General features: G+C 36.6%; 1 pseudogene; it reads right to left on the reverse strand.

Moving 5' to 3' along the window:
- Window positions 1-52,522: 52,522 nt before the first annotated feature.
- Window positions 52,523-53,145, reverse strand: LOC112869964 (nascent polypeptide-associated complex subunit alpha pseudogene; annotated as a pseudogene).
- Window positions 53,146-72,089: the final 18,944 nt, after the last annotated feature.

Genomic DNA, 72,089 nt, shown 5'->3' on the forward strand with positions numbered 1-72,089 from the left:
ACCTGACATAGAGTAAATAACAAATAATGAGAGTTGTTGCTGTTATTATTTTTAATACTGCCAGCAATGCTTGTCAAATATAAGAAAATAGAAAACAATGCCAAGTAAAGTCTATTATTCATCATGGTGAAAGTATTTTTATCATTTTATTGAAAAAAAAATCCATAACCATTTCTTTCTTAGATTTGTTTCCTATTGGCTTTTGGAGCCTGTGATTAAAGCATTACCACAAACTCACGATGACAAGTCTGGTCATAGTATAACAAATGTCAGAAAATTCATGTAACTCCATATCCTGTTCTTCCTGTTTTATCTTAGACACATTTATAACTTTTTAGGTGAGTACTAGCAAGGTTAAAACTCAGTCCAAGGATTACTCATATACTATGGCCAAAAGTGTAAATTAAGTAACTCTTCTATAAGACAGTTTGGCAAAACTAAACTTTGGTAAACTGTTTGAACTAATAACATTCTTTCCTGGAACCAACCCTGTCTTTTCAAACATTTATCAGTAAAGATATTTACTTTGACAACAACAACAAAAAATTGAAACTGAAATATCCACTGAAAAACAAATAGTTAAATTATGGCAATAACATATATGCATCAATTAAAAATAATGTTACATAATAATGTATAGTGATATAAAAAGAGATTCTTAACCTATTTAAAAGTTTAGCTGTTGTTACCAAGAACTAATGTAAAATATAAAAATAAGAGACAGTCACTGATAGAAAAAAAAACTGGAAGCATATATACTAAAATGCTAATAGTTATGTCTAAGTGGTGGTGTTAGAGGTAATTTTCACTGTTTTCCTTTTTTCTCTGTGTTTTCTGTTTTTTACAAATGTATTCCTGATTTTATTTAGAAAAAAATAAGTTTTTTCCAGCTAAAATATAAGATAAAATGATATATAAGCAGATCTACTTCTGACAATGTAATACATTAAAAGTAGTTTATTAATGTCATGCATACTAATAAACATTCAAAACCAACCAGAAACAGAGGATAAAATATATTGAAATTAATAAAAAATATATAATTTATATTTATTCAGAATCAGTCCAATATTTAAGATGCATTTCAGTGAGGTCAGGAATGAAAAGCTCATTTATACTACTTACAAAGACAACAGATGGGTTTATAGTTCCAATAACAACAACAACAACAACATCATCATCATCATCAACATTCACTGAGCCACTTCTCTAGGGATCTAAACCTATCTCTCAGAAACAGGGCACATATGGAAGTAAAATTCACTTCTTCAGGGTTCCAGGGAACTACCTAGGAAACTCCAGTTTCAAAACATTACACAGTATCTAGTCACCTAAAAGAGTTAATGTAGTTTCCAGAACAGTCTGACATATTAAATAGTGTCAACAGAAAACAACTGGAGTATAAGGCATAATCCCCGAACAACTGTACTGGGGACAGCATTGCTCAGATGATCTATTATCAGAAAACTGCTGCAGGCATGCCCTACAGCTGATGAGACTTCCATCCCAAGTCACCATTACCCTCAAAGTAGAACACTTGACTAGGTACGAAACAAAATTTAAAACTTGTCAGCTAAGATACAAAGTAAATAATGTGTCAGGAGACAAAAAGAAAAAAAAAAAAAAGAAAAAGAAAAACAGTTAAACCAAATTTAAGAGAAACTAGAGGACCCTGGGTGGCTCAGTTGGTTAAACATCTGACTTCAGCTCAGGTCATGGTCTCCTGGTTGAGGAGTTTGAGCCCCGCATCGGGCTCTGTGCTGACAGCTCGGAGCCTGGAGCCTGCTTCAGATTCTGTGTCTCCCTCTCTCTCTGTCCCTCCTGTGCTCGTGCTCTCTCTCCTTCTCAAAAATAAATAAACATTGAAAACAATGTTTTTAAAAAAGAGAACTTTAAATTAAGAAAGGCTTTGAAATTATCCATTCAAAAATTAGTTCCATTTTGAAATTGTCCATCTGCATATAAATAGGTTTTTTGGCCTTTAAAGGTATGTCTTCTAATTACTCATTTATTTTACAATAGTTTTTTAGTTTAACTTACACTAAGATTTAATTAAATCACTCTGGTTGAATACATGACGTGATTCATTCTCAAAGAATAGTATCTAGGCTGTACTTTTCAAAAGAAAATAAAAGCTTCCAAATGTTCTATGGTAACTATGCAATGGAACATAGTAGTAGAGAATACAAGACCTGGAATCAAATGTCTTGGGGTCAAAACCTATTTCTGTTTAAAATTATTTAACATTTTTGGGGCGCCTGGGTGGTGCAGTCGGTTAAGCGTCCGACTTCAGCCAGGTCACGATCTTGCGGTCCGTGAGTTCGAGCCCCACGTCGGGCTCTGGGCTGACAGCTCAGAGCCTGGAGCCTGTTTCGGATTCTGTGTCTCCCTCTCTCTCTGCCCCTCCCCCGTTCATGCTCTGTCTCTCTCTGTCCCAAAAATAAATAAATGTTGAAAAAAAATTTTTTTTAAATTATTTAACATTTCTATGCTTTAGATTCTTTATCTATAAAATGGGTACATTATTCATTGTATTACCCACACTTAGGTGTACTGTCAGGATTACGTGAGTTATATATGTAAAAGCATTTAGAAAAGTGCTAGGTACATAGTACGTATGCAGCAAGTGTTTATTATTATTGGTTTGCTATAGTATGTATTCATGGCTGCCAAATAAGTCTTGTTTTCAGTTACCATCTGAATGACCTGCCCTGGAGCAGGTTCAATGCCTCGTATCAACTCACGTGGAGACTTTGGTGAAGCACCTCAGTTCTCTATTCTAGTCTTCTCCCGTTAGCACTTTTCCCTTAAGTCCAACAAAGCAAAACTTATGCTTTTCAAATTTACACATCAGTAAGCAGAAAGAGATTGCAAATTGTTGAATGACAGACTCAAGATTCAAAATAATCTCCACACACTGGGATGCCAAACTGGAAGTACCATGACCAAATATCATGTGAATAAACATGACGTCACACATTTGAGATCATAAGAATCATATGCATAAATACAAGATAATGGAAACCTGATTCTAAAAGCTTAGATACAACCGGATATTCCAATCATGCTCTTCTAAAAGCAACCCCATTTTTATCAATATGGAAATTACGAGTCCAACAGAAAAATAAAATAAAACTGATGTAAGTATGGTGGGTAGGGAGAGTTTAAATCCCCTTCCGAATTCGTGTTAAGAGGACATTCTTTGTTCCCCTTCAACATGTCTTTACATGTGCAGAGAATTAGTAATATCTTACAAAGTGAGTATGAAGTGTAAAGAAATCCCAAGGCTAAGGCCTAAAGATCTCCAATATTTAGGAAAGAAGAAGGAGTAAGTGACAAAGGACCTTAAATAAAACTGTCAAATTAGCAGGAAAACAAAGGAACAATGGCATGTCATAGACGATGAGGGAAAACAATGTTTCAAGGAGAAAGTGGTTAACTGTATTGAAGGCTACTGAGACATCTCCTAAAATGAAGACAGAAAAGGGCCTTTGGACTTAACACAGTGACAGACATTAATGGTAGCAAGTCAGTGGAGTGCAGGGCTGTGGTAGAATAGGATAAGGAGGAAATGGGAGGCAAGGAATGGTATCATACACAGATGATGCAACAATTTAAGAAGTCTGGCTTTAAGGGGAGAGGAACCATTTTTAGAGCAGATTGTAAGGTAAAGGATTCCCCCTACCCACCATAGAGTCTAGAATACTTTTGAATGCTGATAAAGAGATCTGTTAAAGAAGAGTAAGAGAATAACCAGGTTCCCATGGGTCCTAACTATAGAGGAAATAGGATTGATCATAGTAGACAGAAGGGCAAAGGAGGGTCCACGTGGCTTTTACAAGCAAGGATTTGCCGGAAGAGAAAGGCATTTTTGGCTTTCCATGATCTGTACGCTCAGTTCCTGTTGTTTAGGTTATATTATGAGAGCTCCTTAAGAACAAAAGTAAAGCAATATAGCTGAGGGCAGGGAAGTGTGTACATTCAACCTGCTATAGGAAATAAAATGCACTACTTCTGTGATCCATAGTACTTTGCATGATAATATTCTTAGTGTCTTATTGTTTTTTTAACCTCTTTATAATAATAGACACCATTTATTTAAACCCTATCATGTCCCAGGTACTATAACGGGTACTTTACATATATTAATTTGAATCCTCATAGTAATTGTATGTTATAAAAAGGAGTGTGGGATCCAAGCCAAGAGTAATTTTCCTTCTATGTTCCTAGCCTCTTAGTGCAAAGTATTAAAAAAGAAAGAAGATCTCAGTATTTTAGTTTACCTAAATCAAGTCATCAAGTACAAAGATAATCATTTCAGACAAATGCTTGCAACTGGTTTATTCATCATGATATTTATTGAATGCCTGCTATTCCAGAGTGTGTTTGAGGTACTGGGATTGATTCAATAGTTTGAAAAAAATAAAGTCCTTGCTCTTTGATGGTCACTTTAGGAATACTGCATCTACTTGGGGAAATGATACAAAAACCTTCATTATTGATTGAATAGAACTCTATTAGATACTGATATCAATAAAGCTCCCCCCCAAAACTGATTTGAAGTAACATATTTTAAAGGATTTGCCAACTATATGCTGATAACATTTCACCAACTTAATTCAACACAATGCGCTCCTAACTTAGATGTTAAGCTCATAGGCAATGAAGTTAAAATCCAGACTCTAGAATATGGACCAGCCATGTTAAGCATTTATCTTTATTCCAAAAAAAGAATGTATTATTTGCCATTTTGCTATTTCCCCCCATTTTTTTTTCTATTTTGAATAGATTTACAAAAAGAAAAAGTCAGTAAGATGAAAACATAGAGGTGAGGGAATAGGAGTTAATAAGAAGACACAATTTAACTTTTTTTAAGTTTTTGTTTACTTATTTTGAGAAAGAGAGACAACAGGAGGGGCAGCGAGAGGTGAAGATCCTAAACAGGCTCGGCGTCCAACACGGGGCTCAACTCCAGCACTGTGAGATCATGACCTTAGCCAACATCAAGAGTCAGATGTTTAACCAACCGAGCCACCCAGATGCCCCAGGAAAATATGCTTTAAAATGCACCTTTACTACCTTCCTAAACATATATGCACACACACCCACACATACCACACGCGAAATTTAAAAGATTTAAATCTTGAGGGCTCCTAGGTTTCTATTAACAATATAAACTGCTACACAGGGAGACTAAGGAGTGTGAGGCTATGTGGCCACATTAGCCTGGAGAGAGTTCAGAGTTTCAGTTTTGAAATCAGATTGCCTTGGTTGAAATTCAGGTCCTGTGACATCCCTGACATGTAACCTTGAGCAAATTTCCAAGCTTTTTAAATATGGGAATAGCAATGATGCCTATCCTTATAGTGCTATAAGGATGATGTGGGTTCATTTAAACACAGAGTTTAGAAAACTATCTGACACACAGTAAGCACCCAGTTAGATTACTGATGCTATATTACCACTGTTTTTAATCATTTAATTTCATGTTAAATCAGTGTTTTTTAATACGATTCAAGAAGTATAATTTTGAAAGATAGGCATCTTTCAGATTGCCTAAGTTGTGTTCACACACGCACACACACACACACACACACACACACACTTTGGGTCATCACATTCACCCCATTTTATAACAAAGAAGCATATGAATTCCAGTGAGTCATCATAAACCTTGCTCCCTCTGAGCAGTTTTCTAGAGGATTTATTACCATTTATGAGGAAAGAGTCCCCACATGGCATATTATTCCAGATTCTGATTGAAAAACAATTGTTAAATTTGAGCATGCATATGTAGCTTGTGGTAGTGATTATGAGTGGAGAGGCGATTTCTAGTTTCATGAAAAAGCATCCCATTATTTTGTTTCCATTTTTAAAATGTACCAGGAAAGTCAGGGGCTATTAAGAAAAATGTTTATGACATAAAATGTACCCTGTAAAAAATATATTATTCACTGTTTAATATTTATTGAAACCATTTTATCAGTTCAAGGACTACACTGTGTATTTTCTGTTTCACTTTCTATGTTCTTCTTTTTCAGGGAAATCAGACACAAGTTACCAGGAAATGCTATTTTTATAGCTTATTAAAGAGATTAGATGGAAAGGATCTTTTTTTCTATTTCCCTATTCACATATTTGTCCTTTAGAATAATTCCTGATTAGAAACAAATATTCCACTCAAAACCTTCCTTGTGGGAAGCAAATCAGAATGGGAAGAATGAGAAACCAGGAGCCTGAAAAAGAATTTTGTTTTCCATTTTTAGTCAATACTCAATCGAGTGAATATACATAACTCAGCTTATTTCCTTTTCCTCATTCCCTTCTCTGTTAAATTAGGGGCCTGATCCGTTGACTTCTGAGTTATCTTGAGCACAATCTATAATATTGAGAAACAAAAACTGTGTATGTTATAAAATTGTAAAATGAAAAAGCTTATAATACCACAATCACTTAATAACTTAGCTAATGCATTCTCCATCAATCTGTCATAAGTTAAAGCAAATGTTAGTTAAATGTTAGTTAAAGCAAATGTAACCCAGGTTTCGGAATAATTCACTATTTTCAACTAATATTGACTAACTATAATTTTCATGGCCTTCCAGAACAGCACCAGGATGTAATTAGTAATATTTGTCTCTGTGCTAAAGACACAAAGAACAACAATCTTATGTGTAACTCCTCATCCTCTATCCTTGCCTCTAACTTTTCCCATATGATTGTAAACACATGTAAGCTTAAGACATTATTTGGATCCCTTAAAAAATGTACGATCCTTTGGGAAACAAATATTTAATCTTTAAGTAGTCATTTAGAAGTGAGTATAAATGATTTTTGAAATTTTTGAATCTTCCAGAATGGGAAGAAAACAGAACTCATATGAGGACTTTAAGAGACAAAACAGATGAACATAAGGGAAGGGAAACAAAAATAATATAAAAACAGAGTGGGGGACAAAACAGAAGAGACTCATAAATATGGAGAAGAGAGGGTTATTGGAGGGGTTGTGGGAGGGGGGATGGGCTAAATGGGTAAGGGGCACTAAGGAATCTACTCCTGAAATCATTGTTGCACTATAAGCTAACTAATTTGGATGTAAATTAAAAAAAAAATAAAATTAGAAAAAAAAGAAAACAGAACTAAACTTTGTCTAGTTCTCCATTTTCCTGTAAGCCAGTTCTGATAAGAACAATGTATAACCCAAAGGAATACTATGTATTTATTGTTAAAATATTCATGAAAGAAACAACTGAATCAGTAGGTCAGATTGATCAAGTAAATGTAAATATACACAATTTATGCTTTATACTGTATATACTTTAAATATGTAGAATGTTTACTTGTCAATCATACATCAACAAAGCTGAAAAAGAAAAAAGAAATTAGATTGAGCAAATCACTACCTTCTCATAAAATGACAAAAATAAAAGAAATATTTCAAAAGGAAAAAAATCAGGAGACAAGAAAGAGGACAAGGTCTGCAGAATTCCTAAAGAAAGGAAGTATATTAAGCCAACTTGGTGGTGGTGGTGGTGGCAGCGGTGGGGTGGGTGGGTGGGTGGTGGAGGGGGGTAGTTATAGGTGTAAAGAATTCACAAACAAAGATAATAAGGAAGAAAATGCCACTGTGAAGTTTGCAAGGGCTCAGAGTTAAGACCACACAGATGAAAACTGCCCTGACGGAGTTATTAGGAGTAATCAATACGGTCACCAACAGAAGTGCCTGGACCCTATTGTCCACTACACCTTCTTCCCATTTACTGAGCAATGGTCATAAAGAGCGTGTGCGTCAGAGAAAGCAGGAAGTGAGTCTCCCTGAGCAAGAAAATGAGAGTGGCCAAGTAGCTACATCAGGAAACTACAGCACCTCCATTAGCATTCATGCAACACTTTGACACTTCACCTTGAGTCACTTATGTCCTATTCCTATCAATTGAATGGCCTAAGGGACAGGACTTTCAAAAAACAAAACAAAACAAAACAACGATGAGCTAAGCATCAAAACCCCACAAGCATTTGAGCAAGCACGGTGCCAGCAACAAAACACGCCAAATTCAAAACATGCCAGACTCAGTGATCTAACACTGATGCAGATATAATTAGTAAGTATAACTAATAGCAACAAGGATGTCAGAGACTGTATATACATGAAAAAGAAATACCTGCAGATCTCAGAAATTTTAAAAATAAATTGTCAAAACAATAGACAACCTAAAAAGTAAAATGTACTCAACTGAAACACTTATTAGTTGAAATATTAAGAAAAATATTCTTCCATTAAACTACTGAAAAGGCCTGAGTAAAGAATGTATCAGAGATTTACAAATATGAAGAAGATTTAAAAAAATAAAAAGAAATATCTGGGGGGTAGGTGGGCAGTGTAAGTAGAAATTGTAAAGAAGTAATGATAGAAAACAACTTCTAAGAATTAAGGCAACTTGAGTCTCCAGACTAATAGGTACCAATAAATACCCAGAATCTATGATAGAATGTAGCACAGATCTATACATTGTGTGTATGTACAGGAGAATGTTTTAAAGAATAGGCAAAAACCTATCCATGATTGTACTTCTGGGAAATTAGTAGAATTAAAAAGAGATGGAAAGAAGGAAGAGGTTCTCGAAATTGTTTTGTATATATTGCTTGAATCTTTTTAATTAAAATATCTACATATAGTGCTTGGTTTAATTAGAAGCATAATTTAAGGAAATGAATTAATACTACTTGTAATTGATCAACAAGATTTTAAATGTTAAAACAGAAAGTTAAAAGACAGTGGCGGGAACGTGGAGAAAGGGGAACCCTCTCACACTATTGGTGGGCATGCAAACTGATGTATCCACTGTGGAAAACAGTATGCAGTTTGCTCAAAAAAGTCAAAAATAGAACTACCCAAAGACCCAGCAATTACACTACTAGATATTTACCCAAAGGATATAAAAATACTGATTCAAAGGGACACATGCACCCTGATGTTTGTTTCAGCATCAACAGCCAAAGTATGGAAGGAGCCCAAATTTATATCTACGGATGAATGGATAAAGAAGGTATGGTATATACATACAGTTGATTATTATTCAGCCATCAAAAGGAATGAAATCTTGCCATTTGCAATGACATGCATGGAGCTAGAGTATACTATGCTAAAGGAAATAAGTCAGAGAAAGATAAATACCATATGATTTCACTCATATGTGGAATTTAAGAAATAACACAAATTAACATAGGGGAAGGGGAAATAAAAAGAGTGGAACACAAATCACAAAAAACTTTTAACTATAGGGAACAAAACGAGGGTTGATGGACGGGAGGTGTGTGGGAAATGGGATAAATGAGTGATGGGTATTAAGGAGGGCACTTGTTGGGTTGAGCTCTGGGTGTTATATGTAAGTGATGAACCACTAAATTCTACTCCTAAAACCAATATTACACTGTATGTTAACTAACTAGAATTTAAATAAAATTTTTTTAAAAAATAGAAAGTTTAAATTAATTACACTTTAAGTTAATGGTTTATGTTAAAATAAAATATTTTAATAATTGAAGAGATAGAAATAATATGAAATAGCCAACAATTTAATATTTAAATTCATGTCAACTATATGAAGTCCCACAACTAGAAGAATTTTCAAAATTAGAGGAAGTGTCTCAATACTTCTTGCTAAATAGTAAATACTTGTAATTCTAATCCACAATTGGACATCCAGAAACTCACAAATAGGAAATGTGACAAGCAGTGTCTTTCAAAGATCTGTGGGAGATGGCACCAATATATTAAAGGGAACATCATACAATGAAAAAAGTAACCCAAAAGATAACAATAAATAAGTAACTGGTATCAATGTCTCCAATAGAAATAGCCTAAAACCAAGTAGATCTGTTTTTCTAAGGGGGAAGTAACGAGGGTTTTGGGAAAAAAAAGACATAAAAGATCATCCAGGCTTTTCATATATTATTTGAAAGTAAAAATATTCATTATCTAGCACTAGAGTAACTTCCAATGAAAGGTAGGAGCATATTTCCTCCTTTTTCCTAAAAAAAAAAAAAAAATATTTATTTTGAGAGAGAGAGAGAGAGTGTGTGTGCATGTATGTATGAGTGACTAGGGGAGGCAGAGAGAGAGGAAGAGAGAGAATCCCAAGCAGTCTCTGCACTGTGGCATAGCCAAATTCAGGGCTCAAACTCACGAATAGTGAGTTCATGACCTGGGCCAAAATCAAGAGGCTGGTGCTTAACCAAGCCACTTGGGCACCACACATATTTCCCCCTTAAAATTCAGGAATTAAAAACATATCATTAGCATCTGTTGCTTTTACACCTAGATGTAAGCACCCAGTTATATTTTTTGGAATAAATGAATGACCTAGGTCTAGTAAACTCCTAGCATAGGACCTAGTCCTGGTACCAGGACTGGATCATTCTACACTGATCACTACATGTAAAATGTTTAATAGAAGTATACAGGTATTTTGCTTTCAAGGCCACTTCCACCCCAGATGAGCTATAAGATCCTGAGTAAATAATTCCCTTATTTTTTAACACTAATAATTGTCTTGCTTCTGTTACCAAGTCCAAAGTAGACATTCACATGAGATGCATATTAGCATTTTAGGTAAAAGGGATACTACCCAATGATATGAATCATTCCACAGTAATATCTTAATTGCCACACAATTCTCTTCTTTTAAGTATCTCAAATAATAGAAAATAGCAATATTTAGATGATTTTGCTTCACCAGCAGTTAGAGGCCAAGGTAGAGTACTGACCTCTCTGAATATCATACCTGTGTCATGAAAAGCCCGAATGATGAAACCTCCTTGCATTTAACCAAAGTGTTGGGGTCCACTACCTACTGCAGTAGCACATCCAGAACGTAGACTCAATCTTTCACCATTCAGTCTAGCCTGCAAGAGGTGGAGCGGGAGGGAGGAGGAGAAAGGAAGGACAGACAGGGAAGGAAGGAAGGAAGGAAGGAAGGAAGGAAGGAAGGAAGGAAGGAAGGCAGGCATGCAAGCAGGGGGTGGGAGTCTACTGAAAATGATGGATTCAGTGTACCTGGGCACAGAAAAACTGAGGGAGGCTTAGGGAAGAGTAACCTGTTACTATGTAAATGGAACAGAAGGTTTAAATCTGCACTTTTGACTACTAACCTGTGTTTACTCTCTGCACACACTGATTAAGAAGACTAATCTAAGAAGTTTTTTAGAAAACAAAATAGAAAATCTAACAGCTCTTGAAAAGAAAAAGGAACACTATCAATCACTAGGTAATCTGACAACTTCTTTAGTTCCCATGTAAACAAACTCTAAATTGATCCTTCACACTCAGAAAAGTCTTCAAATTTCTTATGGAAAACGTACCTTCATTGATGGAAAAAAAAACAACAAAGTTTGAAGAACAAGGTAGGTGAAATTTGAACTCAAATGGAATCAAAACAGTACATAAAAAGGCTTATTTTTGTATGAAATTCAACTTATTTTGCATGGAATTATGTTGAAGTCCTAATTAGTAGTTCTAAGGGAAGTGATAACATGGCATTCATTAAATTTTAGTGAGTTTGATATTACCCATAGACTGACACAGGTGACTAATAAAGTAGTATTTCCCTGAGCCATAAGCAGAATATGAGGTAATATCATTTCATGTATTAAGTAATGTTCAAAGCACTTTGCATGTATTTATTTATTTATTCCCCAAAACAACCATAAAATAAGTTGCTATGATTAACCTCATTTCAAAATGAAAATAGTTGCTATGATTAACCTCATTTCAAAATGAAAAAAAAAAAAAAAAAACTGAGGCACATAGAAATTAAAAAGTGTCCAAAAAACAGCACCATGGTTTTGGTACTAAACAGTACTACATGTTCAGGATCATGAAGCTGGAGAGGATGCGTTCCAATTACATACTGCTTCATGCATCATAGAAACATGTAACCCTACTGACATGTACTATTCACATTATAAGCCATCAAGGAGAACGCTTACTGGGGTAGAAAGGGCTAATAATCTGAGAAGGACAGATTAGCGAAGAGTGCCTCTCTCTGAACGCAGCAGACTGAGGATAGATGCCTCTGATATAAAAAAGGCTATTAGAAAGACAAATGTAGAAGGCCACAAGATTAGGCTGAAATTAGGATCCAAGCACTGATGTGTTGAACAGAAGACTTGAGTTGACATTTTAATAAATGCATCCTAAATTCAAAGAGACACAAAAGATATAATTTCCAGCATGTCTTAATACTGAAAATGTTAAGTAAATGGTTAACTTACTCACTTAAATATATCCAGTGAAATTTAAATACCATGCAAAATTTATAATTCTAAAAAGGTCTTTTGTAACAACCAGAAATTTTGCATTACTCTTTTCTCTTTAAATTCATTTTCATGGGCGCCTGGGTGGCTCAGTTACTTGAGCATCCAACCCTTGATTTCAGTTCAGGTCATTCATTGGTCCCAGGGTCATGGGATGGAGCCCTGCCTTGGACTCTATGCTGAGTATGAAGCCTGCTGAAGATATTCTTTCTCTTTCTCTTTTTCTTTCTCTTTCTTTCTCTCTCTCCCTCCCTCCCTCTGCCCATCTCCCCTGCTTGTACTCTTTCCCTAAAATAAATTTAAAAAAATTTTTATTCTCACAGAATATTATTTTTATGTAATGTACCTATGCTTGCAAACCTTTCATCAATCACTGAGATATATTTTTCAGATGATGCCTGAAATACGTATATACGTATGTATAAACATATATATCAAAATGTATTATTCTTATTTTATGTGACCTTAATTCTCCAAGTGTTTACCATTTCTTCAGAACCAAGTGTTCATGACAATTTTATTAGAATTCAAATGAAAAAAAGAACAAACATTTTTTAAATTTTAAGTAATTAATAAACCTAAAGTCAGTTTTCACTGGAAATACTTGTCTTAATAAGATGGATGGAGCCAGTTGACCTTTTTAGTTTTTGATTGGGACATATGACCATGGTTATTACTGATAGAATGAGATCAAATTCAACATCATATTCCTACATTTTTATAGATGCATCTCTGTAAAAACTTTACTCACATAAGCAAGTCTAGTAAATGGAGGGAGTTTGGTTATAGCAATGTCATTTTTTAAAAAATCCTTCTGAATTATATATTAAAAATTTCACAGTCATTTGTCATTAAAAACACTCATTGTTAATAATCCAACAGGTTCTCCTGCAGAGCAAAGAAGTGGAAGCTACTTGACTTGAACAAGTTCACTAAGTTGTCTGGACCATGGACTCTCTCAACCACGACAACATTTCAGACCCTCTCTTTATGGCTGCCCCAGGACTCTTCAAGACCTTAGCTCACATCACAGGAAGACTCACAGGCGGGGAAAGATGTACTTTCCCTTTTGTAAAAGGTGAGGTCGGAAAAACAAGGTGCGCTCTTTCTTTCATCTCAGACATATTCACGGAAAGATCAGTTTTAGGAACAACAAACAAAGTTAGAATCTGGAACTTTGGTTTCTTAATAGCACCCCATCTTCATTTACCTTCAGGATAGACATTCTCCAGTGTAGACACCCGTGTTCTGATAGGCAAAGTTTCATTTAGATAGAAATACATCGATGTTTGTATGTTTGTGTGTAATGTGTATGTGAGTGTGTGTGTGTGTGTGTGTGTGTGTGTGTGTGTGTGTGTATATATATATATATATATATATATATATATATATATATTCTCTGATGAGAATTAGCGATGTTGTATTCCAAGAGCCTGGTACCCTGTTAGGTAGAAACCAGACATCCAATAAAAACTAATTTTATCAATTTCCTATGGCATTTTGAATTTGTGGTTCATACTACCTGGAATCCTCTTCCCCTAGATCATCTCAGGCCTGGCTTCTTGTTGTCACTCAGTTCTAAATTTAAATATCTTCCTGAAGCCTCCTAAACCCTTAGTCTAAAGTGGTTCCCAATCACTTGCTACCACATTACCCTATTTCTTTCCATTACATGGTAATGTTACCCAATATGGTCTTAGGGTATTGTGTGTTTTGTTTTGTCTTTTTGTTTGCTTACTATTTGTTTTCAGCCACTGATTTAAGTTCTATGAAAACAGGATATTATCTGTATCCTCAGTGCCATGACCAGTGCCTGGCACAAACTATGTTTGCTGTGAATGATTGTTTAATTAATAAATGAATGAGTTTATTAGTTTGTTAGGAATACTATAACAAGGTACCACAGACTCAGTGGCTTATACAAGAGAAATTTATTTTCTCATGGTTCTGGAGGCTACAAGACCAAGATCAAGATGTTAGCATGGAAATGGAATGTACTTCGCTGCCTTGAAGAGAGAGCTGCCTTATCTCTATATTCTCAAGTTCTTGTCACTTACTTTTATACTGTTTTTGTCCTAATGTTCTCTCCTTATAAGGCCATCAGTCATATACCAATGAGGCCTCCCACATGACCTCACTTTACCTCATTTTATTTATTTATTTTTTACTTTTTAGAGAAGGTGTATGCATGAGCGGGGGAGAGAGAGAGAGAGAATTTTAAGCTCCATGTTCAGCACAAAGCCCAATGTGGGCTTGACCCCATGACCCCATGAACATGACCTGAGCTGAAATCAAGAGTTGAAGGCTCAACCAACTAAGCCACTCAGATGCCCCTAATTACCTCTTTGAAAGTCCTCTCTCCAAATACAGTCACAATATGAGTACGGGGCTTAGGACTTCATCATATGAATTTGGGGTGGGAGGTACACGTTAGTCCCTAACAGTTAGTGAATACTCTGAGTTTTAGATTCTGACCTAAAGTAGCCATACCATTACCCCTGACAACTAAATTCTGGGACTTCTATTCATCAAGTGCAAAGTGTTATTTGACAGAAACCTAATAAGCAAAGTACATCCTCCAAAGTGCAGGCTAATAGCAGAGTATATTATATCCACACAAAGTCGTATGTACAAATGATCATAACAACTTTATTCAGAAATGCCAAAAACTGGACCTAACCAAGGTGTCCATCTACTGGTGAATAGATTAATACATTATGATCTATCTTTTCAATGGAATACTATTCTGTAATAAAAAGGAACACAGATGAACCTAGAAAGCAAGATGCTAAATGGCAGAACCCAGAAGACTCTATATTCTATATGGATCCATAGATGTAACATTGTAGAAAAAGGAAAACTTTAGGGACAAAAAGCAGATCAGTAGTTGCCACGGTCTAGGGGTGGGGAAGAAGATTAATTTCAAAGGCATATGGGAGAACTCTCTGGGGTAATGAGAAAGTTCTGTGTCTTGGCCTTGCTTGTGGTTCCATGAAGATATATATTTATCAAAGCCATCAACTATATGCTTAAGATGGTTTAATTTTATTGTATGTAAATTGTACCTTAAGGCAGCTAATTTCTCAAAAGTCAGAGCATATCAAGAGTACTTAAAAACCTATGTTTTCATCCAATAGCCTGCGATAGGATTTTTGCAAGTATCTTTTCCACATATATTTCAGAAAGAAAACAAAAATGCACAAAGATACACACGTTTATGGTGAAACTAGGAAACAGAAATGTAGATTTCATTTTTAAAGTTCTAGAGAGTGCTACAGGAGCAGAAAGCAGTGTCAGTCTGAACATGGAATTCTCCCTGACAGCTGCTGAGATAATTCCTCATGCATTTCCTCTTGTTGGAATCCCCAAATCCCAAAGCCCTCCCTGAGCAGTCAGTGAGGATGTTGGAAGGATCCCCCCAAGCAATCATTGCTCATCTCCATTGACTAGAACAAACTTAAAAGATTTTATACACTTTTCTACTCCATATCATTTTAAAATTTCCTATGGAAGCACTTCTCCCAAACAATAAAAAAGGCTAATGTTATAGACAAAGTAGCACTCAATACAAACTAAAGCAATTTTAGGGTGTAGACTACTTATACCCCAACTGGAAAAAGGAAGAATCTGGGGGGAAATTTTTTGCCTAGAAAAATTTACTCTACAGAGAACAGATCAAGAGGATATTTGCATTTAATTTAAAGGTTCTATAAAAGTTAACACTTTCAGGGTGACTGGGTTGTTCATAAAAGTTAACACTTTCAGGGTGACTGGGTGGCTCAGTTGGTTGAGCATCTGACTTCAGCTCAGGTCATGATTCCATGGTATTGTGGGTTTGAGACCCGCACTGGGCTCTGAGCTGACAGCTTGGAGCCTGGAGCCTGCTTAGAATTCTATGTCTACCTCTCTCTCTCTATCTCTCCACTGCTTGTGCTCTCTTTCTCTCTCAAAAATAAACAAACACTAAAAAAAAGTAAAAATGTTAACACTCTCAGCATCAAACAAATGCCCCCAGTTTCTTGGCAAGTGACAGAAACACCTGATCCTGAATCCTCAGCAGGACGAGACTTTCAAATGTTGGACCCACCTTGAGCTAGAGTTCACTCTTTGAAATGAGGCACAATGGGAAAGGACTCTGAGATTTCTACATATCCACCCCAAACACACACGTAACCCTAATCCCCCCAAATGTCACGTACTGATTAATGAAAGATACCAGGTTTTCATAATCACTGCTGCTCTTTCTTTGGGGGCTGATTTGGTTTAATGATTCCTGACATTTCATCCAGCACACTCTGAGCTTTTTCCCAGCAATAAAAAATAACAGCCTCTCTGCCTGATAGCAAGGAAGGTTTATCCAGTGCTGTCAAATAGATGAACAGTTATGGCTCTCCACCTTACTAACTCACAGCACAATAGGTGCAACATCAAGAATAATTATATCAAATGGCCACGGAAACTGATTCATGGGATGTGCAGGTGAACGCCCGTTTCAAACATGACACTCTCTTGTGTATTCTGTTGCTTCCAGCAGCAAAGGGGTTCTCAAAATTTCCCTCTGCTCCTCATTTGAGTGTGGAAAGCTGCCAGGAAATTTCCTTTTCAAAAGCTGTGATGCGAGGGGCCATCCCCATCCTGGGCTTTGAGTACTTTCCCCAGGAAGTGGCCCCTTCAGTGCCTACACGGAGAAGGCTATTAGTATAAGAACACTGCAGTGCGTGGGAGGGGCACCTGGTGGTGTTTGGGGCCAGCCCCGAGTTGTTGAGATCAGCAGAAAGAAATGTGGATAATGGCACAAGCAGCTACCCAGGGGAGTCTGAAGGGAAAAAAAAAAAAAAAAAAAAAGGATTAATGATCTCTGAGACTTGTTCTTTTTCCACTCTTTTCCTGAAATGCCAAACCATGGAGCCAGTTATCCATCAAGAGAGTGAAATATATCAGTGGATGGATTCGGTTTGCTACAGTGACAGCCAGCTCCACTTTTGAATACTCTTTGAAAACAATTTTTACTGTGCAATGCTGGAGAAAGCCAACAAATAATAAACCTGTCGCAGCACTCACCAAGTGCTCGTAAATACAAGAGTCTGTCACGCAGCTGCGAAGGGAAACCATTCCCAAGCTTGAAAAATTGTCAGTGCTTCATCATTGCATCTGATGTCAGTTTTCATTTAGGGCTGTAATCTGGGGCGACTGTGATCTTCAGCATTCTCGGGGGTGGGAGCCCCCTGTTCCCACCGGTCAGGAATTTAGAACGGAGGAGCAGCCATCAGGAGGAAGGTAGTTCCTGGAGCTCTATTTATTTTCCCAACGGTGGTACAGTTACACACCAGTAAGTTCATCTTTTCATTTAATTCAAACAACTATACTGAATTGTGCTTATTGTGCATTTTTGCTGACAAAATTTCAAAGGCAATAAAAATCCAGTCAGTGAAAACCACAGGCCTCCAGGCTCTGCCCAGCACCCCCAGCCCTGTGGCACCCCAGGTGGCCTCCCCCAACACTGCCTGGTCTGTCCTCCCAAAGCAGTTCCCCTTATACATCATCCCCAGAGCACTTTGTCCCTGTCTGTCTGATCCTTGTCTGCCTTCTCTGCTCCTCTCTAAAGTGATCCAACAAGCCCTCGACAAATAACAACAAAAAGAAATCCTCGCACAAACCCTGCTATGAGAGAAATGAGGGCTCTGTGGGACGGCAGGGTGCTGAGCGGACATTTTTTTACCACATCCTGCCACTTTTGTGGGATTCAGCTCCAAAAAAATGTGAGCAGATTCTTCAAAACAGAACCAGGACGCTGCCTGCCATGTACTTTGGAGGGCTCACTGTGGACAGGAACAAGCTGCCGCGTCTAAGAAAGTCTCGTCTCTAACTGAGGTGAAGTTTCCAGGTGTTGGGAAGGCTCTCGTTTCCTGAGAGAAGACAGGTCATACATTTTGGTATTGAAACTAATGAGCTACTGGATTTGGAAGTCACAGCTATACTCATACATCCCTCAGAAAGACATTATTCAGCAGGAAAACGTGGTTTGCTCACTGAGTCTTCTTTTCTCATATTAAACTTTCCCATACCAGAACGATATGGGACAAAGGTACGAGACCTCCCCACTCTCCTGAGCCTCTCTGAACGTTGTAGACAATTTGGGTACAAAGGTCAAGATTCGTTAGTATGATTAAGCAGCCATGTCCAAAAGGGATATCAAGCTGCAGATTGATAAATCACTCCCAAGAAAAACCAGAAACTAAACTATTCATGACTTGTCATCTCATAACACAACAACAGGATCCCTAGACCCAGGTGCTAATGTAACAGGGAACTCCAATGTTGCTTGCCCTAACACGCATGGTTGGACCATTTTCACTGAAAGGTTCAACAAATGAAATACTCAGTTCCAGCAAATGAAAAACAATAGCAACAAAATGTGTTACTCAAAAAAACACACTCACAAAAGTATTGTTGCTTTACCCAGATCTTCCATGGAAATAGTGGTTTATACACTCAGTACAGGAATATTCACTTCATTAGAAAATATGTAAAATAGGGGCATCTGGTGGTTCAGTGGGTTAAGCGTCTGGTTCAGCTCAGGCCATGATCTCACAGTTCATGGGTTCGAGCCCCACACTGGGCTCTGTGCTGACACTGCAGGGCCTGCTTGAGGTTATCTCTCTTTTTCTGCCCCTGCCCGCCCTCATGATTTTCTCTCTCACTCTCTCTCTCAAATAAGTAAACTTTAAAGAAAAAAAGAAAATACATACTTCTTTTTTAAAAAAGAAAATATGTAAAATAGAGCTATATATTATACCAAACCCATTCATTTTTCCCAATCACTACATATAAAAATAACTTAACAAATATTTGTTGACTGATTATGTCAGTCGCTGAGGCCAAAAGATATTTAAAGTCATACTTGAACTTTCTCACATCTAATCAACCTAAAACCCTGCCAACTATGCCTTCAAAAATAAACTCCGTGTTTCAGTATGAGGATTCTATTTGCTTAACACCATTTTTTTCTTGTCGTAATTGTACATTGTATACATTTATTTGTTCATGTGCCTATGTTCTTTCCCCACCACTAGGTAGATGTGTGTTCACTGTTTGATCACTATCCTCTCACTATTTCCTGGAGTAATTCCTGACAGAGAGGGCATTCAATATTTTCTGAATGAATGAATGAATGAATGAATGAATAAGTTCCATTGCCATAATGTGCACTGTGCTGTCCAATGAAGATAAAAAGGTTAATCAGATAATCTTTCTGCTCTGAAAAATGTAGAGCCTAAAACTAAGTATGTTAATCTGGAATTGATGACGTAGCTCCCAAGTATCTTCAAAATACAAAGTATAATCTATTTTTTTTATCTACTTGCATATTTTAGTATTTGCTTTGATACTTGAGCCCTGAAAGATGTCAGGGAGAGAGCAAATATGCTAGTTATTATCATTCATATGTGAGATTATTCTCTTTACTAAATAGGGAAGTTCATAGAGCAGTATAAAACAATAGCAATAGTTATCAAAATTCACTAAAATCTAGATATCCTATCATTAGTCTCTGAATTCAGGAATTTCTTGATATTCAGAAGAGACACGTGTTCACTTTGTATATGGTTTTGGGAGCATTCGAATAAGATGATACATCGGTGTGTAATAAAAAAGTGACGTTTGCATCCGGGATTTAATTTTTTCCAGTGTCCAGCTTAGACCTTAAATCACTCTTGTTCAGAGAGAAATTATCCAAACAACTATTACAATGCTGGGAACACTGCTGATGAGAGGTATCTTGGGGGGGCTTAGCGTGTTTCTTTCAAGAAAAGGGAAAATTATAGGATTTAGCATGGTTGTGAGTGTTAGGGTAAAGGTTAACCCTATATTAAACAGAGTCCAAATTAAATGACTCCAACAACACAGAAGTTACTTTTTCCTTCTGCAACCAGCTTGAAACAGTTTCAAAAAACCGTTTCAAAACCAGTTGGAAAGTTGGCAGACAGTCTGAGCTCATTAGGCGTACTTTCTCCACGATGTCATCAGGTTATTTCCCTATTCCTACTTTACTCCCTAGTCTTGAGTGGACTGTCCTCACCTGCACACTCAAATTTCGGTCACCATCATGCTTCTGCGAGGGGAGAAAGGATGTGTGGCAGGTAAGCATTTTCACATACTTGGTCTGGAATTTTCACATGTCACTTCCATTTACACGCCTATCACCAATATTTACACATTCAGCTGAAAATGTAGTACCTATCTGAGGGCCTGCTCCGAGCCCCCTGCCCCCCCCCCCCCCGCCCCAGGATAGAGCTGATATGCAATGGGGGGATGAAGACAGAACAAGCATCAGTCCTTGGAATGCTTGTCAAGTTCTCTCTACCCCAAAGTTAACAGATTAGCATCACTTAATCTAGATGACAGGGGGTTCTTGGGACACGAATAATTTCATAATAGCCAAACTGGTGCTTTAGTACAGAAAAATCAATAGGAGAGAAATTACACTGGGGAAAAAAAAAACTTTTCAGGGCATCTGGGTGGCTCAGTCAGTTAAGCATCTGGCTCTTGATTTCGCCTCAGATCATATTCTTGCAGTTTGTGAGTTCAAGCCCCACATCCAGCTCAATGCTGGTGGCATGGAGCTTGCTTCGGATTCCCTCTCTCTGCCCCTCCCCTGCTCACATTCTGTCTCTCTCTACCTCCCTCTCTATCTCTATCTCTTTCTCTCTCCTTCTCTCAAAATAAATAAATAAACTTTACAAAAAAATAACAATGTTCCCTTTCAAAATTTGTAACAGACAAGTCACATATTCTCCCTCTCCCCTCTCTCTCTCTCTCTCTCTCTCTCTCTCTCTCTCACACACACACACACACACACACACACACACACACACACAATAAGTACAAGAGGTAATGTGATCCTTACGTGCTCTGGAGTCTTAGGATAACAAAAGAGCTAATCAGAACAAAAGCAATTATGCATTTTTAGATCTGCAATAGGAAAAAGCAAAATGAAAAACAAGGCCAAGCAGAGAATAGACATGACCAAATTCTCTCATCAGAAAATGATCTTGTTTTGAATTCCCCTTGAGGAAATACATAGTATGATTAAACTCAGTGATTATATATAATAGCCACATTTTGATGTTCTTGAATTGGGCACCAAAGATAAAAACTACAACATTTTCCATTTATGAAGACATGCACAGAAGATTGTGGATTAATACCACTATCACCTGCAAAGTTGCATCTTTATGAAGATTCTTTTGTGAAACAATCTCAGGATAGATTATACATATCCAACAGAATTTTCAAGAGGAAAATAAAAATGAAAGAAGCAAAGACAATGACAAACAGATGCAAATATAAAACAAATAATTAAAACTGTAAAATTAGTCTCCCAGGTATATCTTTGTATTTGTTTAACTAGTTTACATGTTCATTTTGTTTTTTTCAGTGATACATGTAACTCCACATAAAAGAAAAACCATTTGTTCACTTAAAGCCTAAAGTACTGTTCATTAACTGTCATTAGATTTGTTCTAAAAGAAATTACCTTAAAAAATAATCAAGACACCATGCAATATTCTATTTCCAATGGCCCTGGAAATTATCAAGAAAACAAAAGGAGGACAAATATTGCAAAAGAGAACAAGAACTAAATGAATTTATATTATGTTGTCACAACTTTTTATAAACTTCTTTTTTAAAGTGTATTTATTTATTTTTGACAGAGAGAGAGAAAGGGGGGGGTGCGGGACAGAAAGAGAGGGAGAAAGAGAATCCTAAGCAGGCTCCATGCTGTCAATACAGAGCCCAATGTGGGACTCAAACCCACAAATGGTGAGATCATGATTTGAGCCAAAATCAAGAGTCAGATCCTTAGTCAACTGAGCCATCCAGGTGCCCCACAAATAAATTTATATTAACATCATTCATTAATAATTGGGATTCAATTCTTCTGGGAATATATTTATTTTCTGTAGTTGTATATTGATAGTCTATGTAAGAAGGTATTACCTATGAAAAATTATCAAATCATTAAAATTAAGTAGAAAAAAAGTTGTTTAACACCTTCCCTAAGGATTTTCTGCATTTCTGTTATGATTTAGAAATACTGTAAATTAGTGAATATATATTTTTTTCTTTTTTCAATAGTAAACTGAGAATAACTTCCACTCACCACACATAGAAAGTGACCCCAAGTGAGATCAGGCTAGACTCAAGATATTGGGCAAAGTTAAATTATCTAAGCTGGGCCAGCTGGTTACCTCAGTCGGTTAAGCATCTGACTCTTGATCTCAGCTCAGGTTTTGGTATCAGGGTGGTGAAGTCAGGCCCTGCGTTGGGCTCCATGCTGGGCATGAAGCCTACTTATAGATAAATAAACAAACAAACAGAGATCTAAATTTGGAATAGGAATCAATATGTGTTTCTGTAAAATATCAGCAGAGTATATATTTTTAGCTATGTGGGTCATATACATTCTCTGTCCTATATTCTGTTTTTTTTTCTTTTTACAACTCTTTAACAATGTTAAAACCATTTTTAGCTTGTGGGCATAAAAACAGGGCAAGGTCTTGTTTGCTTAGCTCTGCTCTAAATTATTAACCATGTATTCAGAATATGTCATGTAGTATGTAAAATATTTAATTTGCATATATGCATAAATTTACATGTGTGCACATATTTGTATATGTATATATTTATGTGTATATGTTTATAGTGCATATGTATTTATACATATTTATGCATATTTATAATGCACATATATTAATATAGACACATGTTTAGGGCATATGTACATTTTTATATGCCTTCATATACCACTGAAAATCCAATAATTATGTTTAAAAAATAGGAATATTTTCCCTAAAATATAAAAAGAATAATTCTCAATTTATATCTTCTCTATGAATATGTAATTGCATATAAACATACTTACATATTTTCTCATAAATTCCTTATGTTTATTTTTTGAAATTCATTTATATTTTTGTAATTTTTTTTAAATTTTATTTATTTTAGAGAGAGAGAGTGAGCAGGGGAGAATTTAATCTGGGAGGGAAAGACAGAGAGGGACACAGAGGATCCTAAGCAGACTCCACGCTGACAGTAGCTATCCAGAAGCGGGGCTCAAACTAACCAACGGCAAGATCATGATCCTAGCTGAAATTGGAGGCGCAACGGACTGAGCCACCCAGGTGCCCCCCATTTATTATATTTTTATTTTATTTATTGTTTTTCAATATATGAAATGTATTGTCAAATTGGTTTCCATACAACACCAACAGGTGCTCATCCCAACAGGTGCCCTCCTCAATACCCATCACCCACTCTCCCCTCCCTGCTCCCGCCCCCCATCAGTCCTCAGTTTGTTCTCAGTTTTTAAGAGTCTCTTATGCTTTGGCTCTCTCCCACTCTAACCTCTTTTTTTTTCTACCCCTCCCCCATGGGTTCCTGTTAAGTTTCTCAGGATCCACCTAAGAGTGAACACATATGGTATCTGTCTTTCTCTGTATGGCTTATTTCACTGAGCATAACACTCTCCAGTTCCATCCACGTTGCTACAAAGGGCCATATTTCATTTTTTCTCATTGCCACGTAGTACTCCATTGTGTATATAAACCACAATTTCTTTATCCATTCATCAGTTGATGGACATTTAGGCTCAAAATGAACAAATCAGGGACTATAGATGCTGGAGAGGATGTGGAGAAACAGGAACCCTCTTGCACTGTTGGTGGGAATGCAATCTGGTGCAGCCACTCTGGAAAACAGTGTGGAGGTTCCTCAAAAAATTAAAAATAGATCTACCCTATGACCCAGCAGTAGCACTGCTAGGAATTTACCCAAGCGATACAAGAGTACTGATGCATAGGGGCACTTGTACCCCAATGTTTATAGCAGCACTCTCAACAATAGCCAAATTATGGAAAGAGCCTAAATGTCCATCATTTATTATATTTTTAAACAAAACTCCCTTTCCTTACTATTAACTCAACAGTTAATAATCAGGGGATAGCCTTCGGTTTTACTATGAAAGATTTATAGTTGATCAAATATGCCCAAGTTCAGACATATTTGTAATAGTATTTATATAGAAGAAAAGATCAGCCTATTATATGATACTGACTGATGTGCTCAGCATTGAACCCAGCACATTACATACACTATTCCAATTATTTCTCACTATCATGCTATGAGGTAGCTATTTATTAGCCACCCGAGAAAGCTGGGGCCTGAACAGCTAAGTCACTTTCCCATGGTCACAGAGCTACTCAGCACTGAAGCCAGAATTTTAATATTTCTCTTAAACTTAAGACTAATCCCCACTACTATTCTTTCTTTGAAAATTCCAGTCCCACCTACCTCCTCAGGTATCTTATACTTTATAGACCAGGTCTTTGCCTGTTTTTGTATAGCCCAGGGCAAAGAATGGCTTTTACAATTTTTAATGACTGGAAAAAGTTTTTATAACATGTGAGAAACACATAAAGTTCAAATCTGTGTCTATAAATAGTTTTACCGGAAAACAGATATTTATGTATTGTCTGTGGTGGATGCAGTCCTATCGTGGGAGAGCTGATAGCTGTAGCAGAGACCATGTAGCTGCAAAGCCGAAAATATTCACAGAAAAAGTTTGCTGATTCCCAGTATTAACTATAGATTATTCCTCCCCTTTTATATCAACCTATTCTAACTGTTCTTAATCATACCCGGATCACTTCCATTTGGGGGGGAGGGGGGGAGAAGTAGATACCTCACTCCACCATTTTTTTCCTTCCAATCACAAATTTGACTCTCTTCACAGCCAAACTGGTCTGGAAAGTTCTCAGTGTTCATCTCTATTTCCTTTCCAATCACTCATCAACCCACACCATATTGGCTTCGGGGACTATCATTTTCACAAATAAACTTTCAATAATGTCACCAAAGAATATGCATAGATTCATTATCATTTCACATGTCCTTTCAGAAAGACCATTAACCATTCTTTCATTAACCATTAACCATTCTTTCATTCTGAAGCAAGTTCCTTCCTTTGTTTCTGTGTGTAAAAATGTCCCTTTTTTCCTTCAACTAATATGGCCACTGTGATCTGCCCTGTTAAGAATCCATTCTCCTCTTGGCAGAAGATAAATAGTGGCATTCCTCAGATCCTTGTGTCTTCTCCATAGAAAATCTCTTATTCATTCAGTTTCAATTCCCACCTATAAGCAAATAACTCACACATTTTTATCTCCAGTGTAGACATTACTTTTCCACTCCAGGTTCATAAATCCAATTTTATATAGCCTCTTAGGTATCTCCACTGAATTTTAACACATTCAAAGCCAAACCATGACCTTTCTGCATGCACCTGTTTCTCTTTCACCCCACCCTTTCATTTCAGACATTGTCACCACTGTTCATACAGTGCCTTTAGACCAGAAACCTTAGTATTTGACACCACCCCCCCTAGCGTTCCATGTCCTGTCCATCAACAGATTCTAAATGCTCCTAGAATCCTTCTACTTCTTTCCATTTCCCCTAATCCCCAAACTCAAACCAACATAACCTTGCATCTAACCTACTTCAATGGCCTCCTAGCTGCTGTCTCCGAATCCACTCTGGCGCTGCCTACCTGAGTACATTCTCTACACTGTGGTAAAAGTTGTCTCTGATTTGGTTACAGAACTCTCCATAAAGGAAAGAAAACAAAAACAGGATACTAATGAAATAAAACTCAAGTTGACATCTGCAACAAGTAATGAGGAAAATATTATTTTCAATCTAGCAAAATAAGTGGTCAAGATACTATTCTAGATCATGGGGGGAAAAGACATTTTTGGGTTTTCAAAACTCATGATATTTATCTTCCAAACATTTTTAGTGGAAAAAAATTTACTTGTTTATTATTATCGTATAGAAACAGTATCCAAGAGAGAAGAGTATATGGGACACCAGAAACAGTGGACCTGATGTAGTTGCACAATACCATCCAGGCAGTCCACATATAAAGAGAGGCAGAGGATTCTTGGAAGCATAACATCAAAAGGATTTTGAGTTTGTTTTAATCAGTTGTATGATGAAGCAATAAGATGATGTTAGTGATGTGTTAAGGTATATTATTTCTTTTGCAAAAAAGGAAGGAAAATACATGATGAAATCTCCAGGGAAAGCAACATTACAACGGTACTGAAATGACATGGTCCTCATGAAAAAGAAAGTGATATGACATTTAGAAAACACCTAAATGTAAAAAAAAGAGAACTTATTTCATCTTGGGATCTAGAATATTCATCTTTGAGTTGCCTGGTTTTTCTTTCTCCAGGCAGGCAGTACCTGGTATCTATGAATAATGTTTGGAAGTGCACATTTTTATTTTACTGGTTTTCAGTTTTTAGATCAATCTGCACACACAGAGAAGAGAAAGCAACATAATGCCATTTCTGTAAACCTTTATGATTCTAAAATTACTGAAAAATGGCAAAATTTCAGAGGCAGACCGCACTAGAAGGACATGGAAGCATACAAAGTCTTGAATTTATAAATTGGACAGTCAAGGTATACTCCTTAAAGCTGCCAGATAAGGAAACAAAAATTTACATATATTAATATTATAATGATATCAATGGAGGGAACTGACTAAAATCCTTCAAATATTGGCAGTAGAAGGAAGTGGTGAGGAAGTGAGGTGAGGTTAGAATAACTTGAGAAATGCCTGTCACCCCTTGTAATAGTGATTTCCTATTACCTATAGCTTGTAGTTGATATAACAAATTAGGGTGGAAATATATTAATTATTAAGGTGGTAATAAATGTGATTACCAGGAGAAGCAAAAATAGGTAAGCTCTGTGGAGAGGGAAGGGGGCTTGGTGGAAGGACTTGGCTCTTTTTCGTACTCTGAGCTCCTTGAATTATTTACTAAGTCAGTGCATTACTTGTATAATAAAAGAAAAACAGTAATTCAAAAAAGCAAATTGGAGCATGACTCCATTCACATATTAAAATTTAGAAGAAACAAAACTAACAGTCCTGAGAAATAATAACAGAAGCCCCAAGAAAATAGGGAAACTAAAAGCAATTGGAGATATTTATATTCTTGGATGTAAAACATCTTGATCTTACTGTCAAAAGAATATTATGTTTAATATATCTCTCATAACAAATAATAAGAAAAGGCTATTAAACGCAAAACTCTCACACACACTGCAGTTAGAAATACACAGCATCACAAAGATGTTTGTTATTTCATACGAAGCAATGACGACAGAAAAAATATAACAGTAAAACTGTCCTTAGCATACTTCAAACTGAAATAATGTGAGGTGAGAAACCTAAAGTATTCTATATTCTTTACTTATTATGGACAGAGTTCAGTATGAAAGTCCTCTCTCTGTCTGTAAAGACAGTTTGGCTGCACATTGTGTAATGCGCATCTGTCATCTGTAATATTTAGTGATGGGAGGGCACTTGGGACCTCCCAGCAGGTGTCTTCATTCTCCCTACAAGCCTTTAAGTACCCATCCTTTGAGTCTTATGTTCTCAGGAATATCTTATATCTTTTACAGTTGAGGAGAGATAAAAGATAACCAATTATATTTAATTATTAGAAGAACTCCTTTAATCACAATTACCTACTATGGAATTTGAGGGATATTTAGTGGAGACCTGAACATGCCTTCCATAGTTATTTACTTTTTGTAGTTAACTTATTTCAACATGCCCAGTAGTGATTAATCCAATGGAAGTGTATATACAACATAGAATCTAATATTTAAAAGCCACTCAAGGATTATAGTCTGAATCACATCAGGCACATAAATTGCTTCTCTTTTATCCCTGAGATACGGTTTGCACACTTCCAAACACAGCCTGATTTATTACTATAAAAAAAAAAGGTAATAACAAGTGTTGGTGAGGATGTGAAGAAATTGGAACCCTTGTGCACTATTAGTGGGAATGTAAAATGGGTACAACCCTTAAGAGAGTTGCTCAAAAAATTAAAAACAATCACCATATAATCCAGAAACTCCACTTCTGGGTATATACTCCCTAAAATTGAAAATTGGGCCCCAAGGACATATTTATATGCTCATGTTCACATCATTATTATTCACAATAGCTGAAATGTAAAAGCAACACAAGTGAACATCAAGAGATGAGTGGGTAAGAAAAATGTGGAATATACACGCAATGAAATACTATTCAGCCTCAAAGAGGAAGAAAATTCTGACACATGCTATAACATGGATGAACCCTGAGGACATATGCAAAATGAAATAAACCAGTCATGAAAGCAAATACTACATAATCATATAGGATTCCACGTACAGCCAGAGAGGTCAAAATCATAGAGACAGAAAGTAGAATGGTAGTTGCCGGGGCTGGGGGAAAAGGGGAATGGGGTGTTAACTGTTTAATGGTATGGAGTTTGGGTTTTACAAGATTAAATGAGCTATGGAGATGGGATGGAAGATGGTGATGGCTGCAAAACATTATGACTGAACCTAAAACCACTGAACTGTATACTTAAAATGGTTAAAATGGTAAGTTTTACATGTGTTTCACCACAGTAAAAAATATTGTAAAAAAAAAAAAAAAGCCTCATTTATTGTTGACAAACAGTAGTTACTAGAATATTCCACCTTATACCAAGTTGAAACTTGCGTCACTTTTAACCTCACTGGTCCTGGTGAGATCTTACCTTTGAAGCAACACTGATTATTTTTTCTTCCACACTACACTTCCCTAAACATTCAAACTTAGCCATACCACAATGAAGTCTTCTTTCAACACAATTAAATAAAGTGACGTGGTAATTTTGGTTCAAGGCATAGTTTTGAAATCAGATAGACCAGAGTTCAAGTTCTATATTGGCCACTAACTAGGCATAAGCTTTTGAGAAAGTGATGTAACCTTTCTAAGAATATAATGTATACAAATAATGGTAGTAAACCAGTAAATTATTTGTGAGAAAACACATATAAGGCATTGATAAATAACTTATGTGCTTGAGTCGCTTATCATTTTTGTAAGATCAATGTTTCACAGAGTGCTATGAAGAATAACTCACACAATCCACAGAAAAACATCTGCCAATCCTAAAGCATTATACAAGAGTGGTTAATTCTAAGTATGCTTGGTCTTTTAATAATAATGGTCAACTTAAAGTAAGACAATGTGAAACTTATTTAGCTCATGAACTAAGCATAACAAATCAAACTACTAGATATGCTACATTTTCTATTTTTTACAGGTATGTGCTAGTGACTTATAACCAGGAATTAGTTCTTGTAACTATTGGAAGACATTTTATCCTTAGCAACTATTAACTTTATATCTAAAATACATGGTAAATGAGCCAAGCAGAAGTGAACATCCTAAAAATTTTCATGGAGCAGTAAGTAATTCTTGACTATTCCATACAGCAACTATAGAACCAAAGAGTGTTATTGTGAGGAATCAATGTTATTACCTCGAGTGGCTATTCAAGAACTTTATGATTTTCAACATTAAGCATGTCATTGTATATCTCTTGCCTTGAAGCTAAATAGGCATAGCCACAGCCCATTGACATTGGAATAACCCAGAAGCCCCTAAATCACGTCATGATGTGACTCTCACTCCACAACTTAGGGTCATCTCAAAGAGCAGACAAGCAGAGCTCTACCATAACACATTTTAGCAAAATACAGTTCTGTTTTTTGCCTTTTCTTTTTTTTTTTTTTTTTTTTACTTTTTAGAGAGAAAGAGCATACAAGTGGAGGAGAAGAGCAGGGTGGGGGGTGTGGGAGAGGGAAAGGGGGAGAGAGATTGAGAGAGAGAGAGAGTGAGAGAGAGAGTATGAATCTTAAGCAGGCTCCATGCTGGGCACAGAGCCCAATGTGGGGCTTGATCCCATGACCCTGGGATCATGATCCGAGCTGAAATCAAGAATTGGACACTCAACCAACTAAGCCAACCAAGTGCTCCAATACAATTCTGTTTTTTAATATTAGTATTAATGAACTAATGTACTACAAGCAACATAGCATCCCATGAATAACCTAGGAAATTCACATGGAGCTGGGAATGTTTATTGGAAACAAGGAATGAAATGAATAAATGAAAAGGAAATACAGTGCTTTATGAAACTCATCTACATGTAAAATGAAATACTTCATACTTTTTAGTCATAAAAGCATTAAAAAACAGATAAAAATTACACTTTTGTAGTTTTCTGTTTAACATAAGACTTTGTTAATACTTTGCAAGAGTATCAATATTTACTTTTTTGATGCTTAAATATTTGATTTTGAATGTACAATAAAGCAATACTAAAAAATCAAAACTATCAACATGGAAACACATACACTCTTTGGAGTTTCTATTTCAAAATTATCTGACTGATCAAAGGAAACCAGAATGTTTTCTTTTTAGTAACGAACTTAAGTCTTCCCTGGTATCATTTAATATGTTTTAACTCACTGATACGGACAATAGACTGATGTTCAGATTGCTGGCAATCATTTTTGTTTGTTTGAGAACCAAATATCACACATACTTAGGTATCATTAAGAGAATATGAAGACATAAAATCAAAAGTTGAACATTACTGTTTAAATTTGGTGTATATAACCTTTTTTTTTTTTATGTTAGCTGTCTAGAAGAAGTGATTAAGGACAAATAATTTACAAAATAGGTCCCCGTGGAGGTGGCTCCTTTGTATTACATTAAGATATTTTGCTTTGGAAATCCTTCAGTTCATATATTAGAATGAAGTAAGCCATATAGTGTAAAATACAACTTCACTCCAAATTAAGCAAAGATATGGCAGGTGATTAAATTCATGACCTATGTTTATTAGTATGTGTAACAGTTGATTCTTTCCGGCAGGTAGAGAAGTAGGAAAATAACTGGAAAATAATACTTAAAATCATGTAATTTTTTTAAAGAGGACAAAATTAAAAATGATGAAAATAAGCAATAGAAAATAATTATTGAACACTCAATATATTCCAGACGTTGTATCAAACTTACATGCTTTATATGCATTACCTCATTTATGCTCCATAAAAACTATTTAAAATAGTTGCTTTTATTAACTTGTTATAGATGATAAAAGAGCATTAAAGGGCATTTTTTTTTCAAAATTCAAATAGTAAGTAAATGTTTTTTACTATTAGGATCAACGAACTAACATACTACAAGCAATACGGTATCACATTTTATTGTAATGTACTGCAAACAATTTGAATCCTGATCTGTCTGAAGCAAAACACAAACCAACAACTGCTATAATACATAGCAGGGATTTTCAAAAATGAGTTATAACATGAAAAGCAAACTCAAGAAGAGCAAAAATAAGTGAACTACATCAAGCTAAAAAGTCTCTGTATGGCAAAGGAAACCAAACAAAATGAAAGGCGACCTATGGAATTGGAAAAATATTTGCAAGCCACCTATCTGATAACAAGTTAATAGGCAAAATAGATAAGAAACACAACTCCACAGGAAAAAAATATTAAAAATAAAGAACCTTAGTGGACATTTTTCCAAAGAAGACCTACAAATTGCCAACACACATGAGAAGGTGATTACCATCATTAATTATGAGGAAGACACAAATCACAACCACAAGGAGGTATCACCTCACACCTGCTAGGATGTCTATTACGAAAAAGACAAGAAAGCAAATAGTGGTGAGGAAGTGGAGAAAAGGAAACCCTGTAGCCCCTTGTTGGTAAAGTGGTAGAGTCACTATAGAAAACTGGTATACAGATTCAAGAGATTAAATACAGAACTACAAGAAGATCCAACAATCCCATTTGTTGATATATATCCAAAGAAAATAAAATTATTGTCTCAAAGAAATAGCTATTCTGCCATGTTCACGGCAGCATAATTCACAATAGCCAAGGTACAGAATCAACCTAAGGGCCCATCAACAAATGAATAAGAACATGTGAGTATATGTATACATACACCTATATACACAATGAAATATTATTCATCCTTAAAAAAGAAAAAAATCATTTGGGGCAATATGGATGAAACTTGAGGGCATTATGCTGAGTAAAATAAGCCAGACAAAGACAAATACTGCATGGTATTACTTATATGCAGATTTTTTTAAATGTTTGTATTTATTTTTGATAGAGCATGAGCTGGGGAGGAGAGACAGAGAGGGAAACACAGAACCTGAGGCAGGCTCCAGGCTCTGAGCTGTCATTACAGAGCCCAATACAGAGTTCAAACCCATGAACTGTGAGATCATGACCTGAGTCAAAGTTGGACACTTAACCGACTGACCCACCCTGGTTCCCCTATGCAGAATTTTTTTTTTTTTTAAACCTCAACATCACAGAAATAGAGAGTAGAAAAAGGTTGCTGGGGACTTCAGGGAAGGGGAACTAGGGAGAGATTGATAAAAAAAAAAAAAGGTACAAACACTCAGTTATGAGATGAACAATAAATAAGGTCTGAAGATCTAATAAGTAACATGGTGACTACAGCTCATAACGCTGTACTGCATAATGAAATTTGCTGAGAGTAGAATTTAAATGATCTCACCCATAGATGGATGGATGAATAGATGGATGGATGGATGGATGGATGGATAAAATATGCAATAAATATGTGAGGTGACAAATGTGTTAAGTAACTAGGTAGTGAGGAAATCCTTTCACAATATATATGAAGATCAAATCATCATGTTGTACACTTTAAATAGCTTACATTATTTGGGGGTGCCTGGGTGGCTCAGTCAGTTAAGCATCCAACTTCAGCTCAGGTCATGATCTCACAGTCATGAGTTCCAGCCCCGCATCAGGCTCTGTGCTGACAGCTCAGAGCCTAGAGCCTGCTTTGGATTCTGTGTCTCCCTCTCTCTCTGCCCCTCCCCCACTCTCATTCTCTCTCTCTCTCTCTGTCTCTCTCTCTCTCTCTCAAAAATAATAAGTAAACATTAAAAAAATTAAATAGCTTAATTATACCTTAAAAAACTGGAAAACAATGAGTTGTAAATCAACTTAGTTAGTATCTACCACTACTAATTAAAACACAAGAAAAAAAGTATACTCAAAATGAAACTATGAGAAAGCATTAGAGAGGGCAAATACTCTTTAATAAACTTTTATTTAGAAGGTAGATGATAAGTTAGAGAAAAATTTAGACAGATTGAAGGCCACATAAAGATATTTCCTACTCAGAAATGCCACGTGCCAAAGATTAGGTAGAAGGCAGCAAGGTAACAGGGTTCCACCAACAAGCCCTAACACAATGGATTGCTGAGAGAATCAAATGAAATGATGAATAGTACCTAGGCTATAGTAAGTGCTCAATAAAGTTATGATTTTTCTGTCAGTAAAAACCAAAGTATTTTTAGTATTTCCACCCCTACCACCCCCTCCAAAGAAAGCAAAGGCTACGTGTATCTTAGAGTTTCACAAGCATTAAAGATCTCTCAATTTTACCTAATCTAATAGTTTCTGAAATTTAAATTCCACTGTACGGAGGAGATCCAACATAGCTGAGAAGTAGGGGGACCCGGAGTTCCCTGGTCCCTCAAAGCCAGCAGTGTTGAGGCCAAAGGACTTTGAATTCCAAGAGTCCAGGCTGCAGAGTGACAAAGACATCTCCAAGGGTCCACAGGGACAACCTGGCAGGCCATAGGTACGTGACTGCAAGCTGGGAGAGAGAAAATGGGCCGCATAGGCACAGATGGGAGAGAGATTCCCTTCTGCCGGAGAGACAAAGGGAAGAGAAAGAGAGGCTGGGGAAGTGTAGGACAGTATCTGGACAAGAGAAAAACCATGGACCAGGACGGAGAAAGATCCAATCTCTAACTACGGGGGTTTCTCCAGGCAGGGCTGGCTGCCCTGTTGGCACACCTGGGGAAGAGGAAAGCCAGCCCTGGGCTCAGTAGTGAGTTCAGAGACACAGTCCGCAGTGGAAGAAAGCAATCCCCTTCCTGGAGCTGTGGGAAGAAGGTATATAACTGTTCCAAGGACAAAGACTGCCTGTGCCCGCCAGCCAGAGGCCATTTATTGGTGGCATGGAGTGGCACTTCCCCGGAACTGGGGAGCAAGGAGAAGGACCTTTTAAGACACTGGGGTTTGAATCCCAGCCAAGCGCCAGGGAGGTGTGGAAGTCGGTGGAGGGGGACAAAACCGCATGCGCGGCACTTAGAGGTGACGCAGAGCGGCTCTTACCTGGAACCGAGGCGCATGGAGCGGGACCCCTTTAAGACATCGGGGTTTAAATGCCAGCCAAGGAGCAGGGAGGTGCAGGAGACGGCAGAGGGGGACAAACTGCGTGCGCGGCACTGCGAGGCAACGGTGGAGCAGCTCTTCCCCGGAAGTGGGGTGCACAGAGCAGGACCCTTTAAGACATTAAGGTTTAAGTTCCAGCCAAGTGCCAGGAAGGCACGGGACCAAGCGCCCTCGTTCGCGCCTGCAGCACTGTGAGGAGGGCCTGAACAGAGCGGTTTGCAACACCCGCTGGTGGAGGAGGGACTGGGGTGTCGCCATTGTTCTCCCCAGTACCACCAAGGTGGGGCCTCAGGGAAGGACAGCAGGCCCACCTGGGAGGCGGGACCGCCACACCAAACCACGCCCCTCCGCACCTGGTAACTGCGTATCAGGAGCTGGATTGACGACGAGGAACCAGACAGCCCCTCCTCCAGACCAGAGGTGCCACAGGTTCTAGGGCACCCAGCGGTTTTGCATTTTCTCATTTAATTCTCGGACAATATATATATTTTTTTTTCCCCTTCCTTTTCTCCGTATTTCTTCCCTCCTCTAGTCTGGTTATTCTGGTTGTTGGTTTGTTTAAGCAGACATATTTAAACTATTCTCTTTATACCTGTTCTATATCTCCTTTATTTTCTCCTCCCTGTCTGTCTCTGTCTCTGTCTCTGTCTCTGTCTCTCTCTCTCTCTCTCTGGATTAAGCCATATAGGTTCTCTGCCTGGTCAATTTTCTTTCCTTTTCTTTTTCCTTACCCCTGTCATTTCTCTCTTTGTATTGGATAAGACCTCTTCCATTAACAATGGCCCCACCCTGTTGTTTTGCTGTAACTGGTGTTTTTGTTTTTCTTCTGTTTTGTTTGTTTTCTTTTCCAGGGTTAATTCAAGGAACAAATCAAAGCACATCTGATGGAGGGTCCAAAACATCACTACAAGTAGGAACATAAAGCAACCAAAGTCACAACAGACAGCAAGTAACACACTCCAAAAAATACCTCCTGAAAGCCCAGACCCTGGACACTGTATGACCCCTCTTTAATATAGAAGTGCTGGCAGGTGCAGGTCATATAACAAGCTTTTAAAACACCTAAGGGACAGAAAACTAGCCAAAATGATCACACAGAAGAATTCTCCTCAAAAGAAATTCCAAAAAGAAATGACAGCTAAAGAATTGATTAAAACAAATATAAACAATATAACTGAACAAGAATTTAGAATAAGAGTCATAAGATTAATCACTGGGCTTGAAAAAAAAAACATACAAGACAGCAGAGAATCTACTGGTGTAGAGATTAAGGAACTAAAAAATAGTCATGATGAGTTAAAAAATGTTGTAAATGTAGTGCAAAATAAACTAGAGGTGGTGACAAGGATTGAAGAGGCAGAATAGAGAATAACTGAAATAGAAGACAAAATTATGGAAAAAGATGAAGCTGAGAAAAAGATAATACAATTCTGGGCCATAAGGGCACAATTAGAGAACTAAGTGATTCAATGAAACATAATACTATCCGTATCATAGGAGTTCCAGAAGAAGAAGAGAGATAGAAAGGGGCTGAAGGTGTACCTGAACAAATCATCACTGATAACTTGCCCAATCTGGGTAGGGAAACAGACAATGAAATCCAGAAGGCACAGACAACTCCCTTCAGACATAATAGGAATTGTTCTTCTACACGACATATCATAGTCAAACTAGTAAAATACAAAGATGAAGAGAGAATTCTGAAAGCAACTAGGGACAAATGGGCTTTAACCTACAAGAGCAGATACATAAGGGTAGTAGCAGACCTATCTACTGAAATGGAGCAGGCCAGAAAGGAATGGTAGGAAATATTCAATGTGCTAAAAAGGAAAAATATGCAGCCAAGAATCCTTTATCCAGCAAGCCTGTCATTCAGAATAGAAGGAAAGATAAAGGCTTTCCCAAAGAGTGAAGGAGTTCATCACCACTAAACCAGCCCTACAAGAGATGCTAAGGGGGACTCTGAGTGGAATGCTGCAAAGACCACAAAGTACCAGAGACATCACTACAAGCATGAAACCTACAGATAATACAAAAACTCTAATGCCATATCTTTCAACAATAACACTGAATGTAAATGGACTAAATTCTCCAATCAAAAGACATAGGGTATCAGAAAGGGGAAAAAAAATCCAAGACCCATCTATTTGCTGTCTACAAGAGACCCATTTTAGACCTGAGGACACCTTCAGAATGAAAGCGAGAATATCAAGCTATTGGAAGTCAAAAGAAAGCTGGAGTAGCCATACTTATATCAGTCAAAGTAGATTTTAAGCTAAAGGATGTAACAAGAGATGAAGAAGGACATTATATCATAGTTACAGGGTCTATCCATCAAGAAGAGCTAACAATTATAGATGTTTCTGCTTCAAATACTGAGCACCCAAATATATAAAACAATTAATCACAAACATAAGCAATCTTATTTGTAAGAATGTGGTAATTGCAAGGGACTTTAATACTCCACTTACAAAAATGGACAGATCATCTAGATAGAAAATTAATAAACAATAGCCCTGAATGATACACTGGACCAGATGAACTTGACAGATATATTTAGAACTTTTCATCCTAAAGCAGCAGAATACACAATCTTCTCGAGTGCACATGTAACATTCTCCAAGAAAGATCACATACTGGGTCACAAAACAGCCCTAAATATAAATAATTGAGATTGTACTATGCACATTTTCAGATCACAAAGCTATTAAAGTTGAAATCAACACAGGAAAAACCTTGGAAAACCTCCAAATGCATGGAGGTTAAAGAATATTCTACTAAAGAATGAATGGGTCAACCAGCCAATTCAAGAAGAAATTAAAAAATATATGGAAATAAATGAAAATGATAACACAATAGTCCAAACCCCGTGGGATGCAGCAAAGGCTGTCCTAAGAGGAAAATATATTGTAATCCAAGCCTATCTCAAGAAACAAGAAAAATCCCAAATACAAAATCTAACAGCACACCTAAAGGAAATAGAAGCAGAACAGCAATGACACCCCAAGCCCAGCAAAAGAAAAGAAATAATAAAGATCAGAGCAGAGATAAACAATACAGAATAAAAAAAAAAAAACAACACAGTACAACAGATCAATGAAACTAAGAACTGTTTTTTTGAAAAAAGAAACAAAATTGATAACCCCCTAGCGAGACTTCTCAAAAAGAAAAGAGAGAGGACCCAAATAGATAAAATCATGAAGGTAAATGGGCTTATCACAACCAATCCCTCAGAAATACAAGCAATTATCAGAGAATACTATTAAAAATTATATGCCAACAAACTGGACAATCTGGAAGAAATGGACAAATTCATAGATACCCACACACTACCAAAACTTAAATGGGAAGAAACAGAAAATTTTAACAAACCCATAACTAGTGAAGAAATTGAAGTAGTCATTAAAAAGTTTTCAACATATGAGTCCTGGACCAGATGGCTTCCCAGGGGAATTCCATTAGACATTTAAAGCAGAGTTAATACCTATCCTTCTCAAGCTCTCCCCCCTCCCCCCGAAAAAAAGGGAAGGTAAATTTCTGGACTTATTCTATGAAGCCAGCATTACCTTGATTCCCAAACCAGACAGAGACCCCACAAAAAAGGAGAATTACAGGCCAATATCCTTGATGAACATGGAGGCAAAAAGTCTAGCAAATCAATATTTGCTAGCAAATCAAATCCAACAGCATATAAAAAGAATTATTCACCATGAATGATCAAGTGGGATTCATCTTGGGCTGCAGGGGTGGTTCAATATTTGCAAATCAATCAATGTGATATATCACATTAATAAAATAAAGAACCATAGGATATGGTCAGAAGATGCAAAAAAAGCATTTGAGAAAACATAGCATCCGTTCTTAATAAAAACCCTCAAGAATGAACATAGAAAGAACATACCTTAACATCATAAAAGTCATATATGAAAAGCCCCACAGCTAATGTCCTCCTCAATGGGGAAAAATTAAGAGCTTTCCCCCTGAGGTCAGGAACACAACAGGGATATTCACTCTCACCACTGTTGTTTAACATAGTGTTGGAAGTCCTAGCATCAGCAATCAGAAAACAAAATGAAATAAAACGGTTCCAAATTTGCAAAGAAGAGGTCAAACTTTCACTTTTCACAGCTAACATGATACTCTACATGGAAAACCCGAAAGACTTCACCAAAAGCCGTCTAAAACTGATACATGAATTCAGCAAAGTCGCAGGGTACAAAATCAATGTACATAAATGGGATGCATTTCTATGCACCAATAATGAAGCAACAGAAATAGAATTCAAGAAATTGATCCCACTTACAATTGCACGAGCAACTATAAAATAGTTAGGAATAAATATAACCAAAGACATAAAAGATCTGTATACTGAAAACTATATAAGACTTATGAAGGAAATTGAAGAAAACACACACAAAAAAAATGGAAAAACATTCCATGCTCATGGATTGGAAGAATAAATATAGTTAAAACGTCAATATTACCCAAAGCAACCTACGCATTCAATGCAATCCCAATCGAAATTGCATTTGCGATCTTCTCAAAGCTAGAACAAACAATCCTAAAATTTGTATGGAACCACAAAAGACCCTGACTAGATAAAGTAATATTGAAAACGAGAACCAAAGCAGAAGGCATCACAATTCCAGACTTTAGCCTCTACCACAAAGCTGTAATCATCAAGACAGTATGGAACTGGCATAAAAACAGACACACAGACCAATGGGATAGAATAGAGAACCCACAAATGTATGGCCAACTAATCTTTGACAAAGCAGGAAATAGTATCCAGTGGAAAAAAGACAGTCTCTTTAGCAAATGGTCCTGGGACAACTGGACAGCAACATGAAGAAGAATGAAATTAGAAAACTTTCTTACACCATACACAAAAATAAACTCAAAATGGATGAAAGACCTAAATGTGAGACAGGGAACTATCAAAACCCTAAAGAAGAAAGAGGACAACAACCTCTTTGATCTCAGCCGCGGTAATTTATTGCTCAACACATCTCCAAAGGCAAGGATATTAAAAGCAAAAATAAACTGTGGGGACTTCACCAAGATAAAAAGCTTCTGCACTGCAAAGGAAACAATCAACAAAACTAAAAGGCAACCAATGGAATGGGAAAAGATAGTTGCAAATGACATGTCAGATCAAGAGTTAGTATCCAAAATCAATAAAGAACTTACCAAACTCAACAGCAAAAACAAATAACTCAGTGAAGAAATGGGCAGAAGACATGAATGGACACTTTTCCAAAGAAGATGCCCAAATGGCCATGAGATACATGAAAGGATGCTCAGCATCATTCATCATCAGGGAAATACAAAACAAAGAACTGAGATACCATCTCACACTGGTCAGATGGCTAAGATGAACAACTCAGGAAACTATAGATGCTGGCGTGGATGTGGAGAAATGGGAACCTTCTTGCACTGTTGGTGGGAATGCAAGCTGGTGTAGCTGTTCTGGAAAACAGTGTGGAGGTTCCTCAAAAAATTAAAAATAGAACTACCCTAAGACTCAGCAATAGCACTACTAGGAACTTATCCAAAGGATACTGGAGTGCTGATTCATAGGGGCACATGCACACCAATGTTTATAGCAGTGCTTTCAACAATAGCCAAATTATGAAAAGAGCCTAAATGTCCATCAACTGATGAATGGATAAAGAAGATGTGCTTTGGGGCGCCTGGGTGGCGCAGTCGGTTAAGCGTCCGACTTCAGCCAGGTCACGATCTCGCGGTCCGTGAGTTCGAGCCCCGCGTCAGGCTCTGGGCTGATGGCTCAGAGCCTGGAGCCTGTTTCCGATTCTGGGTCTCCCTCTCTCTCTGCCCCTCCCCCATTCATGCTCTGTCTCTCTCTGTCCCAAAAATGAATAAAAACGTTGAAAAAAAAATTAAAAAAAAAAAAAAGAAGATGTGCTTTGTGTGTGTGTGTATATATATATATATATGTACATGTATATGTATATGTGTATATATATATATATACTATATATATATACATATATGTGTGTATATATATATGTACTATATATATATATACAATATACATATATATACTATATATATACTATATATATTATACAGTATATATAGTATATATACAGTATATATATGTATATTGTGTATATATATAGTATATATATGATATATATACTATATATAGTATATGTATATTGTGTGTATATATATATAGTATATATATATTGTATATATATATTATTCTTGGTTTTGGGGGTATATATATATTGTGTATATACTATATATATATACTATATATATATATATAGTATATATATATACTATACTGTATATAGTATATATACAGTATATATGTATATTGTGTATATATATAGTATATATATAATATATATATTATACAGTATATATAGTATATATACAGTATATATGTATATTGTGTATATATATAGTATATATATAATATATATATACTATATATAGTATATGTATATTGTGTATATATATATATAGTATATATATATTATTCTTGGTTTTGGGGGTATATATATATATTGTGTATACTATATATAGTATATATATATTGTGTATATATATAGTATATATATATAGTCTATATATATTATTTTTGGTTTTGGGGGTATATATATATATACTGTGTACATATACATATATATTGTGTGTGTGTGTGTGTGTATATATATATCTCCCAAAAACCAAGAACACACTTTACACACTATATTAGCCAATTTGACAAATTACATTCAAAAATAAATTAAAAATTAAACTGCCTCAACTCATCATGGCTTTACCTAATAGGTTCCTTATTTTAAATCAAAATTTTCATATAAACATGTAAAAGATGTTTATCCTCAAATATCAACTATATTGTTGATTTAGTCTCCATGATTTCTGTGTTCCATGTCTCATTAATTTAATCATTTATCATCTTAATAAACATCTATGTATCCTGATCTGAGTTACCATATAAAGCTATCAAACAATGGAGAAAAATTACCTTGATGAGAAGTTCACAACATAAGAAAGTTACACACATTCAAAGAAGCTTTACATGTAGTGATCGAACAAAGAAAGTACTTTGGGCCACAACTCTACATCCTCTATAATACCGTTGAGGAATTAGAGGACTTCATGTTAGAAAATACTGAGTTGGTTTTATATTTAAAAGTCTATTGACATAACCATGGAAGGACCACTAGCACCTGGAATACAGCCATGGAAGGCAGCAAAGTGCCCAAGGGGAAGAAAACAAAACAAAACAAAACAAAAACTCTAGCCTCAAAATACTCCTTATAAATCTCAGTCTCACCCAGACTTGACATGCTATAAGACTGATTCCGATGTTCTTCATGTGGTCATAAAATACAAAGAAAGCATAGTAGAAAAGGCAAGAAACTGATGGCATAAAAGCAATGAAGGGAATTCAGTGTTTCTTGTCTCTCCACCAAGTTCTACAAAATCACAAGGCAAAAAGCCTTGCGTCATATGACAACAATCAGCAGAACAGATTCAAACAGGAAAGAGACAGTCTATGGCACTCACCATCCTAACTGGATGGTTACCTTTAGTAAGACAGATCATGAGGAAAATTTTTTCCAAGAAGGAGAAATTTCAGTGATGGTAAAAAGCCGATATAACATCAAAGCTAAAGTGAAGCTTTGACTGAAACAAGAATACACATGCCAGATGGACAAATAGAGATACAATTATTAAATGAGCAGAAAGGCTCAACTATAGAGACTGCCTCGTATTTTCCACTTTTCTGGAATAACTAAAAACTGTTTTACAGTCAGTAGAGCCTGAGACTTATAATATAGCAGAAATTATTATTATTTTTATATCAGTTAAAGGACAGTGGGTAAGAGTGGCCCTTTTATTAATGGCAAAGAAGTGTACATACACACATAAGCAACACTACCATAAAGCAGAGATTTTTGTTTTAACAAAATCCATATTTATGTGGTTATATTTCCGATGGTTGAGAGCAGCTATGATTAATGGAATTCCCTCCTTCTCCTAAAGCAGCCATTTTTCAATTCAAATACAGAATGTCAAATAAATAAATAAATAAATAAATAAATAAATGAATGAATAAATAAATAAATTCCACTGTATGATCCAGCAGACTGGACAAAGTGAGGCAAGAGTCTGGTGTCTGAGTGCTACCTGCTATTTCTGATCATTCAGACATCAGTCCCCGAGTTTGTTTAGTGAGTTCTTCCCTTATAGCGATCCATAGCTCTACTTATCACTCTGGTGGTATCACTACTTGATATTCTCTCTCTTCTTATATATACATCTCTCTTATACATCTTTTCTTTTAAGAAAAGTTTACCTCCTGTATCCCAGGGCTCAGGAAGGCTGACTGAAGACAGCCAGGCAGAATTACCATTACCCTCAGAGTATCACTAATAAGTACTAAATCTCTCATTTTCCCTCTCCTCCTCTCCCAGTATTTCCCCCAGCTGTAGTACAGTGAACCTGGGTATAGTGTCAGACACAGAAGAAGTGGGAGCACAAAAAAAGAAAAAAAAAGCCTTATGAAAATATGACTTGTATTGCATGAAGAATTGTAAGTTTATGTATAAATATTGCTTTATATATATATATATACACACACATATATATGAGGATATACATAAATATATACATATATATGAGGATATATATAAATATATGTATATAAATAAAATATAAATAAATTTATATTTATTTATAATATATATATTTATATAATTATATATAAAAATATATAATATATATGAGGATATATATATGAGGATATAATATATATATTATATATATAATATATAAATATATTATATATAAATATAAATATATATAAATATATAATATATATATTTATATAAATATATATACAAAGTATAAATAAATATATACATATATATGAGTATATATATATATATATACATATTTATAAATAAATGAGGGATGTCTCTTAACCAGAAAGTTCCAGAATCCTAATGCAGCCCATGGAATTTATTGAGATTCAGAGACAATGCTTCCATGAATTAAGTTTTTAAAAGTATCCTTTTATAATCTTTTCTTTTTTTAAATAAATTTGTGAGGTAGAATTTAATCTTTTATCATTGGGAAGTGTGCCTGAGCAAAGGGACTGTTCGATTTCTTCACTGAAAAGCAGACTTACTCCCCCTTCTTACCATTATAATCTGTTTTTTTAAAAATGGCCTAGCATTTGAATGGAATGTGGAAGGCAATTAAATGAAATATGCAAAGGTAGGGTGCATAGGAAGATGAGAGTCTAGAAGAGGGCAGGATAATGAAAAGATCACTCACAAAAACACCTATGACTCTTAGCAGTCAGGCTTCATGTGACCAGAGTGCCAAGTGTGAAACATTTCCTATCCCTAGATGCAGAGCAATAAGACCTGCTCTAAAGAGAAACCATGACCATTTTACACAGACAAGTAGGCCCTAATTCTTTCTTTTTTTTTCTTTTTTCTTTTGGTAATTCTTTTCATATCTCCTTTCTCTCTCAACTCTTTCATTTTGATACAAAACTGATTTCCCTTACCCTTTAATTTTGAATTGAAATAGTCACTTAAAGATCCCCAATAAAAGCTCTCATTTCTCAGGTACCATTTTGTTCCTAGCTGAAATATTTGCTGTTGTGTAGACATGACCATACTATTTAATTTCTACATTTCATTCCATATCATGATTATAATAATAGGTGCAATCCTAGGCTAAGCAAATCATTTCTCAGAGAGCATACCTCATTCCTCTAAGGAACATAAACCTTTCCAAGAAAATGGGATCTCATTAACTAACTTAACCAAAAACACACATGCATAATGGCATTAGGCATTTCTCATGGCAAAGTGCCAGTTTTGCATTCCAAATGAACCTAAGAAATAGCACATTAGCCTCTCTGCCAAATTTAAACCACAGATACTACAAAATAAAATGGGAACACAGAACACAATAGCTATGACTCTTTGGATAGTAGGATGATATATTTTTTGTGTCAACTTCACTGGGCCATGGAATACCCAGATATTTATTCATCAAACATTCTTCTGGGTATTTCTGTGAGGGTGTTTGGGGTGAGATTAATATCTGAATTGGAAGACTGAGTAAAGCAGATTGCCCTTCATAATGTAGGAAGGACCCATCTAATCAGTGAAAGACCTCAATAAAACAGAAACCAGACCCTCTCCAGAGTAAGAGTAAATGCTCCTGCCTGATGGCCTTCACGCTGGGGCATCAGCTTTTTCCTCACTACCAGCTCTCACTAAAACATCGGGTCTTCCTGGGTCTCTAGCCTCCCAACCTTCAGATCACAGCTACACCATTGGTTCTCCTGGGTCCCCAGCTTGTTGACTCATCCTGTACACTGTGGGACCTGTCAACCTCCATAATCTTGTAAGCCAATCCTTTTAATAAGCCTTTCATCCATTATAATTATTTGTGCGGATGTGTGTGTATATATTGGTTCTATTTCAATTTCTATTGGTCCCATTTCTCTGGAGAACCCTGAGTAATACAAACAGAATAAGTTCTATTTCAAAAGACAAATCTTTGAATTCAGTTTAGACTTTCAAAAGCTGGGGTAAATTTTACCCTGGTAGTCAACATTGGTAAGGTTTCTGGATCCTCCTCTTTATTTAATTTGTAATACAATTTTCTAATACAAATTTCTAATAGTAATAGTTTAAGATATCACATTTTTTAAGGACATGGTAATGTTCTCTCATATAGTCAGTAGAGGAATTAACTATCATTTCCTGCTCCATAGACTTTCAGTTGGAACAAACCTGAAAGGCAAGCTGATCTATAGCCTCAGTGTCTGGAAGAGAAAAAGAGTGCCAACAAGATGAATATGTCTCCCAAGGGTACAGATCAGCCGAAGTGAGGCTCTGACTCAAATGCAATCTTTAATTCAAATCAGAGTTGTTCTAATACTTTGCATAGTCAGATGTTTGATACATCCAAATAAAATTTACAAATCCAACTGAACTCTACTCAGTTAAACTTCATAAGCATAAATGGGAAGAAAAAATAAAATTACAAAGAGAGATTCTTCCTTGGAATGTTTCACAGCTTTCTCCCAGCAAAGCAAAGCACATACCCTGAGCGGTTACAAGTCGTTGTCTCTGAAGTTGGTTAGAAATCTATTGATAATATTTCATTACTGATAATGCATCAAGGCCTTTTTCAGATTCTAGCTCACAAATGTGGAGAAAATGGATTCTTGTGGGTAATGATTCATTTATTTCAACCCCTCCTTTGCCCTTTTTCATTTGGTGGGATTGATTTCCTTTCTCCATATAATTTCACTTGTCACTATTCATGACTCACGAATTGACCCTCTCTTCTCTTTGTACTTTTCTTTACGAGCCAACTTCTATTCTTAAAAACAATTGAAATGCACAATAAAAAAATATTGAAGATGGCACTTATGCAAACGCTTGCTTTAGATTATGTTTTCTTACTAATATAATGTTCTGTGCTTCAAATTTACCTATGAAGAAATATCAAATTACCACCAAGACTAAAATAGACAAAAACTCCTCAGGTGTCCAACTCCTCTCATCCCACATACACATCCCAGAAAATTTAATCTCGAGCTACCTTTTATCCTACAGAAGGAAGATATGGGAAATAATGGGGTCTCTGCCTCTAATTTTCTAAGATGATGTCCAAGCTGTTAAACACACACACACACACAATCACAACTCCCTTGAGTTGCAGGAAAATAGCCTTCTAAAATCTGTCAAGCTAGGGGGACTCTGTTTTTTCCCCTAATACAAAGACTGAGTCTCCTTGGAGCTAAGTTTGGTTGAAATAACTACTAGAGTTTGATGCTTATACAATTTCCTTATGTCCAAGTATTAGTAGTGAATATTGTTTCCAACTGATGATGTAAGACCTGGGAATACAAAGGCAGAGCCAGAGCAAGAACTGAGATTTCTGGACTGAGCCAGTCCCTACCATGTACAAGTAGTGACTCTGAGACTGCTTGTGCTACAGTCTTTAGGGAACAAAGAAAACTATATTGAGACTCATGGCTTTAGCTGTTGTGTTCATTATCTTCTCTTTCCAACTCTACTTACTTTATCAGTTTCCTTTTTTTGGGATGGTAGTTCTGAAGTAGAAATTCCAGCTTCTGGCATGACTATCTTCAAGCTAAAATAGTTGGACAAGTTTATTTCTCCTCTTTTGCATGAACATGAGTTACAACAGAACCATATATACCTGGGCAACATCACAGAGTTCTTAACACTTGGTTAAGTTACATCTTTCAGACAAATTAGCTGTCAAATAATTCCCACCAAATAAGTACTTATGCACACAATAATGAAATATTTTATATTCAGCTAATGGCTCAGATTCTGAAATATCTTATGTATTTTTTACATGTTATTTTCTAAGCTTTAAGTGACTTAAAGATACATCACCTCAAGAAGGCTTGGACCATTAGAAAGAGGGAACACTGGTTTGGCTGACCTAAAAATCAGATTAGGTATATGTCTACTATAATTTGGATAGGTTGTTCAAGGATCTTGAGTCTCAGTTTCCTCACTGACAAAATATGAAAATAGTACCTACCTTGCAGACTTTCTACAAGAAATAGAGAATATAGTGTCTTGCCAAAGTACTAGACCCTAAAAGGAAACTGTTCATTTTTAAGAATATGTTTGAAAAGTTCATTAAGAGAAGAGTCAGTGCAAGGGTTTAGGATAGATGGGTTAAAGTTAGATATGGTATCTTTCTGAAATGACCGGGTGGGTATAAAAATTGAGTAAAATGTGTATCTGGACTGGTAAACAAGAAGAAATGCCAGCCATGTACAATCAATCAACCCATCAATATCTGCTAGACATAGTGCAAACATTAAAAATAAAACAAGTTAGAAAAAGATATTTCTCCTGCCCTAATAAGAAAGCCCCAGCATCTTGGGACTCTATACTAAAGCTCCTGCAACCATACCTGCCTTCCCCAGCAAGGAGCATTGGAAGTACTATTGCCTCTGATGTAGTGAGGAAGCACACCATTCAGAATCCTTGCTAATTCTGAAGATTAGCTAAAACTGTAAGCAGATGAAATCAGTGAGTTAGCTATTCACAACAGCATAGCCAGAAGATACTTAGAAGACCATAGGGGCCACTCTATTGTGTAAACAACATAGAACATTTTATAGACAATGTTCTTCAGGGCACAGTCACAATTTGTGCCTGGCTTAGAGAATCAATATAGGAGTTTTGGAGATCCTGATTAGAACAGATATCATTAAAAATAATATCAGTATCTTTGAAGCTTAAAAAACAATTTTAAGACCAAATGGAAGAAGTTAATAATATTCTGTGTTAGTGAGGATATGGGAAATTGGTATTGTTAATTAATATGGCAAAGGAAAATTATTGTAGAAGAAAATTTGGCCTCTAAACTGTCCATAGTGCTTTTTATATGTTATACATATACATCTATTTAATTATACACACATACACACACATATGTGTGTGTGTGTGTGTGTGTGTGTGTGTGTGTGTGTGTGTATATATTTAACTTAAACAGACTCCAAATCCAACATGGCACTTCAGCTCACAACCCTGAGATTAAGAGTTGCATGCTCTACCACATGAACCAGCCAGACACTCCATAAAATTTCCACAGTTTTTGAAGCAACAAATTAAAATTTAAGATTTCTTAAAGGAAATATAGGTGCACACAGTATTTACACAGAAGACATGTTCACCTTTGCCTGACATAAATTAACAAAAAATAAACTGGGTATTTTCTGTTATCCTTTCCACCTACGGTAATTAAATATGCTATTTTACCTGTCTGAAATACCTTTGTACCTTCTCTTCCTTACCTAACTTGGGCTTCTCCTTTTAGTCTCAGCTCATGTGTCACTTTCTCTAGGAAGCTTTTCCTGACATCCTAGACAAGATAAGAGTTTCCTCCTCTGAATGCCTTAGAGGTCTCTGCATGCCTGTCTCTCTCTCTCTCTCTCTCTCTCTATATATATATATATATATATATATATGTGTGTGTATATATATATATATATATATAAAATCATTGTGCTTATCACATTACTTTAAATCTGCTTAAATGATTTTCTTCTGTACCAAACCACAAAATCTTGAGTTACTAAAAATAGCTTTTGAATTGAATTAAAACTATAACTGAATAGGGAATATGGAAAAGACAGTTTGGGGAAAACTATGTATTCAGTTGAGATACATGGAGTTTGCAGTAAAAGAATATTCAGGTGGACATTTCAAGAACTGTGTGGAAAACTGGCAGGTAGAAAATCACATTTGGGAATCAGGAAAGGTGCCAGGACAAGAGAGACTACATGTGAACTCCATTTGTTTAGACATAACACTTTCTAAAGAAATGACAATATTAGGGAGAAAAATAGAGAAAAATAGAAAAGAAGGCAGAAGTAACCTTAGGAAGTATCTACATTTAACCATTTGAAGGCGCAGGCAGTGGGTTTGAAAAGGATATGGAGAGGACAATGTCCCCAGTGCCAAACCACAAGGTTCAAAGAGGGGTATTCCATACTCTCATTTCTTGTTACAGTTTATGGCTAGAGCTATGGTTCTCAACCTGGGACAATTCTGTCCCTCAAAAAATATATGACAGTATCTGAAGACGTTTTTATTCACAACTATGGAAGCAAAATGGAGTGAGGGGAGACAGGCTACTAGAATATGGTGGGCAGAACCAGAAATGCCACCTGTAAAATTTGCTAAAACTCCCCAAATGAAATTCCACAGATTGAGAGACCTAAACAACACAAACATTTTCTCACAGCTCTGGAGGCTGGATATCCAGGATCAAAGTGCCTCAGGAGTTTGGTTGCTCTTAAGGCCTCTCTCCTCGGCTTACAGATGGTGGCCTTCTTGCTATGTATACATTTGGCCTTTATCTGTACAAATCCCCAGTGTCTTTCTGAGTGTCCTAATTTCTCCTTATAAGGATACTAGTCAGAATGATTAAGGCTCACCTAAATGAGCTCATTGTAACTTAAGTAACACTTTAAAGGCTCTATCACTAAGTACAGTTACATCTAAGGTACTGGGGGTTAGGGTTTCAACATATGGATTCAGAAGGGAAACAATTCAGTTCCTAACACTTCACCCTCTAGATACCTTAGAATTGATATCCCTCTCACAAGCAAAATATATTCATCCCACCCCAAGGGCCCAAAATTCTTTTTTTTAATTTAAATTCTTGTTAACATACAGTGTAATATTAGTTTCAGATGTACAATGTAGTGATTCAATACTTCCATATAATACCCAGTGGTTATCACAAGTGCACTCCTTAATCCCTATTACCTATTTCACCTATCCCCTCATCCACCTCCCCTCTGGTATCCATCACTTTGTTCTCTCTAGTTAAGAGTCTGTATCTAGGTTTGTCTCTATTCTTTTCCCTTTGCTTGTTTGTTTTGTTTCTTAAACTCCACTTGTAGTGAAATCATATGGTATTTGTCTTTATGATGGAGTTATTTCACCTTAGCATAGTACCTTAGCTCCATTCATGTCATGACAAATGGCAAGATTTCATTCTATTTTATGGTTGAATAATATTTCATTTTATATATATGTGTGTATATATATATAAAGATGTGATAATAAAGAGGTGAGATAGATATATATATCTATATATATAAAATATATATAGATATATATATATTATTTAAAAAAAAAAAATATATATATATATATATATATATCTCACCTCTTTATCCATTCATTTAACAATGGACACTTGGGCTGTTGCCATAACTTGGCTATTGAACATAATGCTGCCATAAACATTGGGGTGCATGTATTCCTTTGAATTAGTATTTTTCTATTCTTTGGGTAAATACCTAGTAGTGTAATGGCTAGTTCTATTTTTAACTTTGTGAGGAAACTCCGTACTATTTTCCACAGAGGCTGCACCAGTTTGCATTCCTACCAACAGTGCATGAGGTTTCCCCTTTCTCCACATCCTAGTCAACACTGTCATTTCTTGTGGTGTTGCTTTTAGCCATTCTGACAGGCGTGAGGTGATATCTAATTGTAGTTTTGATTTGCATTTCCTTCATAAGTGATGGTGTCCATCTTATGTGTCTGTTGCCCAACCTTATGTCTTCTTTGGAAAAAAAGAAGTCTAGTTTTTAATTGGATTATTTGGTTTTTGGGTGTTGAATTTTATAAGTTCTTTATATATTTTGGATCCTAACCCTGTATTGAATATGTCATTTGCAAATATCTCCTCCCATTCCATAGGTTGCCTTTTAGTTTTGTTGATTGTTTCCTTTGCTATGCAGAAGCTTTTAACTTTGATGTGGTCCCAATAGTTCATTTTTGCTTTTTCTTCTCTTACCTCAGGAAATATATGTAGAAAGAAGTTGGTATAGCTGATGTTACAGAAGTTACTGCCCGTGCTCTCGTCTAGCATTTTTATGATTTCAGGTCTCACATTTAGGTCTTTAATCCATTTTGAATTCATTTTTGTGTATGGTGTAAGATATTTTGTGCATTTTTGTGTGTGTCCAGGTTCATTCTTTTGCACGTAGCTATCCAGTTTCCCCAACTCCATTTATTGAACAGACTGTCTTTTCTTGGACAGTCTTTCCTGCTTTTTTAAAAATTAATTGACCATATAGTTGTAGGTTTATTTCTGGGTTTTCTATTCTGTTCCACTGATTTGTCTATCTTCCTGCCAGTACCAGAATGTATTGATCACCACAGCTTTGTACTATAACTGGAAGTAAGGAATTCTGCTGTATCCAGCTTTGCTTTTGTTTTCCAGGGTTGCTTTGGCTATCCAGAGTCTTTTTTTGGTTCCATACAAATTTTAGGATGGTTTGTTCCGGTTCTCTGAAAAATGCTGTTGGTATTTTGATAGGGATTGCATTAAATGTATAGATTGCTTTGGGTAGTATATACATTTTAACAATATTTGTTCTTCCAATGCATGAACATGAAATGCTTTTCCATTTCTTTGTGTTATCTTCAATGTCCTTCATCAGTGTTTTATAGTTTTGGGAGTAGAAGTCTTTCATCTCTTTGGTTGGTATTCCAACCAAATTCCTCGGTATCTTATGATTTTTGGTGCAACTGTAAATTGGATTTTCTTTTTTTTTTCCTTTTTTTTAATGTTTTGTATTTATTTTTGAGACAGAAAGAGACAGAGCATGAGCAGGGGAGGAGCAGAGAGAGAGAAGAAGACACAGAATCCGAAGCAGGCTCCAGGCACTGAGCTGTCAGCACAGAGCCTGACACGGGGCTCGAACTCACGAGCCTGTGAGATCAGGAGACTGTGAGATCATGACCTGAGCCGCAGTCAGACGCTTAACTGACTGAGCCACCCAGGCACCCCACAGATTTTCTTAATTTCCCTTTATGTTGCATCATTTTTGGTGTATAGAAATATAACAGATTCCTGTATATCCATTATGCATCCTGTTTATCAGCTCTAGTGGTTTTATGGTGGTCTTTTGGGTTTTCTATATAGAGCATCATGCCATCTGCAAATAGTCAAAGTTTTACTTCTCTGAAAATATGAATGCCTTTTATTTCTTTTTTTGTTGTCTGATTGCTGTGACTAGGTTTTCCAGTATTATGTTGAATAAAAGTGGTGATGGTGGACATCCTCGTCTTGTTCCTGACCAGAGAGGAAAAGCTCTCAGTTTTTCCCCATTAAGGATACTAGGAGCTGTGGGTTTCTCATATGTGTGCTTTATTATATCCAAACCCTACTCTATTGAAGGTTTTTACCATGAATGGATGCTGTCCTTTGTCAAATGCTTTTCTTCATCTATTGAAAGGATATGGTTCTTATCCTTTTCTTTATCCATTTGGTTATTTTTTCATCCTACAAGAAGCCATAACTTTATTAATGATATAAACAGTACATATTTCAAACTAAGCTGCATTTATTCTTTTGAAACACACAAAAATGAGCCCTTGTTTTCAGATGGTTACATTGTTAATTTCATAATAAGATTTATAGTATCATTACTGTTGTTCTTCAGGGCTTGGATGTCTTCGCTCTTGACACATTTGCATGTGACGTGACTAATTCTGAATCATTAACATCTACATATATTTCATCAACCTCTTCCTCTTCACTCTCCGCTTGTACAGTTGGAATCTGTGTTGAATGTCTGAGACAACTTTACCTTGAACTTTGAGTTTCTCAACATCTTCTAGTCATGCCTGCTAAGACAAAGCCCTGGCCTTGGCTTCCCCCAAAACTATGTAGGTATCTGAAGCTAAGCTCTTGTAGACATCTGGTTTTGTGATGACATAGAGGATATTCTTAGATTTCCACATAGTGACGCTATCATAGACCCATTTTGGACATAGCCTTCCATACCTTGTTTTATTTCTGGCTCTGTTTTGTGCTGCTGACTGGTCCTTCATCAATTTCAGCTGCTGCTGCCAGCCAGGCTTGTTGTGGCATTGCCTGCATGCAATCTTGTTTCTCAAGCTCCGATGCTGATCCATCACTGTTGGAATGTGTTCCAGACCTTAACTCAGTCTGGAGCCAGAGTAACTGCTACTGTATAGCAGTAATGTTTTCTGTGGGTTCACCTGGCATATTGTGCAGGGAACAAAGAACCAAGAGGACAGCAGAAAGAGAGTGAACAAGAATATGACCCATGCCTGTTGCAGAAGGATTATCCTTTCTTTTGCTGATGTGATATAGCATGCCGATTTGTGAAGAATGAACCACACTTGCATCCAAGGAATAAATCCCTTGACCATGATGAATTATTATTTTTTTAATATACAGCTGGGTTTGGTTTGCTAATATTTTGTTGAGGATTTTTGCATCTATGTTCATCAGGGATATTGGCCTATAGTTCTTTTTTTTTTTTTTTTTGTGGTGTCTTTATCTGGTACTGGTATAAGGGTAATGCTGGTCTCCTAGAATGAAATTGGAAATTTTCCTTCCTTTTCTATTTTTTTGGAATGGTTTGAGAAGAATAGGTATTAACTCTTCTTTAAATGTTTGGTGAAATTTATCTGTGAAAGCATCTGGTCCTGGACTTTTGTTTGTTGGGAGATATTACTGATTCGATTTCTTTGCTGGTTATCAGTCTGCCCAAGTTTTCTATCTTCCTGTTTGTTTCAGTAAGTTATGTGTTTCTAGAAATTTATCCATTTCATCTACATTGTTCAATTTGTTGGCATATAGATTTTCATAATATTCTTCTATAGAAGAATACTCTCTGTATTTCTCCTATAATTATCTGTATTTCTTCTCTCATGTGATTTTGTGTGAGTCCTTAATCTTTTCTTTTTGATAATTCTGGCTAGAGGTTTATCAATTTTATTAATTTTTTCAAAGAACCAACTTCTCATTTCACTTATCTGTTCTACTTTTTTTTTTTTTTTTAGTTTAAATATCATTTAATTCTGCTCTAATCTGCATTTCCTTCCTTTTGCTGGCTTTAGGATTCATTTGTTCTTTTTCTAGCTCCTTTAGGTGTAAAGTTAGGCTTCTTTCTGGACTGGTATAAACTACTTTTGTTCTGTCCTAAAGTTTTTGGACCACTGTGTTTTCCTTTTCATTTGTTCCCATGTATTTAAAAAAACTTTTTTTCCTTATATTTTCTGGTTGGACCATTCATTGTTTAGTAGGATGTCATTCGACATCCATGTATTTGTGGTCTTTCCAGAGTTTTTCTTCTGGTTGACTTCTAGTTCATAGCAGTGTGGTCAAAAGAGGTTCATGGTATGACTTCTGCCTTATGTTTGTTGAGACATGTTTTATGATTTCATGTAAGATCTATTCTGGCAAATGTCGCATGTGCACTTTAAAAGAATGTGTATTTTGAGGGGCGCCTGGGTGGCTCAGTCAGTTAAGTTTGACTTCAGCTCAAGTCATGGTCTCTCAGTTCGTGAGTTTGAGCCCCACATCAGGCTCTGAGCTGTCTGTGCCAACAGCTTGGAATCTGGAGCCTGCTTCAGATTCTATGTTTCCCTCTTTCTCTGCCCCACCCCTATTTGTGCTCTCTCTCACACAAATAAACGTTAAAATTAAAAAAATATAAAAATAAATAAAAATAAAATAAAATAATGTGTATTTTGCTGTCTTAGGATACAATGTTCTGAATATATCTGTTAAGTCCATCTGGTCCCGTGTGTCATTCAAAGTCATTGTTTCCTTGCTTATTTTCTGTTTAGATAATCTGTCCATTGATGTGACTGTGGTGTTAAGGTCTCCTACTATTATCGTATTATTATAGATTAGTTCCTTTACATTTGTTTTTGTTTATGTTTTTGGGTGCTCTCATATTGGGTGTGTAAATATTTACAATTCTTAGATCTTGTTGGATTGTCCCCTTTATTGTTATATAGTGCTCTTCTTTGTCTCGTTAGTCTTTGTTTTATTTAATTAAAAAATTATTTAAATCCAAGTTAATTAACATGTGGTATAATAACAGGTTCAGTAGTAGAATTCAGGGATGCATCACTTACATATAACACCCAGTGCCCATCCCAACAAGTGCCCTCCTTAGTACCCATCACACATTTAGCCCATCCCCCCACCCACCTCCCCTCCAGCAACCCTCAGTTTGTTCTCTGTATGTAAGAGTCTCTTACGGTTTGCCTCCCTCTCTGTTTTTATCTTATGTTTCCTTCCCTTCTCCTATGTTCATCTGGTGTGTTTCTTGGATTCTGCATGTAGGTGAAATTATGTGGTATTTGTCTTTCTCTGCCTGACTTATTTTGTTTAGCATAATACACTCTAGTTCCATACACAATGTTGCAAATGGCAAGATTTCACTCTTTTTGACTGTCGATTAATATTCCATTGTGTGTGTGTGTGTGTGTGTGTGTGTGTGTATACACACACACACACACACACACACACCACATGTTCTTTATTCATCAGTTGGTGGACATTTGGGCTCTTTCCATAATTTGGCTATTGTTGATATTGCTGCTATAAACATTGGGGTGCATGTGCCCCTTCAAATCAGCGTTTTTGTATCCTTTGGATAAATACCTAGTAGTACCATTGCTGGGTTGTAGGGTAGTTCTATTTTTGACTTTTTGAGGAACCTCCACACTGTTCTCCAGAGTGGCTATACCAGTTTCCATTCCCATTAACAGTGCAAAAGGGTTCCCCTTTCTCTGCATCCTCACCAACATCTCCAGTTTCTTGAATTATCTTTAGTACAGCCTTTGTTTTAAAGCCTAATTTATCTGATGTAAGTACGGCCATTCTATCTTTTTATGACATCTATTTGCACAATATATGTTTCTCCATCCCCTCACTTTCAATCTGCAGGTGTCTTCAGGTCTAAAATGAGTCTCTGTAGGTAGCCTATGGATGAATCTGATTTTTTTAACCATTCTGTTATCTTCTCTCTTTTGATTGGAGCATTTAGCCCATTTATAGTCACAGTAATTATTGACAGATATGTATTTATTACCATATTCTTACTCGTTTTGTGTTTTTTTTCCGGTGATTTTCTCTGGTCCTTTATTGTCTTTCTTTCTCATTTTGATTATTTTCTTTAGTGATATATTTGGATTTATTTCTCTTTATCCTCTGCATGTTTATTAGTGCTTTTAGATACTTGACTTCCTTTAGGGTTATATATGACCTCTTTGGCAAATAGCAGTCTATAATAAGTTGATAGTCATTTACGTTTGAACCCATTCTTTTCTGCTCTCCTCTCAACCAACAACCCCAAATTCTTAATCCATTCTAGTATCAACTCTAAATCCCAAAACTCATCTAACTATCATCTAAATGTAGTGGGGGTGAGACTCAAAATATGATTGATCCTGAGGCAGAAATTTCTCTCCAGCCATGACCCTGAGAAACCAGACAAGTAATATACTTCCAAAATATGATGGTGGGACAAGCATAGGACAGATACTATCATTCCAAAAGCCAGAAATAAGAAAGCAAAAGGGATCAGGGGTCTGAATCAAGTTCAAAACCTATTAGGGCAAATTCCATTAGATTATAAGGCTCAATAATTATCTGAGAACATTTTCAAATGCTTTGTTTAAAAATCTTTTCAGTTAAATATCCATTCACAGATCCTACCTTCCACATAACACGAGAACACAATTCAGCCAAGTTCTTTGCCACTTCCCTCCAATGTCTAATAACATGTTCCTCATTTCCACCTGAAGTCTCAACAGAAATACTCTTAATGTCCATATTTCTACCAACAACTTCTTAAATGCAATCTAGACTTTTGCTAACATGCACTTCAAACTCTGCCAGCCTCTGTCCACAACCTTGTTCCAAAGCCACTTCAACACTTTTAGGTATTTTATAACAGCACTCCATTTCTCAGTGCCAAATTCTGTAGTTTTCAGGATTGTTCAGAGGAAGAGAACCAATAGGATGGATGGAGATATATATATATATATATATACACATACACACACACACACCTGTATATATATATAATATATATATTATATATATATATATATATATATATACACACACACACACACACACACACACATATACACATACATACACACACACATGGAGAGGGAGGGAAGGAAGGAGGGAGAGGGAAAGAGAGAGAGAGACAGAGATTTATTTTAAAGAATTGGCTCACACAATTTTGGAGGCTTGTTAAGTCCAAAATACGATGGGGTAGGCTGGCAGGTTGGAGACTCAGGGAAAAGTTACAGTTCAAGTCCAAAGGCACCGTACTAGAAAAACTCCTTCTTGTTCAGAGGAGGTCAGTCTTTATTCTATTGAGATATCCACCTGATAGGCTGAGACCAAACCACATTATAAAGGGCAATGTACTTAACTCAAATTCCACCACTTCAAGTGTTATTCTCATACAGGAAAATACATTCTAGAAATATCTAGAATAACATTTGAACAAATATCTGGGTGTCATGGACCAGATGAGTTGACACACAAAAGTAACCACCACACTGTCTCATCCTACAATGCACAAGACATTCCTCTATAACAAAAAATGACGTGGCCCAGAACATCAATAGTCCTAAAGGTGATAAAGCCTGGTCTCAATTTCTGGAAAGATTATGAGCACATTACAATAAGCATTCCATAAATAATGGCACTTATAGCAAAAAAAAATAAAGAAGAAGAAGAATGAAGGAAAAAAGGAAGGAAAGGAAAGAGAGGGCGAGGAATAAATACCTAGTAGTGGATAAAGGAAAGGAAAGAAGAGGCTCCTGGGAGGTTCAGCTGGTTAAGCGTCTGACTCCTGTTTTTGGCTCAGGTCATGATCTCATGGTTCATGAGTTCGAGCTCCCCCTTGGACTCTGCACTGACAGTTCAAAGCCTGCTTGGGATTCTCCCTCTCTCTCTGCTCTTCCCCTGCTTGCTCGCTCCCTCTCGAAATATATAAATAAACTTAAAAATTTTTTAAATAATTTTAAGAGAGGGGAGGAGAGGGGAGGAAGGAAGGAAGGGAGGTAGGGAGGAAGGAAGGAAGAGAAAAGAATAGAATTTAGACACCTTGAAGGTGAAAATGTCATATACCCTCTTTTAGGCCACCCTCAGGTAGGTCTTCACTAGAACTCAGAGAACACTAGGCACACAGAGTAAATGTCACTGATTGACAGTAAGCGGGCCCTATGAGTATGAAAATTAGAGGAGACATGTCACCAGTACGTTTTGTTTCATAATATTTCATGAGAGAACCTTTTTCTTGGCCATGGGTTTACTACATACATTTCAAAGGTTGATTATTCAAATAATAGGCTAGGCTTGCTTGCTTGCTTGCTTGCTTGCTTTATTTATTTATTTATTTAGCTATCAGCCTGAATCATTTTACAGTAGGTTGTTTCTTTTTGTTTGTTTCTTTTTGTTTTAACAAGCTAAGAGTCTTTTGTTTCCTCAAAGCATAATTAGGGGCTTTTAATGGGAAATAAGGGCACTTTGGCCAAATATACCTACATAAAAACCAGAGTCTACAGATTTAAAAAATACTTTCTCACAAATAATAAATCAAGAACTCTCATCCTTAAAAGGAATTGGTTTGCGTTTTCTGAACTAAGAAAACTCATTAAAAAAAATCATGCATTAATCAAGGTATAATTAGGCTTTCTCTCATAAAATCATTGCTTTATAATTACTAAATTAAAAATGATATCTATTCTTCTCAATACTTGGTCTTGAATGTTTTAATTTCCCCTATAAAATTTTGTAAGAGTTATTTCTGGTCATTTTTTACTAGATGTGAATTAAGTGGCCAAATCCTTTCATTAAAAAAAAATGTTATGTTGCATTCTCTACATAACATGTCATAATCCATCTTGAGCAAAGCAGTAAGTGGAGCTGAGAGTGTGATGAATCCACAGACGCTTCACAAAGTCATCAATGAGGTACCGATGATAACTCAGAAATAGCTGTAAGGCTATCTGTGGTGCTTTACAGCTACCAATATTCTGTCAAAAAACAGATTCTCTTTTTTGTCCCGAGTGTTAAGCACTTGTTCTAGATATTTAACTGACCCTTTTAGCTCTGCAGTTCTTTCTGTTTCACCCACAGAGAAATTCAATGGTTGACTTTCTTTAGGGTCTAAATGCTGGCCTTAACTGAAGCCATCACATCCTTATGAAATACTGCAATAACCCTCAAATTCTTTGCTGAGTCGTTCATATACTTAAAGTCAAATCCTGATTTTACAGGCCATTCCTTGGGCTGGCTGATGATACCGAAATGGTTCTTCTGTGGTCTGAGCAGTGTTAGGTGGTCATGATGACAATTTCCATATTTTTTTTAATTAAAGAAACTTGTACAAAGTGTTTTTGCTTTCCTTGCCAATTCTGAGTCATGTACTTTTAATTAAAAGAACGGAGACACAAGAAAATCTAATTGATTTGGATCACTAGTTAAATCCTGACAGGTTATCAAGGAATTAGGGAAACAGGATAGAGAAAATTTATGTATTATTGAAGGTCAAGTGATACTTGGCTTAAGCATCATTTCTACCACTGGTTAAGGTCACTCACCTTAATCAACTACAAAGCAGAGAAAAACTACTGTAGCTCTGAAACACAACGAAATCCAAATATGCAAGTGTATTGTTCCAAACCTGGCATTTACTAAAACAATGTTTCCCATTTGAAAGATTTCTTGGGGCGCCTGGGTGGCTCAGTCACTTAAGCATCCGATTTGGGTTCATGAGTTCGAGCCCCACTTCAGGCCCTGTGCTGACAGTGCAGAACTTGGAGCCTGCTTTGAGTTCTGGGTCTCCCTCTCTCTCTGCCCTTCCCCAGCTCACTGTGTCTCTCTCTTTCTCTCTCTTAAAAATGATCAAAAAATAAAAAAATAAAATACCTTTAAAGAAAAAAAAGACAAAGATTTCTTTCCTATAAATGTTTTTTTTAATTTTTTTTACCATTTTATTTTTTTCTTAAGAGAGAGAGACACACACAGCATGAGCGAGGGAGGGACACAGAATCTGAAGCAGACTCCAGGCTCTAAGCAGAGCCTGATGTGGGGCTTGAAATCACAAGCCGTGAGATCATGACCTGAACCAAAGTCAGACACTCAACCGACTGAGCCACCCAGGTGCCCTTGTAAATGTTTGTTTTCATTTGTAAGATATCTCTAATGGCACAGTAGTCACATTATTCAAAGAAGTATTAAGTTTGACTCATAACAAAGTACAATTAAAATTTATATATATCTTTCCATTGAATTGTGGGGTTTTTTAATAAACTTTTTATATTGGAGTAATTTTAGATTTACAGATAGTTGGAAAGATAGTAAAGAGAGCTCCTATATACCCCTCATCTACTTTCCTTTATTATTAACATTTTACATTTTCACAGCACATCACTCAAAACAAGAAATGGACATTGGTACCATACTACTTTCCTAAGGCTGCTATAACAAATTATCACAAACTTGTAGCTTAAAACAACTGACATTTCTTCTCACACAGTTCTGGAGGCCAGAGAACAAAATCAAGGTATCCCCAGGGCCACACTCCCTCTAAAGACCTTGGTGGGGAGATTCTACTTTTTAACTCTTTCCACCTTTGGTGGTTGCTGGAATTTTTTGGTTTGTGGCTCCAATTTCCAATCCCTGCCTCCACGGTCACACTGCCGCCTTCTCATCTCTGTACATCTCTCTGTGCTTCTAAGAAACTCGCCACTGGATTTAAGCCAGCCAGATAATCCAGAATGATCTTATCTGGAGATCCTTAATTACATCTGCAAAGATACTTTTTCCAAGTAAGGTAACATCACAAATTCCAGGGATTAGGACATGGACCTATCTTTTGATTGGCCTTATTATTTTTTTTTACTTGTATTACTTTATTATTATCCACTAAACTGAAAATAGTTTTTTTTTTTTTTTTTTTTTTTATCAATGTCATCTTTCTATTCCAATAACCAACTGAGGGCATTACAATGCATTCAGGTGTCCTGTCTTCCACATTCTATCTTATCTGTGACAGTTCCCTAGCCTTTCCTTAATTTTTCATGACCTGGAGAATCTTGAGGTGTACTGACCACCTATCCCACATAAAACCCTCCAGTGTGGGTTTGCCTGATGTCATTGTCATGAACAGATATGGGGAGAATATCATAGGGATGAAGTGTTTTTACTGTTACATCCTATCAGGAATAGATGATATCCACATTACATCACTGCACATGAAAATTTTTACCACTCATTTAAGGTGGTTTGTGCTAGGTTTTCCCAATCTGGCATTACCATTTTTTTTTCATTCCCTACTCTATAGAGTTGAGTCACTGAGGTCAGCCTGTGGTGGGTGGGGGAGGGATGAGGGGGATTAAAGCTGTATGTTCTCTAAAGTGAAATAATTACATCTATTATTTGGAGGTCTTCTGTAACTTCTACCTCATTCATTTATTTGTAATCATTTTTATATCAGTATAGACACATGGATATTTATTGTATACTTTTGGTCATTATGATCTAATACTACATTGTTTATTTTGTCACTTAAACTGTTCCAGCTTTGGCAATTGAGAGTTCACTATTTCCGCTTGGCTCCGGTGTCCCTATGGCCTATCCTCATCCTTTTAGGTTTTCCTGAGCCCTTCGTTACTCTCTGGTACTACAACACGCCCCTGACTTATCTTGTACCAGTGGCTCACTTTTCCAAGACAAATAAAATATTAAATATTCAAGACTTTGGTTTGGCCCGTCTGGAGTAATGAATGGCACTCCCCCGTTGATACCTCTTGGAACCTTAGTATGGAAAAATCCTGGCACAGTTTCCTAAAGTAGTGATTTTAAGGAACATCCAGGTTAAAGAGTTCTATGAGATAGGAACTCTTCTTATAACTAAAATGTTCATGCCTCAAGCAGATGACAGGGCGGTCACACTGAATTCTAGTGAAAGAGTCAGCAACCTTTAGCTCCAGCATGGCCTCAGCTGAGACTGCCAATTCCCTGTTGGTGCAAACTGCGATTGGCTATAGACTGGCAGCAACCTTCTCACTTGCTTTTAACCTCGGTCAGTGTTTGTAAACATACAGATGATGCTGTCTCATAAAATCACCGATTGAGTAACACGTTGTTTTCATATAACAGTTTTGGATCTTGAGACTTTAGAAAATTTCACAGTGTAGATGTAGGTCACTTATCCCAGAAATGAAGTGAAACAAAGCTGCATATGGAGCCTACTGGTACATATTTAAAATAAACAGCACTGGGGCGCCTGGGTGGCTCAGTCGGTTAAGCGTCCGACTTCAGCTCACGATCTTCATCACGATCTCACGGTCCGTGAGTTCAAGCCCCGCGTCGGGCTCTGGGCTGATGGCTCAGAGCCTGGAGCCTGCTTCCGATTCTGGGTCTCCCTCTCTCTCTGCCCCTCCCCCATTCATGCTCTGTCTCTCTCTGTCTCAAAAATAAATAAAAAACATTAAAAAAATTTTAATAAAAAAATTAAAATAAAATAAAATAAACAGCACTGTGCAAAATTCCAGCTTGGGTATTTACTTATATTTTCCCTAGAAGAGGGAAGCAAAGAGAAATTTCTCTGGTTATTGTTGGACTTTCTGTGAGCCAAGCTATATTTCCCTAATACTACTTGGTCAGCAACACACTAAAACAGGCTAGGTTTTATACTAGGTTATACACTAAGGTTTTATACTAGGTTATATACTAAGGTACACTATAGCAAGGATTACTCCAGGAACAGAAGACACACAGACACACACACACACACACACACACACACACACACACACAAAGATGCAAGTACATATGTATAAAGATATAAGTACACAGAGAGAATATGTTTATTATGTATATATGATATATATGTATGCTTATTTCATCACCAAATAGATGGACAAAGAAACTATTCAATACATCATCTCCACTCTAGGAATCAGGAAGCCTGCAGAATGACAAATGAATTTCTTGGTGCAATCACGGTCATTTACTTACACAGCACAAGAATTCAGGAATGTCTTCTGAGTCTTTTTATATTAACAATACACGTACAGAGCATCACAAAGTATGTTATATACCTGAAATGTTCTTTAATGTGAGGCTCATTTCAATGAGAAATTTATCAACAGCTACAGAGTAGTTAAACTTTCTTTAAATGCAAGCTGTGCTTATACACCCAATGTGCTTATGGCCCGATTAAACAGTTTTCCAACATTTAGTATGGCATATAAAAAAAATATTCTAAATTCTTAAAATGTCATTTCAAGGAAATTATGTATTAAAGTCAAGGTGGAATATAGGTGTGTTACTTCCTCTAAAAGAAGGAATCCTTTCAATAAAATACATTTTAGCAAGATGTGCATTGTAAGATTATAAATGGAGAGATGTGACATGATGTGCTCTTTTCTTTTCTGGAATGGAAAAAATTTTAAATAGTGTATTTTGCCTTGTTATTCCCACAAAAGCACTTAGCAACCTTTCATATTTTCAACATCGTTTCTTAACAAGTCAAGGAGAAGAGTAATCTGTGGGTGGCACTTCGAAACAATAATCAGAGGAGTGTCATAAGAAAGAACATCATGTCAGCTGCTGGAATGTACAACTGTACTTCTCTAAAAGTCAGAATAAATGTCTTCGTAATTCGTTATCATACAAAGTGACTTTACTTTTAATACCCAAATGAAATCACTAATTCTAAAGGGTAGGGCCTCACAACTAATGTAGCCAGCTTTAAAACAGTGAAAGAAGGAGGACGTTAATCAATTTATTTTGGATTTTTTTGCTGCTTGTCACATTAGTCTTCTTTTATTCTTCAAGACAAATGTGATCTAAAATATCACTGAACACGAATTGTGGATAACTCTGAAGAATTAATCTACTGTATTTTGATGTTTGGTTTTTTAAGTGGAGCTATGAAATTAGTATCCCTAAGACTTAATTAATGCTAAAACTGGCATTAATTCTATTTCCTGGCAGCATCAGAATTTTGGTGAATGGAAAAAAAAGGATTTTGGTGAATGCTGGATTCCCTGGATTTCCCAACTATAAAAGCAACAGCGTGTAACTCTGACTCCATTTCTTAAACTTCTGCCATAAACATAGTGTTCACAGTTGGCCTTGGAAATCTTCCTGCTTCCTTTTACTTCTTACATGAGTTTTATATTTAAATGGGATTCAGGTAGACAACACATAGTTGGGTCTTATTTTTTTTTTTTTTATCTATTCTGATAATCTGTCTCTTTTATTTTTAAAGAATTTTTTTTTTCAACGTTTATTTATTTTTTGGGACAGAGAGAGAGACAGAGCATGAACGGGGGAGGGGCAGAGAGAGAGGGAGACACAGAATTGGAAACAGGCTCCAGGCTCTGAGCCATCAGCCCAGAGCCCGACACGGGGCTCGAACTCACGGACCGTGAGATCGTGACCTGGCTGAAGTCGGACGCTTAACCGACTGCGCCACCCAGGCGCCCCTATTCTGATAATCTGTCTCTTTAATAGTGTATTTAGACCATTAAGATTTAAAGGGATGATTGATACAATTGGATTAATACCTAAGATGTTTGTAAGGATTCTATTCCTCCCTTGCATTTGTGTTTTCTTTCTGTTTACCCTCTTTTTGTGCCTTCTCTCATTGTAACTGAGCATTTTATATGATTCTATTTTATCATCTCTCCAAGCATATCAACTATAATTTTTTTAATTGTTGTGGATGTCTTCAATTTTGTAATGTATCTTTTAATTAAGCCAGTTGCATCTTCAAATAGCACTATACCACTTCAAGTACCTTGTAAAAGAATTTCTAATAGCTCCCTTGTATCCCTTATGACACTGCTACCTTCTATGAACTGAGTCATGTCCTTCCTTCCCACCCCCACCCTGCACAAATTCCTCTGTCGAAGTCCTCACCTCCAATGTGATGGTATTTGGAGACAGGGTCTTTGGGTGTTAATTACATTTAGAAGGAGTCATGAGAGTGGAGGTATGATTTTATAATGGGGAAAAGAAAGCAAAGAAAGAAAAAACAGAGTTCGCTCTCTCTCCCTCTCTCCCTCAGCCACATGAGGACACAGAAAGCAGCCATCTATAATCCAAGAAGAGGACCTTCACCAGGAATCAAATCAGCCAGCCCCTTCGTCTTACACTTCCCAGTTTCCAGAACTGGGAGAAATAAATGCCTGTTGTTTGCCACCCAGTAGGCGGTACTTTATTATAGCAGCGAGAGCAGACTAATACTCTATCATTTATTTCACTTAACCATATGCTGCCACATGTTGTGATTATTATTACTTTGTTATTATACTGTGTTATTATTATTATCATTACTTTAAAGGCTCTACTTTTAGCTACAGTGTTATTATTATTACTTTAAGGGCTATACTCTTTTAAAGATCAATTAACAATATGAAAAGTAAAAGTTTTACCTCCTCTGACTCCTCCTCCGATGCTCTTCCTTGCTTTATGTAGATACATGTTTTGGACCGATCATTTTTCTTCTTCCTGAAGAACTACTTACAATGTTTGTTTCAGAGCCATTATTTATATTATTTATGTTATTTATGTTAGTCCGTCCATCAATGCCCTCAGTACCTGTGCTTCTTTTAAGACTTTTTGTTTTCTGCAATATTAATTTGACAACTCTGGGTGTAGATTTGTATTTATATCTATCCTTCTGGTGTTCTCTGAGCTAACCAGATTTGTCATTTGATATCTCCAATTTTGAGAAATTCTCAGCTGTCATTAAATATTTCCTCTACCATGTTCTTTTTTTTCTCCTTCTGATAATCTAAGTCAATGTTTATTGTGTCTTTTGTCCCACAATTCTTGAATGTTCCCTTTTTTTTATAATTATTCTTTTTCTCTCTGCATTTTAGTTTAGACGTTTCTAATGATACATATTCAAGTCCACTAGTGTTTTCCTCAGGTGAACCTGAGGTGAACCTGAGCTCATCTACCCATAAGCTCAGAGGCATTCTTCATTTCTTTTACTATATTTTTGATTTCTTAGACTTTCTTCTGATTATTTGATTGCTACTTCTCTGGTATCATTATCCCTCTGTTTTTACCTGTTGGCCACCTTTTTATTAGAGCCCTTAACATACTGTTCATAATTATTTTCCATTCAGTGTATTAATTCCAAAATCTGCATCATTCTGAGTTTCATTCTGATGTTTGCTTTGTCTCTTCTTACTGTTTTTTAGCATGTCTTACAATTTTTTGTTGAAAACCAGACATAGATATAGATCTGTATACCCTTTAGTATGAGGATTTATATTAACCTGGCTAGAAGTTAAGCTATGTTTACTATTTGCTGTGACCATAGACACCCAAGGCTTCAAATTCCTCTAGAGTTCTTTATGTATGTCTCTAGTTGTCTTTGTGTTTCCTTAAGAATTGCTCCACAGATAGTCCGTGTCTTTCAGCTCAGCTGTAATCCACTGTTACTATACTAGAGCCCTGTTGGTGTAGTGCTAAGGTTTGGGGGACAGGATTCATTCTAGAATCTCATGATTAAATCTCAGTGTTAACCATCAATGTTCACTTTCATTAATGTGCCTTGGCTCTCCTTCCCTTCCTCAGTTGTGATACAGGATGGTTAGGAGGGGCTGGAGTCCCCAGGCGGGATAATTCCCCAATAGTCTTTGTCCCTGGATACTGGGCCTCTGTTACAGAGAAGGCTCCGGGCATATTTCATAAGAATAACTCTTATCCTACCTGTGCCAGAACCACAACAGCCTTCTCTCAGCTCTTCACCACGAGATCCTGGTGGGATTCCAAGTTCCATCTAGAGTGTGGAGACTCCCCAGCACTTTCTTACTCGCAAATTAGTCTACATTCATCCTCTAGCAATTTATAAAAATTAGCATTTAAGCATCCCTACAAGTTTATGACTGCTGATGCTTTTAAGCTGATCTTGACTGATTTTTTTATATTCACCTATTTCTCCAGATTTCAGGATAGGGGTTTGCCCTGGGACTTCAGTTCCCCACTGGATCAAAAAAAAAAAAAAAAAAAAAAAAAAAAGTCACTGCTCTTCAGTATGTTCAGCTTCTCAGTGAAAGGACAGAGTGATGACTTCTAAGCTTTTTATACATCAAGAGTAAGGTCTAACAGAAAGTCTCCTGACTTAGCATTAGAACAATTTCACTTAGTTATTTCCTCACTCAGGACAGTCTCCAGACCATGGCATTCTCTTATTCAGGACCAAGGGAATAGAGAACTAATATATTCAAAGAGCCAAGCATTCTACCTTTAGGCAGTCTTAACTGTAAGCTACTGAATACTGATGATTTGACTGTTCTCTTAAATCTAAAGGGAATTAATCAGTCTTAATAACTGATTCAGCAATTAATAATAGCCATTAATAGAAATCTGGGATACTGGCCTACCAAAGTTTAAATTGAATTATACTTTACATTATACTGTGCAATGGGTTTTAAGAAACTTAATGGCTTAGATATATTAGAGTGTAAACATAGTATATGTGTATGTTCTCCCCTTGAGTGATTTCAAATTCATTCTCCACTATTCTCTACCCTCCTGCATGCCCTTGTAGACTAAATCAAAAGGCTCCTTAGCCTTCTGGATTCTGGTTGGATTCATGAAGGGACAGCAACTCAGGTGGAGGGAGGGGAGTGAGCTTGAAGCATTAATTCTCCATTCCTATGTGCTCACCTGTGAGTTCACAGTTCCTCTCCACCATTGCCTTTCCCATGTGAACATCCTCTTTAGGATTTTCAACTGTCCTTGCTTTTTTGCCCATTCACACCTCTGCTATAAAAGCCCAATTGTTTATGTGCCTGACCTCTAGGTCAATTTTCAGCATCTAAGGCAGAAAAAACACACAACCCAGATTTATTGTAATGTGATAATGCCATTCCCACACTTCCTTCTTTTTTTCTTTTAATGTTTTTTATTTAATAATTTACACCCAAATTAGTTAGCATACAGTGCAACAATGATTTCAGGAGTACATTCCTTAATGCCCCTTACCCATTTAGCCCATCCCCCCTCCCATAACCCCTCCAGGAACCCTCAGTTTGTTCTCCATATTTATGAGTCTCTTCTGTTTTGTCCCCCTCCCTGTTTTTATAATATTTTGGCTTCCCTTCCCTTATGTTCATCTGTTTTGTTTCTTAAAGTCCTTATATGAGTGAAGTCATATGATATTTGTCTCTCTCTGATTGACTAATTTCACTTAGCATAATACCCTCAAGTTCCATCCACCCAGTTGCAAATGGCAAGATTTCATTCTTTTTGATTGCCGAGTAATACTCCATTGTATATATATACCACATTTTATCTATTCATCCATTGATGGACATTTGAGCTCTTTCCATACTTTGGCTATTGTTGATAGTGCTGCTATAAACATGGATGTGCGTGTGTCCCTTTGAAACAGCACATCCATATCCTGTGGATAAATGCCTAGTAGTGCAATTGCTGGGTCATAGGGTAGTTCTATTTTTAGTTTTTTGAGGAACCTCCATACTGGTTTCCAGAGTGGTTGCACCAGTTTGCCTTCCCACCAACATTGCAAAAAAGATCCTCTTTCTCCACATCCTCGCCAGCATCTGTTGTTGCCTGAGTTGTTAATGTCAGCCATTCTGACAGGTGTTAGTTGGTATCTTATTGTGGTTTTGATTTGTATTTCCCTGCTGATGAGTGAAGTTGAGCATTTTTTCATGTGTCAGTTGGCCATTTGGATGTCTTCTTTGGAGAAGTGTCTATTCATGTCTTTTGCCCATTTTTCACTGGATTATTTGTGTCTTTTGGGTGATGAATTTGATAAGTTCTTTCTTGATTTTGGATACTAACCCTTGATCTGATAGTCGTTTGCAAATATCTTCTCCCATTCTGTCAGTTGCCTTTTAGTTTTGCTGATTGTTTCCTTTGCTGCGCAGAGGCTTTTTATTTTGATGAGGTCCCAGTAGTTCATTTTTGCTTTTGTTTCCCTTGCCTCCGGAGACATGTTGAGTAAGAAGTTGCTGCAGCAAAGATCAAAGAGGTTTTTGCCTGCTTTCTCCTCAAGGATTTTGATGGCTTCCTGTCTTACATTGAGGTCTTTCATCCATTTTGAGTTTATTTTTGTGTATGGTGTAAGAAAGTGGTCCAGGTTCATTCTTCTGCATGTCCCTGTCCAGTTTTTCCAGCACCACTTGCTGAAGAGACTGTCTTTATTCCATTGGATATGCTTTCCTGCTTTCTCAAAGATTAGTTGGCCATACGTTTGGGGGTCCATTTCTGGGTTCTCTATTCTATTCCATTGATCTGAGGGTCTGTTCTTGTGCCACTACCATACTGTCTTGATGATTTCAGCTCTGTAGTATAGCTTGAAGTCTGGGCTTGTGATGCCTCCTGCTTTGGTTTTCTTTTTCAAGATTGCTTGGGCTATTTGGGGGTCTTTTCTGGTTCCATACAAATTTTAGGATTATTTGTTCTAGCTCTGTGAAAAATGCTGGTGTTATTTTGATAGGGATTGCATTGAATATGTACATTGCTTTGGGTAGTATCCCACACTTTCTTTTCTTTTTCCTCACTTGTTTTCTGAGCCTACAGCATGTTGGTGTTTCTAAAGGAAGAAGGGATAGTGTGCCGGCTGGTCCAAAAGCAACATTTACATGGAAGAGATGACTGCCTAGTTAAAGACGTTACATGTCTTAATAAGGATGAGCAACTCTGTTCTTGGTTCCAGGAAGCAATTCATCCTAATGGTCTTCTGCTTGCTGGACACTCCTTCCAAAGTCTGGCAGTGTTGATCATTGGACCTACTTTGTGTGTTATTGTGAATTTTGGCTTTGTTTTTTAATCTTAATAGATATTTAATTGGAAAGATAGGAAAGGATGTAAGGCACTATTTTAAGCCCCAAGGCTGAATGCTGAACGAGTAATGGCTGCTAAATAAATCAGATTTTACTTTCCCACCTGAGATTCAACAAAATATGGCACTAACTTTCTAATCTGTTTGCTATCCTTAAGGTCAACTACCTAGAAATTCCTCAACATTCCCTAACCTCTGACTTTGTTTTCTTACCTTCTATTATAATTCCCTTAGAGCCAGCTCTACATATTCAAGTTTACACTTTATTTAAGGATTATCACAAACAGCAGCTCCCTTATATAACATATCCTGGTATCTTCAAGAAGATATTATCTCTCCTTCTTTTGAAAATTTTTTGTATGTTATTTATTTCTCTAATTGCCTTTTCACAAGACACAAATGATTCTCATTATTTGCTATAGTTACATAGGTTCTACGAAGTCACTGCAAACACTGAATCAGCAACTACTGAACTCCTCGGGAAAATACAGGGTTAATTCCTATAAGTCTTAGGTCACAACACTGTTGTCAACATTGTTATCGATACATAACCATGTTGTGTATGTGTTTATGTTTGAAAATACCTTACTTAATATATATTTTTAATTCATTAACAAACTCACACCCAACAATACTAAAATGTCATGCCAGAATAAAGATTTCCTGTCACACTGTATTTTTTCCATAAGGCACATCACAGTTTCTTTGGACTTAGGAACTCTAGACAGTGCTTCAGAACTACATTTGAAGGGCACACAGGAGTGGCTCAGTTGGTTTATCTTGATTTTGGCTCAGGTCATGATCCCAGAGTGGGGAGATCCAGCCCCACATTGGGGTCCATGCTAGGATTAAAACTTTCTCTCTCTCTCCCCCTCTGTCCCTCCCCTGCTCACTCTTTCTCAAAAGAAAAGAAAAGAAAAGAAAAGAAAAGAAAAGAAAAGAAAAGAAAAAGAAAAAGAAAAAAAAAAGAAAAAGAAAAAGAAAAACTACATTTGAGGGACATTTTAAGCAATAAAGTCCTAACAAAAAGCACAAAACGCAACAAAAAAAAATGATACTATATAGACTGTAAGGACAGTTGTTTGGTGTGAGAGTGAAAATGAGAAGGCAGAGTTCCTCCTTATTCAACCCCAGCTGAAAACGTGCATATCAGGAAACACAAATTTTTCACTACACTGCACAAGTCTCTGAAAGACTGAAAAAGCACCAGGATTATTGATTTTGTTATTACAAATTAATTTTAGTGGTTAGGCAAATTTGAAATACAAAACATGTGAATAATGAGGATAGGAGTGTGTGTGTATTAGGTACCTGCTCTGTAGCAGGCACTGGATTGGCATTGGCATTGTGGATTTGTGAAGGAGGGGCTTCCCAACTTGGAAAGGAAGATTAAAAAAAAAAAACAAAAACAACAACTCATGCTTCCAGTGTGTTATAAAACATGCAGGAGGAAAGCACATGGTAATATAAGGCCTCATAATGAGACTACCTAGCAAAGTATCAAGGTTCAAGAAAATTTCCAGGAAAAGATCCCTGTGAGCTGAGTCCAGAGGACAATTACAGCAGAAAACTTTAGAGTCTTATTCCACAGTATCTAATACAGTTCCTGGCTTATCTTTTAAGTAAAAAATGAGAATAAAATTTGGGGCGCCCAGGTAGCTGAGTCAGTTAAACATCCAACTCTTGATTTTGGCTCAAGTCATGATCTCACGGTCATGGGATCGAGCCCCATGTGAGGCTCCACACTGGGCATGGAGCCTGCTTAAAATTCTTTCTCTCTTTTTCTCTCTCCTTCCCTCCCTAAAAATTAATTAATTAATTAGTATAAAACTTTGATTAGCAGGGTCAACTTAGGTTAGAAACATAAAATAGGAGGAAAATAATTTTATATAGCTGAAACTTGAATATACAATGACTTCTAAAATCTTAGAGACCCATTGCAGCCACTGTAATTACTGAAGCAGACACAGCCTTCTCCTGTTGTACAGACATCACACACCATGACATCACGCATGACTATATGGGGAAAGGCAGAGCACCGGAAAGTAGCAACCCAAATCTGAGGAGACTCATATGTCATTCATAAGCGTAGACTGAGAAGGAGTCACGGGGATGTAGAAGGATAATGAGTGGTGGCATCCTAAAACCAAGGCAGAAGTTTCATATTGGAGGGAGTGGTAAGTGTTGGAAATAGTCTAAGTAATATGAAGAATGAAACATACCCACTGGATTTCACAGCTAGAAGATCACCGTTGACCGTGGCAGGATCAATTGCTGTAGAAAATTCTAGGCCAAAGCCAGATTGCAGGGC

Source organism: Puma concolor, chromosome B1, assembly GCF_028749965.1.
Source record: "Puma concolor isolate L17-30 chromosome B1, mPumCon1.1.hap2, whole genome shotgun sequence".
Taxonomy (NCBI): domain Eukaryota; kingdom Metazoa; phylum Chordata; class Mammalia; order Carnivora; family Felidae; genus Puma; species Puma concolor.